We start from the raw sequence: 71,777 nt of genomic DNA, 5'->3' as shown, positions 1-71,777 counted from the left end.
TCAGGTAAGAGAGTGCACCGGGGTTCAGTATTTGCATGTGTGTATGAGTTTCTACGGATCTATACAGGCGTGTGTACGTGTGTTATGTACATTGGCTGTATATGCTTGCACCTGTTCACCTCTTCATCCGTTCTCACATTACAGAACACTAGTCCCTCCATAAGGTTCATCCCCAGAGTCATGGTGGACTAATGTACACCGGGCTGCTAGGACCAATTATACATAATTAGGTTGGTGCAGCAGCTAGGCTAACACACAGCCCTGTATTGACCCAATCTGTCATTTAGTCAGCTCTCTGTGTGCTCCCGCTGTTGGTAATGACTGTTTGGAACCCAAGAGTTCCAGTCAGGTGGTCACACACAGATTGTAGGGCACGGCCTTATGTTCCCTCGTCTCCGATAACCTAAAGACATTATCGCCGGCCACATTTAGCAACAGGAACATGACAGGAACAGCTTTCCAAGAACCTGCACTCTTGCTGCAGTCCCTCCCTCTTTCTCTCTAAATGTTGCCTTGATGCGTGCTCTGGTGGCATTTACATTGAGTTGTCCTTCCAGTTGTCAGCACACTGATTTAAGTTGGTGCCAGTGGAAGGGCAGCAAGTCAGACAGGCAGAGATGGCCTTGTCTTCTTTACATGTAACTCAAGCCTTCAACTCTCTGTTAGTGTAATGTGCTGCTATTTTGGGCAAAATACCAGTAGGTGAAGCTTTGAAATGCTCAGTTTGCCCACAAGCTGCCAAACTGAACTAAATCCTCAAATTGCAGTCATTTATCTAAACAGTAAAAACTATTAAAAGTGGACCTGTGTTTCCATGAAAAATGGTCAAATCTTTCTCCTGTATAATTGCACTGTATTTATGTGCAACCGCAACCACTGAGATTTTTTTTACCTGAACTTACCCAGACAGACTATTTCTTGGAAACAGCAGCCCATCCTATTTTCATACTCTGTGAGCTGTTTCTGAAAATGTCTCTTGTACTCATTCTACCTCTGATTAGGTGACAAAGTACAGCGGATCATAGATGCAACCTCTACAACACAGACCACAATAGATCATTTATTCCCATTATGTCCACCCATGAACAACTTGTCTTTTTATTTTCTTAATCATACTGAGAGCATGTAAGAACACTTCATTTAGCCCAGACTGAGCCTTTCCTTTGTTCTTCACGTCCCTGCACACAAGCTTTTAACTCATACACTTGACATTTTGAAATCAGGGTTGTATGTGCGGGGTGGCTTTACATAGAACCTATGAATCAAGGTCAAAATCAAGATTTTCAAAAGTTGATCTATATTTTCAGATAGACAGCACTGGCTTTTTTCACACAAGACTTCTTGACATGTGCCAGTTAAGGTGTAAATGATCAAATGAATGTTTCATTTGGCTGCCTCAGGCAAAAATAACCAGCCTCCAAGGTATGCAGGCCTATACCCTCTCACAGAGCCCAGTCTCACTCTAAGAGAAACCAACGAAAAAAGGCATTCTGTAACATCAGCATGGTAAATAGCCAGTTGCTGTTATAGTTTAACGACGCCCGGCGGCATCAGGGGGAAACGGGGCAGGAGAAGGACGTAATTTAAGACAGCAAAGGTGCGAGTGGGGTGGTATATGGGTCCAACAAACAGAGTTTCACCCGAGAGAGCGGTGTTCGCGTCCTGTAAGATTCTAAAGTCAAACCCTCTTCTTTTGTTGCCTAAACCCAACCATGCGTGTTTGGAAAAATAATGTCATTTTGCGGTGTAGTCCTGACGCAGTGCATTTAAGACACTTTATTAAAACGTTAAATCTCCTGTGAAACAGAAGTGTATCTTGAAAGAAACAATGCATGTAACAGACAGAACTTGACACGGTGTCCCAGAATGTCAACAACCAACGCACCCATGGTACCTTGCACGTGGTAGTGGACGTGGAAAGTCCACGCATGTCAAAATTGTGATGAGGTTGGAGTGAGAATGTGTTGTCTCACAACCCTAAAACAAATAGACTGTCCTATCCTATATCAGCGGAAAGCATCAGAGCAGAGCTGCACCACACATTTCCTTTTCATCTTCTATCACATTTCTTTTCGTTATTTTCGCTAATTACATTAACGAAAAACTGAAGACTGATGGAAACTCATCAGATGACTGAGTCAGATTCCAACTAGAGCAAGGATCGGGGGCTTCTTGTACATCCCCTCAATATTAAAGTATTAGCCCAGTCAGACAGGCAGCTTCCGCTCTGTGCTGTCTGCAGCTGCAAGGGCCAGACTTGCCAACGTATGGCTAAGGACCATTCAGTAACCACTGACATCATAAATGTAAAAATAAAAACTCTATGACCACTGACTGGTTCAGCTTGGAATGGAACAGCCGTTCAGTGGTCTCCCTGAACTTCCTGATGACCAGTCGGCCCCTGTTGATATTCCAAAAATAAATATTATCGTACTATCTGTTATGGTTCCTCCTGTGCTGTGTCCCTGCCCCCCCCCCCCCCCCCCAGTAAATGATGTCTGCCATTTACTCACCTGACCATTAGCTGTCTCTCTGCACATCTGTTCTTGGTGTACCCATTAGCTCACTAAAAATAGAAACTGTTCACCCTCCTTGTTCTTCAGATTGTTCATGCTGATGAAGCAGGGTTGCCCTTTTTGTTCCATTTTTGTTCCAGTACAGCATCTCTCACCTCTCACCTCTCTTGTCAGTGACATAAAAAATGTTCTTGTTCCTGTGTGTCTGCACCTACGTCATAACGTTTATGAAAAGTGACATTACCACAATTCAATTTACACAGCACAATTGGGGCCAGGTAATTAAGAGCAGTAGTTGCCCCCTGGCATTTAGACAAAACATAGCTGAGGTCCACTGTGGGCACTGTGCTTGATCGAAATACGGTACGTACACTTACATTTTCAGCTGTGGAGTGTGGCTAAATACATTTACTCAAGTACTTAAGTTCAGTTTTGAGGCACACTTCATACTTTACTTGAGTAATTTTATTTTGAGCAACTTTCTGCTTCTACTTTACCACATTTTTGAGGCAAATATTGTACTATTTACTCCTTACTAGTACAAAATATTAATAAATGATAATAAATTGTAATAATACATAATAATAAATCATGCTAGGCTATTATTACGGGTTAAGCCACTCAGCTGTATGTAAAGTAATTCAAATTACTACTATACTTGCTGCAACATTAAAGTGATGTACACGCTGATGCATCAAGAACTATAATCCAGTAATATTATATTCTGTAAAGTTTCAATTAAAAACCTAGTCCCAATTAAATGCCCAGTCCCTTTTAATAGCCTGTTGTGGCTTCACATTTTAACAAAAAAGAGCTTGTCTTAATTAGAGGCCTAGTCTGGTTGCCAAGCAGTTCATTTCAATAGAGGTTCTTTGGATGTATAAAAGCGAGTTGTTTTCCTACATACTTGAGCTAACGTTAGTAAGCTGCTTCGATCACACATACCAATATTATCAATTAATCAATCAATCACTTTTATATATAAAGCTCAATATCACAAATCACAATTTGCCTCACAGGGCTTTACAGCACACGACATCCCTCTATCCTTAGGAAACTCACAGCGGATAAAGAAAAACTCCCCAAAAAAACCCTTTAATAGGGAAAAAAATGGTAGAAACCTCAGGAAGAGCAACTGAGGAGGGATCCCTCTTCCAGGACGGACAGACGTACAATAGATGTCGTACAGACCAGATCAACATAATAAATTAACAGTAATCCATATGACACAATGAGACAGAAGGAGAGACAAAGACAGAGAGAGATGCAGGACAGACGGTAATGACAGGTAATGACAGTAGCAGACGGCAGACTAGGCCTAAGTCAGCCTAACTAGGGGCTGGTCCAAAACAAGCCTGAGCCAGCCCTAACTATAAGCTGTATCAAAAAGGAAAGTCTTAAATCTAGTCTTAAATGTGGAGACGGTGTCCCAGGCTAGTAATTGAAGTGTTACGGTAGTTGATTCTGAAGTAGACCACCCTGCACAATCAATACATGAACATTTGGTACTTTAAGTATATTTTAATGTAATATTTTTGTATGTAATATGTAAGTTTCAAATACATTTCTACACTGTGGTATTACTAGTTTTATTTAAGTGAAGAAAAAGTGCTTCTTCCTCCAATGTGTATTTTCTGATCATGCAGGGGAAAAAAAAGCAAGACAAAGGAAGAACCGTATGGTGTCTTAAAATGGAATACAAAAGGAGCCCAAATGATTAACCTTAGGACCTCTTGCATTATAGTGAAGTAGAGCACAAGATGGGCAGACCGATGGAGCAGCTGCACTCACACAGGTGAAAAAGTGAGTGGGCTGGTGAATTTCAATCCAAACCATTATTTACTCTGTTCTCTAAACATAAAAATAAGGCCTATTCTCCTTGAGAGAAAATATGAGATATCATATGCAGCAACTGAACTTTAACTTAGTTGATGTGAGCATTACAAACAAGGGGCAGAAAAAGAATGAACACGAAATGATTTCATGAATGACATTTGGCAGAATCCCCAATACTGGCTGGGGTAAAGACCAAATCGGATAAGGAAGCAATACTGCCTTCCACTGCCGGTGGTACAAAGCGAGGTACAAAGGTGAAGAGTCTGGCTGTGAACACCAGGAGACCAGCTTTTCTCGCTGTGGACTAATTACCTGGCGAGCAGCTGAGAGCTGTGTCCTCCTGTCAGCATCAGACACTGAAAGTCTTCAACAGTGAAAATGCAATGATCTGGTGATTTACTGGTAGTGATAGTGCATTTCTTGAGGAAATAAAGGTGTTTTAGTTGCATGAATGGCTTCAGTGTTCTAAAAGCTTTAATAATAGATATTGAAAGGTAATTTTTATTTGGACATAAGCATGTGTGTGCTGAATAACTGTCAAAAGTACCTTGAGTTATTGTTGGTTCTTCTTCATGTGGTCTTGAGTAGTTCTCAAGCATAAAACCTGTGATCCATACTCCACATTAGCTATTAAAAATAATATCTCCTCATGTAAAAAAGCATAAAAACCTCTGGTACCCTGAGTAGTTGAGTTGCCCTGAGTAATTTACTATTTAATAGCTTATACATGACATGATTTTGATATAGACCGCCATTATAAGAGTGTCTTGTCATCACAGTAACCACAGTAACCAGGATGATTTTTTTTTATATCAATCACATAAGCAGTGGGATACGTGGTTACGTGACAGTAAAATGACCTGAGACTGTGCACCCATCAGCTTTAGGCCACTCCAAACCTCCTGAAGGGGCTCAAGAAATCAAGCTAATATCCAGTATTATTAATAGTTCAGAAGCAGCTTTTCAAGCAGTTTCCATGACGCAGTATTTATTTTTTTTTTTTTACAGATTGGCCATTTGACTAAAATAAGTCAATCAAAATGGACTAAAAACACCTCCAGGTTTTTTTTCCTAATATTTGGCAAAGGTCACAGTGTTGTTTTTATCGCACTTCTAACACTGTGGCTTTCGGACCCAGCTCTCCACTGCACTTTCTCTGACCTTCTGAACCTTTTCAAGGTTGCTACATGTACAGTTGCTGTCAGTTAGCAATTCAAGCGCCGTAATGTGAAGTAAGAAAATACTCAATGCAGATGTGTGTGTGTGTGTGTGTGTGTGTGTGTGTGTGTGTGTAATCCATGTGATAGCTTCCTGTTTACATCTCTGCTCATACTTTAAAAAAGGACAAAAACTCTCAAAGCAAATCAGCACACACACACACACACACACACCCTGATCAGACTTCATTAAGAGAGCTATCATGTGTCCAACTTGAAGCCCACTGTATTGGTGCAGTAAGCATGCCTGTGCATGCTGCCTGTGTAATTATTCGAGAGGAACGTGCATATATGCCTTATTAGCCTAACAGTAGGAATGTCCGTGCTGGCGCTGAGCACTAACCCTCCCAGCGGTTGGTGGGATTGGCATCACACTGAGTCAGAACCGGTGCTGGTTACACAGCGTAGATGTAAACAAAAACAGAGGAAATGGGCAGTGGAGGCCATGTGTGTTTGCATATGATTTACTGGGGTCCATCTTGTGTTATGAAATCCTGCTTTGCTGATATGAGTTGCAGCACCTGGAGAGATATTCTCTCATACAGGGACTGAATGTTAAAGGGGACCTCTAATGCTGAAAGGTTCATACTTGGCTTCTACTTGGACATGTTTACATCCTTTAATGTTCCAAAACCTCTTCATTTTCCTCATACTGTCTGTGCTGGTACACCTGTATTCAGGATAGCACATATGTGATTTCATCAGCTAAACCTATAATAAATCCATCTTCTGATTGTGAAATCTGTCCGCAATCTCTTGATCCTGACAAAGGCCACCTATATCCCATGATCTATTCATGCTAATGCCTACGTGTAACCATGGTAACACATATGCACGTCAGTGAAGGTGTTTTCTCTGATTAAAAAGGTGTTAAAACTGTCATGATTGTTTCCAACTCTGTGTGTCAGTTATGTGTCCATTAAAATGTGTGTGACAGCGATCTCACAGTATGAAGCCCTGAATCATTACTGTACAAGACACCTTCCTTCCATCCTGTCTGTGTGCTGTGCTGTAATAATAAGTACTAATAATGTGTACAATCAGTTATGAGCTATAAACACTCCAGAAGCAGTAAAGTGCTGCTGCAGAAACTTCTGTCAGTCACTGGAATTTCAACAAGGATGCAGGATAACACCAAAATCAACCTTAACCACAGGTGTGAAAGCAGCCTGTAGCTCCCCTCCCAAAAAAGCTCAGTCTGCTCTGATTGGACAGTGTCTCCGCAACTTCTGTATCTCTGTGTTTCTGCAACCAAACACTTGCAGTAGTGTGCCGTGGGCAGATGACCATACAAAAAACTGTGTCACAAGCTGACATGAACTTGTTTGAAAGTAGAAAAAAATCCCATTGAAACAGTATTCAGAACAGTCTGAAGTGTGGTTTTTCCTCAAAGGGATCACTTTTACATACTTTTACCTCTTTCACACTTTAGCGATGTTTTCATCCAACATTGTAACAGTACAGACAGTAAGAAAGAGCACCTCCTTTAAAATTTAAAAAAAGCTTTCTAATAATAACGGATAATAAACTTCTCTTCATATGAAGAAATGCTTGTCGGATACTTTGAGCAATGAGAAGGCTTTTAGCCAGATTAGTCAAGACAAGGTGTGCGTTAGACTGTGTGAGATAGCCCTGACACACAACCTTTGCAGACCTGCTACTGGCTGATGCAGAGTTAAAGGGAGAACATTTTGGGTGTCACTGCAGCCCCGTTTCCACCAGACACTTTCGGTATGGTACCTTTGGAACCAAAAGTAACCCTTCAGACATGGTACCTAGACCCTAGCGCTGCCAGCGCAAACAGTACTGTCACTCACTGCTCCGTCCAGCACTCACTATATTTCCTCCTTAATCAGTCTGCACCTTGTTTATCATCTACAAAACGAGCCTGCAGCCAACATTTTCAGAACAAAATAAAACAGGCTGCAGTGAGAGTCTCTCTCCATGGGATGTTTAGAAATAGCAGGTTTGTGCATTTATTCCTTCTAAGGCAAGCTCTGGGGTTTTAGTGTTGCCGGAGCCCACAGGAACGACACTCCACGATGCTTTTTTTTCCTCTGAATGAGGATTAGAATACATGCAGCTCACATAATCCAGCCAAAATTAATATATATAAACATTTGAAGATCCACTCATTACTAAAAGTGTATGTCATATGAAAACTACAATAATGGTAAAAATTGTCATATGGGGGCGTCGGTGGCTTGGCGGTAGAGCAGGCGCCCCATGTACAAGGCTGTTGGCGCAGCGGCCGGGGTTCAACTCCAGCCTGTGGCCCTTTGCTGCATGTCTCTCCCTCTCTCTCTCCCCCTTTCACACTTCGTTGTCCTATCAATTAAAGGCAAAAAATGCCCTAAAAATATCTTTAAAAAAGTTGTCATATGGTATATTTAAGGTGTGTTGATTGATTCACGTCATCACCTCATGCATTGAGTAACATTACAAGTTAACATTCCACCTTAAAATCTCCAGCAGTTGGCCCAGTGAATTAAGTTATTTTTTACTCCAACTCCAGCTGCTGCAAGAGGCAGCAAAACATGCTTTCATTTTATAGTTACAGTCTAATAAAACTCTCCACGGTATGAGCAGTGGTTACATGAGCCTCAAAACCAGCCACAACTCAGCCCTGAGCAGAGTCACCGTCCGCTATTGACCAGTCAACAGACTGCAGTGTTCACAGCTCCACCTTTTAGTACCAGATCTGTGTGCTAGGTACCCCAACAGAGGGGGGACCAAAAATGGGGGCGGTACAGAACGGTTCCATTGGTACCATCCACAAATTCTCACAGTGGAAACAGAAAAAAAGCTGTCATTGGTGTCATACTTGAGTCATTGCTTAATACAATTTTACTCACAGCCCAGGTCGAATGTTTCATGTGCCAGCTCAGGTAACAGGTAGGGAGTTTATGTAATATTTGTTGGAGGGTGGGAGAGGGGGGAGATTTCAAACGTTTACATAACTGCCTGGAGGGAAGTTCAACCGATGTTATTAATATTTGATATTAAGAGTGTGTGTGTAAGTGTGTGTTTGTGTGTGTGTGAGGTGGAATTAAATCAATCAATCCTCGCCAAAGACTTGCTACCTTTCCCTGTTGCCTTTCTTCCCCCTTCCTGTCTTTTTTGTCTCAGCGTGAAGCTATTAGTGTTACGTAAACAGTGCAGCAAAGGGCAGCAGCTCACTGACGTCTGAGGTTAAGCATTTATAAGATCACTCAGTGGTAGTCACATTTACCAACTACACGGCACCGTGAAGTAACACAGGTTCGGAATCAACCATTACCTCAGATTTGAGTCTGCAGAATGCCTCATGGAAACAGTTAAGCACCTACAGCCAATTTTCCAAAGGTGTTCTTCACTGAGCTCCTTTGTCTGCAGACTCACAAAGAAACAAATGATCTTATGTTACACAGGCTGGATGCCCACCTTAAAACAACATTTAATGTGTGTTACTCAGGTAGTCTTATTTCAACCTCCTTTTTTTTTAATAGTTTTACACGGATCACTGCCACCAATGCCTGGGAGTTTAAACTGAGGTCTAATTTGGGGACAAACTGTTGTGTTCAGTTTACAGCTGTACATATTTTGTTCTTTTTCACTACGTACAGTTCCTATGATTTGAAGATTTTTATTTTCTGACATATTTTAGAACAAGGATCAGCAGCCAATATTATCTGTGGCCCTCGTTGCCGCGATGTGGCCCGCAACATTGGCCCTCGTCTGCACTAGTCGGCTTTAAATCAGCATCACCGACTGCCCACTCTGATTGGTCGTTCAGGTCAGTGCACGAGAAGAGAAACAGAAGCGAGGAAACTAAACCAACGAGAGGGAGTGAGAGCAAAACCAACTTGTCACATAAGGATATGTTTCCTTAGCCATTGAGCTCTTAAGCACAAACGTTTCATGATGGTTTGTGTTATTGTTCATAATCTGTTTTGTTCTTTCCACACTGGATTTTGAGGGTTTATAATCGTGGTCTGTGCAGAATATGCTTTTTGGGCTGCAACGGGATTTTATCACTGTAATACTGCAAGTGGCCACTGAGCAAAATTAGAAGCAAGGCTGATCGACGTTACTGGGAGCCTGCTTACTGCCTTAGAAAGCTGATATGGCAAATGAATTTAACCCCTTTAATTGTGAATCAAGATCAGTTTTCTTGTTCTTCATCACTCAAAAGCACTTAAAGGATAACTTCGGTATTTTTCAACCTGGGCCCTATTTCCCCATGTGTATGTGTGCGTATGATTCATATGTACTACTTGTTCTAAAATTGGTTCAGTATTGAGCCGCGAAACAAGCTAAAACAGTAACGGGGGCAAATGTGTCCCGTATAAGTTTGCGCATTGAAAGTGCTTTTTTCGCCACTGACCAGTTCAGATCACCAGTGCTATCTCTGTAAATAGCATACTAAGTGTTTCCCTCACCTCTGGCCTGTGTGTGATGTCATCTCACGAGAGCTTTGCTCCACTGTGTCTGTAGCTCTCTCTACTCGTGGGACAGCCGTTTTCTTGAGGAAGAAGTGTTTCGGGATTGGATGTCTTCTCTTCTTCGGCTGGCAGTAGTCATCTTGGGAGAAGAGAGAACTGCAGACCCGATGGTCTGCAAGGCGCAGTGTCTGGACAGAAGTGTTAGCATCCATTTGTAGCACAACTAGCCACAACTTCAGCATCTCGCTGTCCGACAAAGGCAGCCTATGAAAGCTGTACGAGGTGTTGCGTGACATTCTGTTCTTGCAATTCAGATAAGCACAAACACAAACCATTGTTTTCAATCGATGCAGTAAAACTCTCAACTGTACTCCGGGACAACCAGCGCCACTCTGAGCGGCGCTCAGCATGGCTCCTCTGTTTTCTTCCGGCAACAAGCAAAGCTCTCGCACAATGACGTCACAGCCCAGAGCTAAGGGAAACGCTTAGTATGCTATTTACAGAGATAGTGCTGGCGATCTGAACTGGTCAGTGGCGAAAAAAGCACATTTAATGCACAAACTTATACGGGACGCATTTGCCCCCGTTACCATTTTAGCTCATTTTGCGGCTCCCGGCTGCATCCGCCTCCCTCAATACTGAACCAATTTTAGAACGAGTTGTACCTATGAATCATATGCACACATACACATGGGGAAATAGGGCCCAGGTTGAAAAATACTGAAGTTATCTTTTAAGACATGGAAAGTTCAGCAAATTGGTTTGATTTATTTTGAAAAACTATATGTAATCAATTTAGCTATACATTTATAGAAAAAAATATTTATATTTAATATGTTTAATATGTTTAATAATATTTAAAATGTATATTCAGTTTTTGCTTTTTTTTCCAGGTCATTTGCTTCTTCTTTTTTTCTTTTAAATATTTTTGCCTCTTTTGAGGTCTTTTTTATTTTCACTTATTTCTTATAATTTCTTCTTATTTCTGGGGCCATTTCTTGTTAAATTGCTGATTTTCTTTCTTTATTTTTAAAGAAATCAAGCCCCCTAGCTCAGGTTTAAAGGGTTAAAAGGTTGCGTATTTACACATCCAGCTGACATTAAGCAAGATTTACATTAGTTTTGAGTCAAGTTCCTGGCCACCTGATACAATAAGTCCAATATTCTCTGTCCTTTTTAGCTTTGTTTTGGTCCCCACCCCTCACATAATCCCCCTTTAAATGGCTTTTTGTTGTTTTTACCCTTTGGTACTGTCTGATGAGCTTTAGAGGTGTTGGTGGGCAGATGTTGTTACCTTTGGACAGAATCAAGCTAGCTGTTTCTTACTGTTTAACTCCTTGAAAACTGAGCAGATTGACTTCATTAAAAAAAAAAAGAAAAAATATGGTAAGTAAATTTAATAATTAAGAAATTATCCAAAAATAAGCCAAAACAGAAAATTTAAAAAACAAAACAAAAACAAACAAGAAAATTACTTAAAAAAAATAGAAAATTATTAAAAACTAGATAATATGTATATTTATTTTCTGTCACGTAATTTAAAAAAATAATTAAATAATAACTGATAATTTTCTAATAATGCTAATTGCCTTTTTTCCTGTGTGTTATAAAGAGTTCAAACAAATTTCTTCAGGTTTGGATGGTTTGAATGCTTGTGAAAGGCATTTGAATGCAGCACAAGAAAATGGATGTCGACCCAGCTTTAAAAGGGTTAAAGTCTTTTTGCTTAGCTGAGTTTGCCAGCTGTAGCTTCATATTTAATGTACAGACATGAGAGTGGTATTAATCCTCTCATCTTACTTAGCAAGAAAGCAAATAACTGTATTTCCCAAGAACATATCCTCTATGGCTGACCTGCAGATGATGCCAAGTATCACTGCTCTTTGTGCTTGGATGCTGGGGATTAACCCGTCCTTCTGTTTGTTTCATGAAGCGAGCATGTATATTGATCTGATTGACATCCCTCCAACTTAGTAAGGTGAGTTCAGGTCTCCAGGTCCGTATAATCGAGATGTTTGTCTGTGCATTCGCTGCTCTTCAGTCCATTAGCAAAATAACCACCTGTTCAGAAAAATCACAGGTCAGACGGGTCAGCTGAGGAGAACCCTCTAAACCACCGTCTGTTCAGTGCATGTGAGGCTATCAACCAATGGCAAATCATGATAACTCACACAAAGAGGCTGGGAATCTGAAAATACACAGATGATAGTTCTAACAACCTGTTAATAACAAAAGACTTCCACCACCTTCATTTCGCAAAATGCTAAAATTACATTGACAGATCTAACACCAGCATTTTCTGCTTCCGTCTCCCTCAGTGAGTGAAATGAAACTGGTACCCAACACACTCTTATAAACAGGCCAGGGACATAAAATACTACAGAGTGTCACCCGCCTTGTGCATGTCTGCCTTAAAATCACACAGAGTGGTGTTTTGCTTCACATGTAGTACGTCATGCAGGGAGTCCGACATGAGGTTGCGTGTCACGGACAATAACACAGTTGACAGATTGTCAGTTTATCAAAACATACAGGGGGTTGGCAAACTGCACCTGAACTCGGGGCAGAGCTCTAATTGGCTCCGAAACCTGAAGCCTTTGTAATGGAAACGGTAGGCTCATGCTTCATTCAACACCTTCTCTACAAGATTGGCCCGGCCTGACACGCAACGGCCCCGAGCCTCACGCCATGTAAACACAGCATGACCCCTCCTTCCCTCGGCATACAAAATCAGATGGCCCCTCATGCACCAGGGAAGCTGAATTAATCAAGGTTCATGTCTATGCGGCCAGATTTTATCTTGTGTTTCTATAGAGAGAATAATTAGTTTGAGCAAATTATCTATCTGTGGGACATAAAAATTTATTTTTAAGAATTTGTTCCAATAAAAACAGCTGAGTAGAGTTGTAGGTTCCTCATCATTACATAAGACTAACTCAATTATATTTTTGTAGTTAGATAGTAGCGAGCAAACTGGGCATGTCAGCAAATAACTATATAAATAAATAATAGTAATGATAATAACTTAATTTGTAGAGCACTTGTCAAACTGAAAGCACAAAGTGATTTCCAAGGCGAAGAAAATACAGAACAAAAGTGATACTAATAAAACATAAGCGTATACATATGCCTACATCAGCATTATATTATACACTTAAATACATATATACCTGTGAGCATGCATATATAAACACATGGTTGCAAATACATACACTTCCATATACACAATAAGTCTATCAACTGTCAGGAAAGACCAATCTGTACAAGTAAGTTTTCAGATGAGATTTAAAGACGAGGAGCAAGAACTGAAAAGGCTCGGTCACCCTTTGTCTTTAACCTGGACTCTTAGAAGACCCAGACTAGCAGGTCTGAGGGGCCTGTTTGGGGCACAGTATGAGAAGCTCAGTTGAGAGCTTTGTATGTGATTAAAATAACTTTAAAAATGGATTATAATTTCTAAAGGCCAAAATAGGTGTGATGTGTGAGGATCGTTTTGTTTTGGTCCAAAGTCCAGCTGAGCTTTGAATGACTTGGAGCTGATGTACAGTGCGATTGTTTAGGCACACTGCTCATTTATTGGAGTTTTGTTATTCTGTCTGGTCAGAGATTTGAGTTGGAGGCCCAAAACAAATCCATAACGAACTTACTCTTTGTCACAGTTTACCTTAGTGTTTATACCAAGCAAGGGTGTAGGTTTTGTTTGAACATTAGAAATGTAACTACACGCTGCAGTGTCGCAGACCTCCTGTCTATTTTTGTAAGCTGAAACCATTTCCCTCAGTGGAAACTAAAAACTTTTATTTACTTTCATTTCAAAGATAAGAAACAATAAATTGGGAAGACTGTAAAGCCTCCACTAAAATAGCACTTTAAGTTTAGGGTGTGATTTATCCAGGTTTCATATGAGCAGAGGAAATCTCAGCTTGTCGCTAGGCTAATTTATACAGTGTGAAATGCCATAGGCTTGTGCTAACAACGTTAGCATGTTGTATTTGTTTGCAAACATGTTTAGTATAAGACAGTTGTTTTGTCAGTGAATCTTGTGAGTTATAATGGAGCAGAATTTTGCAAGGTTACCCTTGTCAAACGTTGCTGTCTTCCTGGTTTTATATGAGAAGAGTAAAATATCACTGGCCACTAGGCTAATTTATACAATGTAAAATGCCATAGGCTTGTGCTAATAATGTTAGCATGTTGTATTTGTTTGGAAAACGGGTTTAAAAAAAGACAGTTTTGAATCAACTAAACTTTACAGCACTTCACAGAAACCTCTGCCGCCAACTAGTGTTTTGGAGGTGTAACTGCAGAGTGACACAGACACCACCGCACAAGTATAAATGCTCACAACGGCATAGGCAATGTGTGTAGGCTACGGTGTAAGGTCGGGAACTGCCCATTGGTCCGACAGCCCATTATTCCGACAACCCATTGGTCCAACGACATCCCATTGTTCTGACCATATTAAACCCATTGTTCCGAAGTCCCGTTGATCCAAAATCATCATGATGCCCTGTGGTTAAGGTCTGCTTAGGTTTAGGCACAAAAACCACTTGGTTAGGGTTAGGAAAAGATCATGTTGTGGGTTAAAATGAAAAAGAAAGTGGCAATCACATATCGGACCAATGGGCTGTCGGACCAATGACATGGACCCGTAGGGTCTACCGCACCACTATAAATCCTGCTTGCAATAGGCAGGTTGGGCATCCTCTGCCAGAACATTCTGAGCATCAAACACACTCACACTTACTTTCCTGCATTTTATTCACCAAAGTGTGTCATTACTGCATCATTCTGTCTTTGATTTTGTCAAATAACCATCCTCTGCTACTAAATATTGAGGGGGATGTGTCCCCTTTGCCCCACGCCCCCCAGCTTCTACACCCATGATACCAAGAAAGAGCACATTCTGGCATAGGAAGTACTCAGGAAGCACAAACCTCTCCCAAGGCTGCACAAACCTATATGTCATATTTAGAACAATGGTACCAAGAAAAATGCACATGTAAGCTGTTTATTTGTGTCAGCATGTATGCATCTGATGTAATCCAGGATTTTTCCATGGTCCACACCTGTGCTGAATCAGGTGAAGTCTATGTTTAGCTTCGCTAATGCACCTGGCAGAATAATGGGATGTGCGTCAACAACTTGGTGGAAATATACTGTTAAAAATATACATGTAAAATCTGCACCAAGGTCTCAATCTGCATAATAGCTTACACAGCGATATGGGATTGCCACTGATATTTTCGTAGACATCCAAAAGGTTGTTTCTAGGACTTTTTTGGCTTTGTAAAAAGTTTCATTGTGCAAATTCCATCCAAAAAAGAGCATCATGATAATTGAATTATGTCCATTGTAACTGATTATGTTTCAGTAGCACCACCAATAGGCAAAATGCCATCAATTCTTGCACTGGAAACACAAATGATTCAGAGTTATGGGAGTTTTGCCAAGTCTGCCTGAAAAATGTGTATAACGTGTGAATTATTCAAATTTGTAGTTAATTAGTTTTGCAAAAAATAAACTTTTTTTACAACAAGACAAAAATGTAAAAGTCTGTGTTATGTGGGAGATGTTTTGGGAGCATATAAAGTTTCTGTTCATGTGTTGTAAAAATTTATTCTGAAAAATGAGTAAACCCAGCAGACTGTCTTGGCCTCACCGTATAGGAACATTAGTTTAGATATGCAGACATTTTGGTCCATGTTGCCTCTGTGACACGAGCCAAAAAGAACTCCAGAAGCCTAACCATGCACATCAACATGGATCAGCTCCTACACACACTATCATACACACACAGGCACATGTGTGTGCACACGTGCATTGTGTTCCTTAAAATTAGACTTCTCACTAACTGATAATGTGTCACGCACACAATTACGCACACGGGGCTGTTCATGTGTGATATGCCATCACAAGGAGCAGAGGTGATGACATGACGCCAGAAATGTTGCTGTTCTGTCTGCAATCAGATTTCTAACATATGTGCTTTCATACCAGATACACGTCACTGCTGTGTGTGAAATCAATGTGTTTCCTCTGCTGTTTTTGTGCTTCAGACACGAAATGTTTGATTCATAGAATTGCAAATAAGGTCAAACCACAAAGCGTAATAAATTTCTGTGGCTCCCATACAGCCAAAAGAGTGTGTGACTGCTTCTCCAGGCTGCAGCAGCTGAATGTTCAGCCTTTATGGTATTTTCAATGATCAGGAGACAAAGCATGGTCCTATTATATCGTTTTTTTTCTTTACAGGAAAAAAATTACTTTTTAAAAAAATTACTTCAGCTGCAAGACGCTGCGTCCTCACAGTCTTTTCCAGTCTTGTCTGTCCTCTTTTCTAACTGATGAAGGCAAACATGGCTGCGGAGGAAATTAGTCTAATGTGTATGATTGGCCGTGGCCTGAGTGGGCTGCAGCTGGTGTGCTTACTCTGCTTGAGGGCCACGTTGCCAGGATAGTGCATGTGTCGAGGTCCAGCTATGTAACAGAACAGGCTGCTAACAGGGGCCAGGACACAAACACATGGTTCAAGACTGAAGACAAGAATCAGGATGCACACTGACAAAGAGATTGTGACTAACAGACACTACTGTTCTGTGTGTGTTTGTGTCTTGTTGGACTGACCCTGAGCTTGCTGTCAGGTCAGCAGCCAGGGTTTGTGTATTCGCTGTTGAGGTTCAAGAAAACTCGCAGTGAAAATGTTGTTTCTCTGAATAAGCAAATAAAGGAGCTCTGCCAGCTAAGCTCTCGCCATGACCTGTTCAATGTCAGCTGTTACCAAGAAGAAAAAAACCTGCTTTATCAGTAATATATTTTTTTGCAGCAGCTTGTGGGATATTTTTAAATTCATTGTATAACCTCTCTGGACACGTGCCAGATGCAAAGTTGCTTAAATGTGTTTTGCATATCAGTGCATAAGGTAAAAATATCCAATGTACAACAACTATCTAAAAATGCACAGAGATAGGTAAGGATGTGTTTCCCTATGGATGATATTCCCTCCATCGTGTTTATGTGCAGGCAGTGTCTTGCTGAGTAAGCCCTTATGCACGTGTCCTATTATACATATCGCTGGGAACACACTGGCTTAATTACTGACCAATAGAGAAGGGTGTAGCACTGGTTCTCTCCACCCTGGTTATACAAACCCATTGCTCAAGCTTTGAACAGCCAGGCTTAAGTACACCTATCTGATTTCATCCCCAATGCCCTACAGAGGGCTGAAAAAAAAGGTCATCAGTGTTGGTGAATTTAGGTTTCACATGAAATCAAGGTAAATACCAAGACTTATGATTACACTTTTCTTAGAACTGTCGTGGATATTGTGCAAAATATGATTATCCATTTCAGGTTAAGTATATAGAGGAAGATGGAGAGGAGCAGTTAGTGATTTAAATGGCAACCTTTTAAACATTGCTGCTCACTTTAACATAATCCAGTGATAATGTGGTTTTGTAAACTCTTGACACACTGACACCAATCAAGCATCAACTGCTGTCTGTCCTTAGAATAATCTATTATGACTTGTGATCATAATAGCCCCTCCAAAGTGTTTAATAACTGTGTGGTTTGTCTAAGGTTCTTTTCCCTTTAAAGGTCCAGTGTGGAGTAATCAAAGGCGTCAATTGACAGAGATGGTACGTAATATTCACAACAATGTTTTCATGAGAATATAATCACCATAAAGTAACAGCACGAGTAACACATGAGTCACTCAGCAGACTGTGTCCTTCAGAAGTAATTTTCTCCCTCTACACTGATTCACAGGTGAGAAGATCAGTAAAAGGTGATAAATGGCTAAGGTGGTAAAGTGGATGAGCAGAGTTTGAGTCACAAGGTGGGCTCTATCTTTAGACGGTCGGTGGGGTATTTTGATTAACACTTACGAGAAAGTCGATACAAATTGGACTGGATGGCTCCCAGAACCCGCTACACCCAGCTGTTACTCTGGTGTAGGTTAATTTTTTCTGCCATTGTGACGTTTGTACGTATGCTGCCTCCGTTTATGATGATGTGAGATAGAGGAGACAAGCTCTTGTTTTTAGAAGACGAATATATCCATACAAATATGTAAGGATCTGGACAGTAGCAGTGCCACTGCTTCTAAATGTAATTATTTATATACCTCATACCTTATATACCTTGGCGGTTACTCTAAAATGGATTTGAATCCAAATTACAGTTTTTTCCTTAAATAAAGGAAAATGTAATTTACTTGCATACATCCTATGCTTTTTTTTTTACTACTGAAGACTGTGACATTAAGTGTAATATTTAAGTATAATTAATTTATATATTTTATTATTATTATTATTATTATATAAATATATTGTGTGTGTGTGTGTGAAAAACAAATAAGAATGACATTAGTATATATGAAAAATATGAAATAACAGTTTTTTTTAAAAAGATAATTACATCAAAAATAAACAATATAAATAAATGAATGAATAAGTAAATACACAAAGAAAATAAAACAAGGGTACAAACATACAGAGGAATTAAAAGTAGGCCTATAATAAGTCAGAGGATTTGGGGAAGAAAATTCCCAAAAGCCTGTCACTCCCCCCCCCCCCCCCCCCCCCCCCCCCCCCCCTCCTCTTTAATATGTATAATTCAAATTTTTATTGGTTTGAAAGGCTCAGTACATGGCATACATATATTATTTTCCAGGCATACAAGAATACAAGGCACATATTTTTCATAGTATGGAGGTGGACTCCAGTTAATAAAGAAAAATTAACAAATAAGCCCAGAAGGAAACATGTCACACATAATAAACTGAATTATCTGAGAGGAGTCTTTAATTCTAGGAGGAAAAAAATGAAAACATTAGGAAGTAATTTGGGATATTTCTGTTTGCAAATAACAAATTTGGCATTTAATAATTATCAGAGTAACCTTATTTTGTTTCTAATTATTTACACAGAACCTACAGGTTAGGGCATTTGAAAGTGTTTCAGAGATGAACAGTAAAACAACTTGAGACTAACGCACATGAAAAATAAGAATGAATAATAAAAACAGTTAAATCGATTAAAAAACAGTAACAAATCTATCAATAACATATCAACCTTTAATTACGGTTATACAGCATTTTTAAAAGGCTGACACTTTCGGTCATGCATGTGGGAAACATTCTGGCAGCATGAAATTCATAAGAGCAAAAACATAACACTCCATGTGTGTTTGCGTGTACCGCTGCGCCCCCTGCGTTCCCCTCACCTCCCATACTCCAGCTGCTTTCTCCTGCTGACTTATTAGCAGGTGAAGCTGCTGTTCGCAAGCCATGTGAGTGACTGCTGCTTAATGTGCCTGCTTCTACCTAAAAAAAGCTGCTGAGGTGCATGCACATCAGCTACACAATAGGTTAGTGTAAGATCGTGCATGCCTTTGTCTGATGCATTAAAACTCTTTGGTTTATATCATGTATACACTACAAGGAACTGTGTGCACACTGTGCCTGTAAACAACTGTTGTGAATCAATAACTGTCAAATGACATTATGGTAATTACGCAGAAATGTACTGAAATGTTTCAACAGAAAGGCACTCTGTTCGAAAACTGTTTTCCCTGTTATTCTGTTGATGAGGGGTGGACAGGGCTGACGCACAAAAACATCCATAGTAATATTATAATATCGGGTCTTGCTCCAGCTCCCCAAGCTGGAGCGTGACGCATGACGCACTCGGGAGGCGCGGCAAACTTCCCCCATAAATCCCCAGCCTGCTCTCCTCCGGCTTCAGAGACACAGCGAGGTTAGACCCCTCACATCACCGAAAGGGACTTGAAAGTATCTCTTGTTACAGCACCGCAGACCTCCGGGTGCATCTGCTGCGAGCATGATTAAGAAAATGTCGCCAGCCGAGAATGAGTTTGACATACCGGCCAAGAACTGCCACAGGATGGTGATCCTGGGCTCCACTAAAGTTGGGAAGACAGCCATCATCTCTCGGTTTCTGAACGAGAGGGTCGATGACCAGTACACACCTACTATTGAGGACTTTCATAGGAAACTCTACAGCATCCGTGGAGATGTTTATCAGCTGGACATTTTGGACACATCTGGAAATCATCCCTTCCCTGCAATGAGGAGGCTTTCAATACTTACCGGTGAGTTGAGCTTTAAAACTAGAATCCCACAGCATGCTGCAGAGTTTATTAGCTGCTATTGAAATGTTTTTACTATGTGTCACTAAAACTGTCTTCCCTTGTGTTTTCCAGGTGATGTGTTCATCTTGGTATTCAGCCTGGATAACAGAGACTCCTTCCAGGAGGTGCAGCGCCTGAAGCGTCAGATTTACGAGACCAAGTCCTGCCTGCGAAACAAAACCAAGGAGAACGCGAGCGTCCCGCTGGTCATCTGCGGCAACAAGTGTGACAGAGACTTTTACCGTGAGGTGCAGGAGGACGAGATCGAGCAGCTGGTCGGCGGAGAGGAGCACTGCGCATACTTTGAAATCTCAGCAAAGAAAAACACCAACGTGGACCAAATGTTTCAGACTCTCTTTACCATGGCCAAGCTGCCCAACGAAATGAGCCCCGACAGGCACTGCAAAGTTTCCGTGCAGTACAGCGAGATGCTCCACAGAAAGTCCTTCAGAAACAAGAAGTGCAAAGACGGGAACGCGTATGGGATTGTGGCGCCGTTTGCACGGAGACCCAGCGTGCACAGTGACTTGATGTACATAAAGGAGAAAGCTATAGGAGGCAGCCAGGCCAAAGAGAAAGGCTGCGTCATATGCTGACATTTTCTAAGCCTGTGCAAAAGACTTTCTGTGAGACTTTCCAGAGCTGCAGCGAGCCATTCTGCATACAGGGGCACACAAGCCCCGAAAACTGTAGACTTGAGTCCCTGAGGCCACAGTAACACACTGTAATCCAAAATGTGATGAGACACACGGGACAAGTGGCTCAGGTCATAGACCTGTCCCTAGTGTAGTGATGCAGTAGATGCCATGGAAATGCTGTAAAATCTGCCTCTGCATTAGTTTACTGAGAGAGATACCTGAGAAAAATAATGTTTACATTTTCCTATTTTTATTTCCAAACATGGTAGAACTTGCATTATTTGTTGCATTATGAACAAACCTGAATGTGTATTTATTATGTCTGCGTCTACTTTTTGGATAAAAGAGAAAATAAAACCACTTGTTACTTTCATAGTCTGTGTTCCTCTTCTCTTTCCTTTCAAGCAAAACACAGTGAAGTTACATGAAACACTGCACACCCTAACACGTAGACTGTTCTGCGCATTTCATGCATCAGTTTCCCATTTATACATATACATCATATGTTGACTTAAAGTTCATTCTTTCACTTCTCACACAAGCAAACTGCAACAATCTAAAAGGAGGGTCCAATAGAGACTCTTTCACGCAGATTTACTTATAAATGTGGATATTATATTTTCCCTATCGCATCCTTGGATTCAGTATAACCCTAAATCCCTTTGTCAAGTTGAAAAGCAGCACAAAAAAAAATTAGCTTAATTGTGCCCAAAAGATGCTCAGTGAAAGATGGGTAGGATTAGTAAGGTAATTAAAAAGGCTGTAGTTCTTAATCAACTCATTTTTATTACAAAGTATGAATACTGCAAGATATTAAATGATAAGAAAATGCTGCACTGAAAAACTACATTTGATACAAATATTAAATAGTTTGCATTCTTACAACAAAAAAGGGAAAAAAGACAATGTGTGACGTTCAAAAACATCAATGCAACCGAGGTAAGTCCACGCTCATTTGAACGTCCATCTCTTGAATCCTCCATAAACCTGCCCCAAAGGTGAGGATGAAACCAAAACGTCCTTCCTGCAGCTGTATTGTCTGTGAGCTCACTCCAGTCAGCGCAGTAATCCAGTCCCCGGGTTCACGATGCTTTAGGCACGTCAAATATGCACAGGCTTTTGTATTTTTGCAGCAGCTGGTTCTTCGTGCGGACCTGCTCCCGCAGCGTAGCCAGCTGCTGCTGCTGCTCCTGCGGACTGCTGTCCACCCCGGGCATGTTGGAGATCTGCTCCCGAGCCTCCTGGATCTTTGTCTTCAGCTTGGCCAGCTCTTGGTGGACGTCCTGGTTGTCTTTGTCCATGCTAGAAGACAGTAAGGTGGATAAGGGGCACATGTTATTTCCGAGCTGTTGTATTGTTTTGGATATTTAGCTTTTGTAGTTAGCTTAGCTGTGATAGCAGGCGTTAGCTTTAGCTTAGCAACTCCATCGAAACGGCAGTTTACAACTAACAAATATGGTTCCACAGAGCCGTGAATAAACATATAACACACATGGACGTGACGGTATTCTTACCATTTGATAATGTCATGAACTAAAGGCAGCAATGAGCAGTCATCGCCCTCTTTCCCTGGCTTCGCTTGAGACACCGCCATCGCTCACCGTCCTCCCCGGCGCAGATTGTCGACGTCATGCGTCGTGTGATGACGTCAGCCTAATAGAAACTACATTTTGAAAGGCTAACAATTTCCAACGCTTCTGGAACGTTTCTTAATTTTAATAAATGAGAATTGTTACCTTTTAAAATCTGTAAACAACAAACAATACACAACATACACGTTAATACAAAGGTTTAATACCTGGGGAGGCATCTAACCAAAAATCTGGCTGACAGAAATTCATTGAATTTGACAGGAAAATTGACCAAATGTAAAAATATTTTAAACTCTTGGTTACAGAGAGACCTCACTGTATTTGGGCACATTTATCTCAGGAAAATTGAGAGTACTTAGCTCTACACCCAGCATTCTCTCAGGCATTTGTCAAAGCCTTTTAAAAATCTGTAAATCAAATTAATCTGACTTTAGGCTATATGCAACAACCACGAAGGTGGGGGGGTTAAAAGTCAATGGTATAATAAAACCAAAGTAGCTCATTTGAGTCATCTGAAAATATTCTTAGTGAAAACAGGGTCAAAAGTAGGCTACTGCTCATATATGTGCCATCTATTACATATGTCTAATCAGGCATATTAGATATAATAGCTTCATCAGTAAGAGGGTTGACAAATCTATCAAAAATTAAAGGAGAAAAACAGTCATAAAACATGAAATTCCACAGCCTGAGATGGTACAGTACACGTTCTTGTAACTTTAAACTGTCTTTAATACCTGACTACTTAAAAATAGCAATTAAATTTAGTTAAAATTTTAATTTTTCAAAGTTGAAAAGGCAATGACCCAAATTCTTTTTAAAATCTCCAGAGAATATATGGCACATCTTTCCAAAAAAAAACAAACAAAAAAAACATACTTAAATCTATTGGTGGCTTGAATTTCCTTTTGAAAAGTGATTATAACAGACACAAAAGTACTAGTGAAATTATCAACTTATCACCAACAGGTCAAAATCAATACAATCAGTTTGATTTAATGAGTCTACTTGCCAAATCTCATATACAGAAATCTAAATTTTCCTAATATAAACCTTCCTTTTTCATTAAAAACATGGAATCAAACAGCACATTACGTCAAGTCTATATTCTAAAAAATAAGAAAGCTATTAAAACCCTTAATGTAAGTACACTATATAACATTTTATGAGCTGATTTATGATTTCTGTTAGTACTCCGAATCCCTGGCATTATCTGTTTATGTATGTTTTCATAGTGTTTGTTAATAAAAATATATATACAAAAGGGTTCTCCTCCAAATAGGCTTCATTAACTCAGTTATGAGCTCATAAAAACACTTGGGGAATGGCCTTCTGTAGTGCTCAATATGACAGAATGTCAACTATTGCAAAAATGAATGTTCCACATAAATATATGAACTTCTTCTTCAGGTGACCTCACTTCAGAAGGTTATGCTGCTATTTACATAAGACTGTTACACAAATGGATTCTCCTTTGAATGAACCCCCTGGTAGCCTATATTTCCACTGAAATAGGCCACAGACAATCCATTACTATACAGAGCAATAAACTTGACCTGCGATGGCCGGGAATAATGCCACATGCTGCTACCTAGCAACCTTAAGCATCTATACCTAAGTTCAACCTCCTATGTCTACAAGTGTGCTGCGACACGTCGTGTGCGTTTAGAGTGAAACGTGGCAACCAGTGTAAACATGAATGTGCATGATGGGTTCGAATATACGCTCTAATGGGCACCAGTGATAAGTCAAAGAGGTGATACTGGGGATGACCATATGTGGTGTTAATTATGTTGCTTATCGTCTGTCTGCGTCTGTCTGCAATTGGAGACACCCATGATGAACAGCATCAGAGATTATATATTGTGTTTATGATTTTGTTAATCTGTAAAATTACTAAAGTACGTAAAGTAGCAGAGTTGGTGTGTCTTTGTATCAACTAAGCTTGCTGTTGAAATTGTGAGGTCTTTTAAGGGGTTGGATTTTATCTCTTGATCTTCAAAACCTTGCTGACCTATATGTTTTCACAGCTATATGTTCTCATCAAAGGAAAGATCCAGCAGTTAATCCTTTCTGCTTCCTACTGCTACCTGGTACACGCCATGGGGACGAATTCTCATTAGCCGTCACTGCAGAGAGACCACCGCCGTGACGCAGCTGCTGAAGACCTAATTAAGCATAGCTTCAATGAGAGCTGACCTCCCATTTAGACCTGACGCTTACTGAACATTTACTGTGGTCATGCCTCCAGGTGAGTGCTGTTGATCTTACCAGACACTTAAACAATCATTCAGTGCTCACGCTTATTTCCAGTGTGACGTTATATGCTGATGAAACTCAGCAGAGTTGGTATACATGACCCAGATTTGACTTAGTAGGGCATTATGTTAACCAAGTGCTCTACCATTTGGGTCACGGGGAAAGCTTTGACACATCACATTTATGAGAAAACTGGGCCATTTCTTGACCCCAGAACTACCATCCCACACACACACAATTATTTAACTGAACACATCCCACTAGAATAACATGCACATTGTTATTGCAGTTATAAAGATATCATCACAAAATCTGTGTCATGGTGTAAAATGATGTGCATTGCAAAGGTAAAGGTAGTCAAATTTCCGGCTCAGGTAGGATAAGTATCACATTAGTATGTGCAGAAAAGAGTTTGTTTCATTCAACATTTTTTTCATGACTTTCATGACTTTTGTTTCATGCTGAGTCACTTTGACCTATTTCCAGCTGGTGAATCGGCTACGAGACAGGAAGAAGCTTGTTAAGTCACTGTCATGTCCGTCAGAATCACTGCTATCTCTGTGACTGATTTACTGTGTGTTGTTTGTTTGATCCTTTTAAAGGGAAATTAGCCATCAAAGTATTTCACAAATAAAGAGAATTAAAAAAAATATTATCTGATCACTTATAGAGGATTAAATGTGATGCTATTGTTTGTATTTATCCACATTTGCAACTTATATCAGGATCACAAGCAATAGTAATATTAATGTTTTAGCTGTAGAGCCATGACGCTTCTTTAATATATGTATTTATCTATACAGGCATATTTTACTGCTATATATAGTCCAATTTAGTCTAGTCAGTCTAATCATGGCTGCACAAGAACAGGCACTTAGTGCAAGATCAATAGAAGCAGGGGTCTACCACAGCAGACAGGACCCCAGGTGCAGGCTGTGCAAAGATGATCCTGAGACAGATCAGCATAATAGCAGGGTGTAAGATGCAGGCAGGACCAGCATACATATGATGCCATAACCAAGTGGCTGGCATACAGGAAAATCTGCACTGAGTATGGGCTGAAAGTCTCAAGGTCAGAATGGAAGACACCCCCTAAGGTGGTGGAGAATGACCGAGCTAAGGACCTGTGGGACTTCCAGATCCAGACTGACAAACTGGTGATAGCTGAAAGAGGAGCTAGAGAAGATATGGGGAGTAAAGGCAACAGTGGTGCCGGTGGTAATTGGAACCCTGGGGGCTGTGACCTAGAAACTGGGAGAGTGGCTCCAGCAGATTCCAGGTATAACATCTGAGGTCTCTGTCCAGAAGAGTGCAGTCCTAGGAACAGCTAAGACACTGCGTCGGCCTCAAGAGGACCTGAGCTTGAGGGGGAGAGATTTATATATATATATGTATATATTATATACCTGCTGAAGTTCAAACCAAACATCAGATTGGGGAAGAAAGGTGATTAAAGTGACTTTGAACGTGGTATGGTTGTTGGTGCCAGACGGGCTGGTCTGAGTATTTCAGAAACACACAGCCATCTCTAGGGTATACAGAGGATGGTCCGACAAAGAGAAAATATCCAGTGAGCAGCAGTTCTCTGTGCGAAAATGTAGCTTGTTGGTGCCAGAGGTCAGAGGAGAATGGCCAGACTGGTTCAAGATGATAGAAAGGCAACAGTAACTCAAATAACCACTAACCAAGGTATGCAGAAGACCATCTCTGAACCAACAACACGTCCAACCTTGAAGCAGATGGGCTACAGCAGCAGAAGACCACACCAGGTGCCACTCCTGTCAGCTAACAACAGGAAGCTGAGGCTACAGTTCACACAGGCTCACCAAAACTGGACAATAGAAGATTGGAAAAATGTTGCCTGGTCTGATGAGTCTTAATTTCTGCTGCGACATTCAGATGGTAGGGTCAGAATTTGGCATAAACAACATGAAAGCATGGATCCATCCTGCCTTGTATCAACGGTTCAGGCTGCTGGTGGTGGTGTAATGGTGTGGGGGATATTTTCTTGGCACACTTTGGGCCCCTTAGTACCAACTGAGCATGGATTAAACACCACAGCCTGAGTATTGTTGCTGACCGTGTCCATCCCTTTATGACCACAGTGTACCCATCTTCTGATGGCTACTTCCAGCAGGATAACGCACCATGTCACAAAGCTCAAATCATCTCAAACATGACAATGAGTTCACTGTACTCCAATGGCCTCCACAGTCACCAGATCTCAATCCAATAGAGCACCTTTGGGATGTGGTGGAACGGGAGATTCACATCATGGATGCGCAGCCGAGAAATCTGCAGCAACTGTGTGATGCTATCATGTCAGTATGGACCAAAATTGCACAGGTGTACCCAATAAAGTGGCAAGTGTGTGTGTGTTTCTGTGTATGAGGCCTGTATACCTCCTACACAGTGTCTGCAGATTATTATCACTTTTAACAATTCTCTCTAGAAATGGGAACAGTGGGTCTCTGTTGCTATTATAGAAATCTATAATGAAACAAATTTACATTCAGTCAGCACACACCATCTATTCAGCCCGCAAACCCCTTGTCTCAGCAACAAAAGGTGGAGGAATAAGGCAAAAATAATTATTTCTGTGTATATTTTACTAAAGCTTAATGTTCCATTCATGATCAAGCACCATTGAATTAATTATAAATTCATTCATATTTATTTCCCCTTATTGTAATGGTAAGCCATTCAGAAACATGTGCAAGGTAGATTAGTATTCTTAATTTCGACTCAGTGAAAACCTATTATGTAATAAATGTCTCAGTTTTTATCATACTCCTTATTAAAAAACAAGTCATTAAAAGTGGAGATTGCCTAACATGAAACTGGTGGCAAACAGGCGTAAAATCAGTGAGAAAGGCTGAAGTTATTATGGTTTGTATGAACTCTGGCTCTGAACATAAATTCCCATGTATACGATCCAGAGCTGAGCATCTTTCTGGAAAAGAGCTTATCTGCAGTTTGACTAAACTTGTGCTTTACGACTATCAAGGGAGCTTAGGGTGACTGTTTGGCCTGGGGAACTTCAAGCCGCTTCGAGTTGAACCCATCCAAAGCACTCCCCAAGTGGCTTGCCTTGCCCCACCCAGACTCTGTGATGACGTGCATGGGCCGCTGACAGCTTCCAACAGCTGTGTCACCTCCCAGCATCTCAGGCAGAGAGCTGGCAGGATGCAGATGTCCTGTGTACTCATCTGTGGTCTAATATTAGCATGCTTCTTCATATGAATGACACAGATGATTTAATATTTTTCTAATGTTTTTCTTGTTAAATACTGAGGACATTAAGGTCAGATTGCATGTGCAAAACAAAAGTTTCATTTAACAAGAAATGTTTTCCCATCGTCTGAGTCCAGAGAAGTTTCTTTTGAAAACAACCCTCATCAACTGTCTTTAAAGTTGCCAGTCAGACGCTAATCATTATTCACTTTTAAGTAACATTTAATTTGATCAACAATGTTTCCTAGTCATGCACATTTGGTGTCGTATGCTCATGAAATCCTATGCATGTGGAAAATGGTTTAAGAGTCTTAACAGAGTCCAAAATGACCTTAAATAAATAAATCAATGGAATTAATCAGTGCAAAACTGAATGCCTGCATATACATTGCATTTTAAGCAGAATTAGCGGTAACACTTTACTTGAAGGTATCTACATAAGAGTGACATGACACTGTCATAACTATGACATGACATGGTCATGAACCTGTCATGAACATTATGTACATGTCATAAACATTTATGACTGCTGTCATTAAGTGTCATTCGGCTTTTGTAATGACAAGCTGACATTGTTTGGGTCGTCCTGATTATGACAACTTAATCAAAGTGACATTACCAGAAGTCGTCTTTGTCATGACAAGTTGACATTAAATTTGTTTGGGATGTCCTTATTCTGACAACTTGACATTAACCAGGATGACATTACCAGAAGATGTCTTTATGTCAGTGTCAAGTTGTCATTATAAGGACATCCAAAACAAATGTAATGTCAACTTGTCATGACAAAGACAACTCCTGGTAATGTCACTTTGATTATTGTCAAGTTGTCATAATCAAGACAACCCAAACAGTGTCAACTTGTCATTACAAAAACCGAATGACACTTAATGACAACAGTCATAAACGTTTATGACATGCATATAATGCTTATGATAAGTTCATGACAGTGTCATGTCATAGTTATGACAGTGTCATGTCACCCTTATGTAGATACCTTCAAGTAAAGTGTTACCAAACTAGCTCTGCCACTACTGGATTATTACCCATAAATGTGGACTTGAATCACATCACTTGGACTCGAGTCACACTTGAGTCAAAAATTTAATGACTTTAAAGCTGCCTTGACAAAATAAAAAAAAAAAAAAAAAACTCAGCTCGATTTAAACACCAGTGACCCGTGATTTCACTTGGACTTGAGCATTCTGACTTGAAATTACTTGATACCCACCCTCCAAACCCAAAGATTAAAAAAGTATGCTATTTAAAAAGTGTGCCACAAATCAGCTCATTTCCTCAATTAACTAACATTAACACTATTCATTGCCAGCAAGTCAGTGCTTAGTTCCCAAGATCCTCTCTGTTTGAGCCAATATGACAGTGTCCAATCAAATTGCAGGAGAGAACCATGAAGAAAAAATGCTACTGAGGGCCAGTTTGAAAAAAACAAAGGCAATTCTGTTTATGTACAAAAACTATGCGGTGGTCAACAAAAAATGATCTGTAACATGCAAAATGTGTGAGTTGAAACAGTGACAGTGATGCAACAACTTCCAACAAACTTGTCTTAACAAGTCATGATTATTGTGTATTTAATATATTATGATGTTAGGACTTGTCAGTCTTGACACGCGACTTGGCTCATGACTTGGATGTCAACACTTATTAATTACTTGTGAATTGCAAACAGTGACTTGATCCCACGTCTGTTATTCCCACAGAACTGGCTCATACTCATCAGTGCCTGTAAGGGGAGTCAGATTCCCTGGAAAGCAGCGGCTCAGTTCCATGGAGCTTTGGTAATCTGGTCTTTAGCATGCCTCTTTGAGGCTGTCACTGCATTACAGCTGCTGTTATTGACACAAAGGAGGCATGCAAGCTTTGAACAAACAGTGAAGTTACTGCCCGTTTATATCAATCAATTAAGCAGTGCGGGCAGAAGCCTATGACTGTTTGTAGGATAAGCACTTAACTTCATTCTAGATGAGGGACACTAGTATGATTGTTAAATGCAGTAAATCTTTGATGCATGAAACGCAGATATGGCAATCATTCAGTTTACGTCAGGCTCCATTAGTGCTGAAGACTCAAGATAAAAAGCTCAATGACCCCAATATATCCCTCTAGTACACGGTAGTGCTTATAGGGCTCAGACCTCTGATGGGTTCCCCTTAATCCAGCTAAGACACTTGAATGACACCTGAACTCTTTCTCTGTACACTTAAGCTTAAATAAGTCTTTACACTATCACTCTCTTCATTTTTATCCCCTCCTTCATACAAAGTTAAGCCAGCACTGCAGCCATTTTTCCAGCAATGCTCTCCAGCTCCCAGCTATACATGAATCAATTACGTTCAGCCTTCCAGCTTTTGTTTTGCAGTTTAGCTCCAGCAGTGCAGCTCAGTGCCAGCATTTCAGCAGCCAGCAATCCCACTGCTATTCTCTCTAGAAATAACCCTCTTCAGTTTATATCAAATGAACCTCTTAGATCTATGTTTTTAATTATCCCTGCATACCTCAGATGAGTAAAAAATAGTTTGAAGTCACTGAAAAGATTTTCCTGAATAATGTTGATCAATTGTTGAAATGTGAACACGCTGTTCTCTTCGCTGGGAGGATTGTTTGTGAGATATCCACCAATATGCTGAAGGCCTGTCCCTAAAACCTCTCCAACTGTCTGAGACAAGAACATGTGTTGTTTTTCCGTGATGAACTGAATAATCAGAGACACAGTAATTCTTCTGTTGAAGAGGCAGCTGACTGAAGCTTAAAACTTGGAGACATAGTCTGCTGTGCCAGTCTCTCTAGTGTTGGTCAGTTAGCAGTGGGAGTCTCTACTCTTTTTAATCTATTATACACAGTAACATACGCACTGAGTTTCACTATACTCACAGTCTTAAATAAGACTTCATTTGTCTCTCTGTAATACCAGACACCTAATGCAAACACCCAAACGTCACACTCTGACTACATCACTAGAAGCAGAATACTCAGGCTTCATTTATTTGCACAGAATAATAAAATAAATTAAAATGATAATGGAAAAGAAAACAGTCTGTGCAGGAGAAGACAGAAAACTCATATACAACTCTTTATTTTAAGATGTAAGAATGACATATATTCTTATTCAAAAGGGTCCCAATGAAGATATAAATGATTTATTGCTGCTAGTCTTAGAGGTATTGTCATTAATAGCAGAAGTTTACCTTGATTTAAATGAGAATAAATAGACCTGCACTGCCCCCCAGTGAACAATAGAGGGACTTGACACCTCTGTTCACAATGTCATAAACAAAGCCAAATTGCCTTCCTTAATTGAAAGCAAAATTAGGGCTGTAAATCATGCCAGATAAACCCAGATACTTGGAAGCCAGCCTGTAGTTTATAATATGTAATGGTGGTAAATAGTGCGAAGCTGTGATAGAGTCGGTGTACGCCTTAACTCAGGCCAGCTGCTTGTTCCAGGTCGTCTTCCTCTCAGGTGCAGATCTTGTTCATTACAACTATCTCCACCACCCCTGGGAACAGTGCTACATGTCTTATATATTCTGACCTGTTATAACTAGCTCAAATCCACCCAAAGCAAAAGCAAAATGACGAAGTTTAACATTCCCACGTGAATGCACAGTCCATTGACCACAGTATACACCAGACAAAGTCAGTAATTGTACACATCTGTGCATCTTCATTGGAGTGTTACTTTCCATCAGAACTTTTATTCATTTGTTTCTTCTTTTGTGAAAAATACATATTAAAAAACTCTTTAAATGAGTAAAGTTTTTGCCAAATCTCAACTTTCATTAGTGAGGGCTTTGGGCCTGTGTCATCTTAAACTGTTGATGTGAGCTTTTTGGCATTTACAGCAGCATCAGCATTATTTTTCTCGCACATCCTGCGCAAAACTGTATCTTTCGTCATATTTTTATTGCAATGTTTCTACTCAGTATTCATGTTCTTGAGCATTGCAATACTTTGCTTTATTTCAATTCCTCTCAGTATGATCTTTTTTGTATGTACGGGTGGCACAGTGGTACAGTGGTTAGCATTGTCACCTCATGGCAAAAGTGTTCTTTGCTCAAATCTGGGTTTTCTCTGTCTTCCTCGCACGGTCCTAAACCAAACTCAAATTTATTTATAAAGCACATTTAAAAACAGCTCAAAGTAACCAAAGTGCTGTACAAAAGGAATAGAATGCTAAAAACTTATACATAAGAGACGACATAATTGTCAGGTGCACAGCTCACACATTAGAGCTACAACACACACAGGCACGCGTCAGGGAAGACCAAATCAGGGGGACTCAAACTCTAATGAATAAAAGTAGGTATTGAGCCTGGACTTAAATGAGTCAATAGTGGAGGCAGATGGGGGGATGCTGTTCCACAGTTTAGGGGCAGACACAGCAAAAGCACAATCTCCCCTGAGCTTAAATCTGGAGCGTGGGACAGCCAGGAGCCCCTGGTCAGCTGACCTGAGGGACCTGAGAATAGAATAGGAGGTTAGAAGGTCTGCGATGTAGGATGGGGCCACAAATAGATGAACCTTGAAGTCAATTCTTAACTTCACTGGCAGCCAGTGGAGAGAGGCCAAAACAGGCATCTCCTCCAGGTTCCTGTGAGGAGTCCGCAGCGTTCTAAAAGACATGCAGGCTAGGTTAATTGGTGACTCTATATTGCCCATAGGTGTGAATGTGAGCGTGAATGGTTGTCTCTCTCTCTGTGTTAGCCCTGCAATAATCTGATGACCTGATGACCTGCCCAGCCCCCCCGCGACCCCAACAGGATAAATAGTGATGGAAAATGAATGAATGTTTAATGTATGCACCAAAAAACCCGACCTGTCCCAGGATTTTGCCTCCCTGTCAATCAAAGCTGAGGCCCCAGAAGGAGGATGTGAGGCCCCTATGGTCAGAGAAGCCTGCATGGGCCCCCAGCATGCTTTATGGAAGAAGGCTGACGTTGAAGCTGAGTCTTGCAGTCATATGGATTACTGCAAATTTAGTATGTTGATTTGTCATATACAACATCTATTGCACATCTGGAATCGTCAGTTGCTCTTCCTAAGGTTTCTGCCATTTTTTTCCCTGTTAAAGAGTTTTTCCTTACCGCTGTGAGGGTTGTTGTAAGCTGTAAAACCCTCTGAGGCAAATTGTGATTTGTGATATTGGGCTATATAAATAAAATTGAATTTAATTGAATTTACTGACTACATACAACAGATAACCACTAGGTGGCAGGCTTTCATTGATTATATTTACAGGGTTGGCCGTTTTCTGATTATACCTTCAAATAAGACAGTTAGATGTTTTCTTTCTTTCTGTCATTTTTTTTTTGCTGATGTTAAAATTAAAATATTTATTCCACAGTCTTTAGATGTCACATTCAAGTACGTGTTGAGAGAGTGGGTACTTACATCCATGAGATCCCTGAGACAGAGAAGGCATCTGTCAAACATAGCAATCAACAATATGATAACAATGGCTGACCTAAAGTAGGGGCAATAACAGCTGGGTGTATGTTTCAGAGGAAGCACAGCTTTTCACCATTCAGAATAACACTGTTGTAAATTTTGGGATCGGTCACAGACTCCACACTACTCTGAATGGGAGTTTTTTTTGTTAAGACAACGTCATCGATGCATTCTATAGTTGAAATCCACAATTCACTCCTACGGCACACGCCGGGGTCCAAACCAAGCGCGCCCGACGTGCTCTAAAGCCAACGTGATGACGTCACGTCTTTGTGTTGGCAAATCACGGTGTACGCTGGGCGGGCATTGTGAAGCTGTAGTTGAGTGTTAGCAGGCTAACTAGAGAAAGAAAGCTAACTAATCGTGAGAGTGGAAGTGGAGCTAACGTTAAAGGAAAAGGCAACTGTCAAAACAGCAAGGGGAGCAGAGATTTTAGTGAAGTGATAATTCCGTTAGATGACTACATGAACTGATGTGTAGCTAAGTGAATCAAAGACCGTGTTTGTCAGATGCCCGAGGAGCATTTTGGATACTAACATCGATTGTCCCATTTCCAAACGGAAACCATTTCTGGACAGACAGTTTCGTGCTAGCTAGCTAGCTAAGTGAATCAACCAGGAGACTTTTCATTGTCACCTAAAAACCCAAACCGAATGTTTTGTCTGTCATGAGTCCGGCCGGGTGCTCCCATGTGAACGGTTATAAGGTGGATAATTGGAAACAAAACCTTCGAGTCATATACCAATGCTTTGTTTGGAGTGGTACTGCTGAGACCAGGAGACGCAAGGTAAAAACACAGGAACTGCAACGTTAGCTTCAGAAACAAAAGTGAAATAATTTGAATGTGGCACAGACAGACACAGGACTGGTGTGCAAATGATGTCCCACATGAAGCACAAGCACTGAACGGGGTGGAACAAAATTACGGTCTTGGGGAAACTGTGCTCTTGCAGCAGCAATGTTGCTAGCACCAGGGTTAGCTAGCTAGGTTATCACCGGTAAGTTAGCTAGCAAGACTCTTGATGGGTGAGCTGCGGAGACTGGTGGCTTCTTCGCTGTCTTTACTGCAACGTTTAATTCCTCTTTATTACCTCCAGCAGTGCTTATTCAACACTTGTCTTGAGTCAGTGGGCTAGGTTAGCTTAGCGGTGCTGTTTGGGCAATGCCGAGCAGTTAGCTGCATGGCTAAACTTGGGTTTGGGGAGAGTTGTGGCCATGGGCTAACATTACCTCACCAAATGTACCCATTGTGTGTCTCCACACGCACACATTGGGTCCACACATTAGCGGTTCGCTCCTGGGCATCCCAGGACAGTGTTTTTTTCTGCACTGGTCATTCACTCACGAGTTGGGATGCTGGGGGACGTCAGCTGATTACTTCATTGCCAATTTCTTTTTGGGCTTATCCCACACCTGCTCGGCCTACACAGCTCCGAATAGCTCTCAATATGATGTCATCACTGGACTGTGTTGCAGTTTCTTTCACTTTCCCACCCTTTCTTGGCCTTTTTTGTCAACTTAAACTTGATTTTTGTATGTTTTTATGACATGATGTTCATTCTTCAGCTTCAGTTTGACTGTAAATTAATTAAAATATTTGTAGGTTGCTTGATTGTTGCACAAAAATCAATGCTTCTCTTATACATGTCAAACATTTTTATGTCGTTGTGATAAAATAGGTGCTTCAGAGTGATGCAGGATGGACAGAGCTGGTGAGTTGATGCTTATCCTCCCCACTTCTTCACTGACATACTGTAGTACAGATGAAAACGAGCTGGCTTGCCTTTCTCTCCTCTTGCTCACCTATCTGTGTGCCTCAGTGCCTTTTCATTTAATGGACTGAATATTAGATGTAAACCTATGGTAGCGGAAGAATTCCGCCCCATCCCTGTATCTGCTGTGATGCACAGTTACAGCAAGTGAGATTACTGGGTGGGAGGGTGGACGGTGAGCGGAGCAACCAAAAGCATAGTTCAGTTACATTGCAGGCATGTCAAAGCAAATAGCTAGGGCAAAATGGTCAATGACCCTGGTGTTTATACAGTGCTCCAGCGGTCACATGTTTTGGTTTGAGCACATCGTTCACATTGTCTTTAATGATGCCTTTTACACCCTGATGTGCATTGGAATTATAAAGTGCTAGAGAGCATCTGAAAATGTATGAGACAGTCCTAAAAGGATATCAGGCAGTGTTATGAGTGACACTGCAACAATTTTACCAGCATTTGATGAATGTTAATATAGCCTGTGTAGTTTCTTTCTCACGCTCTACCTGACAGGAATACAATTAATGGAGGCTCAGTCAGTCCGTCATGGAAATAAGATTGGTCACAGTTGCTTACAATGTTCTGCCCAATGCTATAGGTGTGTTTAACTGTTACAGACCTGGCCTGTTGCTTACCTTTGGAAGAATCGTATCAGTTTTGGAAACCTCACTGTCTCAGCACCATCACCGCTACCCTATTTTGCCAAGATGACCAACACCACAGCTAGTGCTTCAGCAGCATCTACCACTTTTCACCTCAGACTTACCTCTGACAGAAACTGCCATTTTGATAGAAACACTGATAGTATTTGAAGGGTATTTGGTGAAATATCTCTTCACTGTCTTCCTATCATGCCCAGTACATGGTGGCATGCTGCGTGAATAGCAGCCCTCCAGGTTTGAAGCCTGCAAGCTGTCACAGCCCTCAAGGTTAGACAGCAAGCAAAGACAATTTTGCATTGAAAGGTTGAGCTGTCGTGAGCAGGTTTTCTGTTCACTTTAAAGCTGTCATTGGTCATTTTCAGACTGAACTGCTTTGTATTTTGTACGCTCTGTCCTCCATCAGTCTATGTCATCTGTCAGTGCGGGGTTTTTTGTTTTGTTTTTTATCCTGGCTTAAAAATGAGCACCACAGAGTTTCTCTCACGTGCCACTGCGTTGCAGTACACCTGTGGCCTTGGAATCTTGAATTAATCTTACATAACTGTTGCTGACAATAGGCCTTGCTATCTCTCTGTCACACTGCTGTAAAACCAGCACTGTATCTAATAGGGAAATATTAGAAATATAATATTATAGTGGAAATAAAAGAGCTGCATATATTTTCTCCATCTTCTGTGTTTGAAAGATTGTGCCTTGAAAGTGGTCATGCTCTTGCATTACTGAATACAGTTGTTTACCATTAAAGTTGATTAACAAATAGCATTTAAAGTCAGTTTTGTTTACGGGAGCCATCCTTTTAGCTTTGCGTTATGATTCTGTTGTTTAACAGCTGTCTAACATCTGTTACAGTGTGTACCCAGTGGTTCTGCTCTGCCCATCTGGGCCTAGACACTGATGGTACAGGTGATTGATACACAGAGAAAGGAGAGCGGCTCCTCAATGAAGTGTTCTCTCCCCTGTCTAATTGCACTCCAGGATGGCTAAGGGAGTATAAGTCTTGTGTCTCATGCCCCCTTCACTGAGGTTCTTTACCACCTAACTACTCCGACATGCAGAGCAGGTGTAGTGCTGCTTTAGTGGTACACAGGCGGCGCATTCTCCTGAGGTGAGGCAGTATTTGATTTTGTTCAGCTCTGAGTTATGAGCTAAAAGACTAGATGCCATCACATCCTGACATTATGGAGTAAAAATACACGTACAAATCCGTCATCTGTCCTCGCTCTGTCGAAATGGTTATTTGAATAGATGACAGTGGCATTGAGGGGTACTCTGAATGTTAGCATGGCTGATAAAACAAGAGCTTTTCACCACACTGCTCACCGTGTATTCGTCTTACAATTGCACAATAATGGTAACTACATAGCCACCACTGTTGTAGTAGAGGCACCCTCCGCATAGAGGGAGGTTTAAAGAGTGATTGATAGAAAAGATGTGTTTCGACATCGTATTTAAACCAGGTTTCATTAGCAGGTGGCTTTTATCCTGAATTGCTGTTTTTCACCTCCGCTTTCTTTCCTTGTTTCGTTTTCCTTTTCCTGTAGTCTGTCCTCAGCAGCCTCCCTGCAAGCTGTCATCCTCTCTACCTCAAGCTAAAATCAATTCCCAGGCAATGCGCGGGGACTTTAGTGGAAAATCTGTCACCTGCTCTGCATGCACAATCTAAAACCCACACGGGTAACAAACGGCAGAATGAGTGCCAGAGGTAGGAGTTTGCAGAGATGACATCACAGCCCAGTGCGGCTTGGGATCTGCTATCCTTAATTAGGAAACATTAATTAATAATAATTCCTTGGCATGTTGGTGCTGGATTAAATGCCCCATTAGCTTTGGATGTGCACGTGGGCTTACACTGACACAGCGTATGAGAGCATGCACTCTGGAACTGGCACAGTAGTGTTAGCCATAAATTATGGATTTAACTTAGTGACAAATTTGACATTGTTGTCAACTCCTTCAGGCCTTGAGTCTGATGTCCTTTTGGGTAAATGTGCCTTAATTGTCCCATGTGCAAAAACACTATCTATTCCTAAATCATCTTATAATTGCATATGACACAAATGCTCCGTGGAGAGAAGAATTAAATGCAGATTGAGCAGTGTATTAAAGATGTCCCGCTGAGGGATATGGCAAGAATAAACAAGAGTGTTTTTCTGTGTTGTGTAAATGGACATAAAATCCTGCACGATTTTCTTTTGTGCATCTGTGCTTCATTATATTCTGTTCTGGTCGAGGTGTGCTACATGCCATATAGCCAGAGGGGCTACACCCACCGTAGACTGTCAGCTTGTGTCATGTAACAAAAATCGGCTCCATTTTCAGATTGCAGAGGAGGAACTATTGTTCTGATGCACTTCCCTTTATGTCCTCCTGGGTCCTGACTTTGATTCCCGTCCCTTAATCTATTATTACTGCGTTGTTGTGAGTGTATGTTTAATGAATCTAGTGAGCATTGTACGAACCTTGGTGTGCCTTTGTCTGCACAGATTTCTTATGTTTCCTCTCTTAATTGAGATTCATGTTACACCAGATCGCAGTGTGCCTTTTTAAGCAGACGTGCACAGACGGATGTCAGCGCAGCTCAAAGACAGCAACCTGCCCTTGCTTTTAAAAGTTAAATTTGTTCTCCTTAGGCCCAACTCCAGTCATATTCATAATTTATAGTTTGTGAATGGCTATGGTGGTGGAGGGATTGTGTGAATATTCATGAAGGTCATGGTTATTTATTTTGTGCGCCGCTCCATCCGGTAGGATAGACTCCATTTACTATGAGAGGAGGTTCCATGTCTACTAAAACATTGCCGCCATGAAGGAATCTGCTATGCAGTTAAACCACCAGAGCTATTATCTTAGGTTGAGTGGAAATTTGATGAGATGAACGCAGGGTGGGTGGGGTTGGTGGAATTTTACAGCCATAACTGCTTTGAAGAACTCGCTGTCACTTTGATTAAAGGGGTAAGGGTCGTGATTAGAGAGCTGACTGATGTCAACTTGTTTTTAATCTTTTACTTTTGATAAATCATATATGATCAGAGGAACCATAACCCTCCCCCCTACCCTTTTCCCACAAATGCAACCCCCTTTTCTGCTCGGGATGAGGGAAGATGAGAGAGAGATCGTTTGCTAGATGTTGCCGGGAAATTCAGAGGCAGGAAAATGGATATATTTTCAAGGATGACACATTTACTTCCTTCTGTCACTCTTTTCTCCCTCCTGTTCTTTCCCTTCACATACACAAACACACACACACAAACTGCACTGAGGCGCAGCCAATCCCAGAGAGCGGCTGATTCCTGTGCTGTGAGCAGATCTCTTTGTCAGATCAGTCTCCATCACATCACAGGCCTGCTCCCTGACTCATCAGCATACGTTTGTAGCATCAGGATCTATTCCTCCAGCCTCTTCATAGCCCTTGCTTGTTCCTCTTCTGCGCTCACTCCCACGCTTTCTCTTCCTCTTTTTTCCTTGCTGCTTGCTTTCGCTTTTTTTTTCTATTTGCAAACCTAGTTCAGCCCACGATTCTCATTTGCCTCTTGATTATCCCATTAAATTTTGTGCAAAAGAAATGCTTGTATTGTTTATCTTTTGATAATTATAATGCTATAGTTACAATTTTAAGATTACACAAAATATACACAGCATTGGTAAACTGCCATACTAATTCACAGAGGTTTTTATGTGAATTTTTGGATTCTGTGAAATTCATAGCAAAGCCTCTAATCCTCTCATTTCCCCCACTTCCCATCCCGTCCTTTTTCCTTCATCCCTCTGCCTCATAGACAACACTCAGTGCGTTTGGTGATGTCAGACGTTGGTTTCTGGCCCCCTTCCAGTCCTATTTCTTCCAAGTCTGTGTGCTCTCTGTCACTCCCAGGTCTTGTCTAATGTGGCTTTCGGTCTGTCAGTCACTGTGGCTGTGGCTCAGTGACTCAGACCAAACAAATGGCACAAGGTCTGTAACCTCCTCCCTTAGTAATGGGCCTGGTGTCACCTTGTGGTGTCCCTTTCACATGCTATAGCTGCCCAGTTTTTCAGCCTCGAAGAATCTAGCCTCCCATATTGACAGTGTGAGACTGTTGTAATGTACTGGAAGTCTTTGTCATTGTACTGACTGTGCTGGATGTGCTCTGCCACAGTGCTTTCATCCTCGCTGTTTATTTTAGATCAGAGATGCAAAAGGAGTCTGCCACTGACTTACTATGCTCAAGCAGTCTTCCACTAGGGAGCAATCCTGGTCAAGAAGATGCAATGCTGACAGAGGCACAAAATTGAAAGTAGTTAAAGGAGGTGGGTGGGGTGCTGGGGTGCTGCATGCATGTGTTAAACTCCAGAGCAGCAATGGAGAGAAGTCTCATGAAAAAGATATTGACAGGGCAAACAAAAGAGCAGCATTTTTGATGTTGTGACGCCTTGATATAATTTGTGCAATTGCCATGTAAGCTAATAAGGATTAGTCTTAAATTTGAAAATGTTTGTGCCCGAGGACGACCGTGACTTTGCGTTTTGATTAAGCTCCTCTCTGTGTAAGCTGCGTCCAGCTCTCCTCTCGGCCCCTCCTCGCCAGACGAGTTCACTTTGACTGATTTTCTCCTCCATCTCTCCCTCCGACCATTTCTCTTCTTTGCCCTCCCTTCAACCAGAGACGACGCTTCTCATTTGACTGGCCAACAGGCTCTGGAAAGACACTGCTGCTACAAACCATGCTGGTCATGGCCTAAGCCAGCCAATGAGGCTGCTGTCCAGCCCTCCCTTAGTACCACCATCTGGCTAATGAGCTGTCAATCACTCCCCAGGGGCCGGCCAAGCCCAAAACCAAGAGGCAATCAATCTCCTCTAGTGTGGACACTCAATTATTCCCTATTGTTAAAACCTTGGGCCCAAGTGACAGCTTTTCTTGGGACTCGGCTTTTTGTCTGGAAATGGCTCTCTGTCCTTGTGAAAAAGGTGAAGATTGTGGCATTAGATCCATGCAAGATAATTTATGACTTGGGTCTGCTCGATATATACTCCCTTTTAAAGACTTTGCAGTGCACTAATAGCCCCACTGTGCCTCTATTCTGTAGGTAGTGTTCATAGATTTTCCTGGAGGTAATGTTCAGTGCTCTTCAGATCCTGATTGGTGCCATTAGGATAAAGAAGAAAGCAACTTGTGATCTGATGAGATTTGTGTCCAAGGGGAACATGCAGAAGCTCCGTACTGTGGGTGTCAGACACACTCTTGGACATGTGTGTGTGTGTGTATGCTTTCTGTCGGCGGAGCAGGGTGGTTGTGGGCATCTGGTAGCTGCAGGGTTTGACAACTGATCATGCACCCTTTTGTTAAGCTGGAGCGAGACTGTTAACCATCTGTGCAGACAAACACAAACACACTGCTGTCTGTGTGATCCTCCCTCTTGCCGTACATGTTTGTTAATGTTTTTACTGGTTTCTTTGCAGCCTGGGTCAGTCTACACACGGGTGAATTGGATAGATGTTGGCTTTTTGCTCTTGTGTGAGGGGCTTTTTTGTGGCTCCTTTATGAGGCCATATTGCAGCTTTTATTCTATATATGTTTGGTGTGTGTGTGAACATTTGCGTAAGGACACAGGTAGTCTTGGACCAAATGGTTGTGTCACACCATAATACTAGTACAACCAAAGTCTACTCAACCAAAGTAGACCAAAGTCTAGCATAAACCATGATTTTTCACTGCACATTTGGGAGTGGCAGCCCTTCTGCTGTCTCCTCTTTTTTTCTCCTTCACCCTCTGATCTCTGCAAATCAAGGGGGAAGCGCAGCCTATCTCTCCCTAATTGAGTGATCTTAATCAGATTCACATATGCACGCCTATGTAGATCAATCCCATGTGCTAACCCTACTTCATCACACCAACCTACATAACTTGCACAAGCCCCAGAGAAGCACTGGACTACATTTTTCATCAAGGCATCAAAGCTACTCCACCGTGAGTATCTCAGCTTAGTTCCACTCCATCCACATTTCATTCAATTTTATTTCTTTTTCCTGGAGATGCCAAGAAGCTAGACTCCATAGGCTTGGGCTCGGGGTTTAGCTGTAATGTCCTTATAGCAGTGTGTGACAGTATGAGGCCAAACTACACACTCCAACAATTCCTCATCTCTCCCGCAGCTCGGATTCATTTGGATGAGGTGGGAATACATTCTCACGCAAAGACCATACAGCATGTCATTGTCAACGGAGGTTACAATGAGCTGGTGGAGGACGGAAGTGAAAAGAGAATAGAGTAAGATTCTTATTGTGTGCGTCCCAGGGGCTGCTTACTGAGACTGCATTTTGCAGGGCAGTCATTGTCATGTGGGGATAGTGGGAAGTCGGCAGAGATAGGGAGGGGTGGTTACAACATCATCCTGCCAAGGCACTGACAGGCTGCAGCCCCACGGGGTCAGTCGGCAGCACGGTTCTGGAACATCACCATCAGTCTCCCTCCCCAGCCTCCCTCAGCTTGTTCATATTAGTTATAGAATCAGAAAGGACTCTGTGTGTGTGTAAGCTTGCGGAGAGATTCTGCACGTCTTGTTATGCATATTTATAGTGTGCAGTGCGCATGTCAGCCATTGTTAATTTTGTTGATGTATGAACATGTGTGTGTAGAGAAGCATGCACAGGCGTATGAGTGTAAGGCAGCTTGGTGAGTCACTGCTCTCATATAGCCGTGCTCTCCACCCCGTATTGACTCTCTCGCTCCCCTCCCCGGCCCGTTCTTTGCAGCAGCAGGAGCGTGCTCAGTAGAGCCAGACCTTTGTCCACATCATAATTGTTGTCGTCATTTTCTCCTCCTCAGTTACAGCTCATCACATTACTGCCTGTGTTTGAATATAAGAATGCATCATCTAAATGCTGAGGTAGCAATAATACATGTGAATTCAACGAATGCCAGAGGAGATGGAGAAGCTGAGAATGGATGTTACTTTATTAAGATTTGCATGTTTGCTGCTAGATCTAGAACATCGGACGATTCACTCTGTAGTTGTTGGACTTCAGTCATTGTTAGCTGACAGCCATTCAGCGGACCCACAAAGCATGTAATGCTATCTCATCCTCATGTTAAAGATGTATTGGAGATCTATTCATCCAGCTAATGCCTCTCTGCATCTGTTCTTCCATCAATCAGCAGCTTTGTACATTAGTGGGTCATTCCCCCGGACACGGTGCTCAGCCTAACTTGCTTCAAAGAGCGCATCCCAGATGGGAGATGCAGCCTAGCGCAGCACGAACGCGAGCTTGCTACCTGTTCAACACTTGTACCAGTCATCTGAGCCAGCGGCTGATCAATAGCTGATCTAATAGAACATTAAAAGCCCTGGGCGCAGAGAAAAGGCAGGACTGCTGACACTAAGGAGTAGACAGCCTGTGAACCACAGTGAGAAGATGAGAGCACAGAGAAGCCGGGGGGCAGGGGCTGGAGTTGAGATAGATTTTATTTCCACCAAAGGGGTGTTGAGGCAGGGGAGGGCGAGGGCAAGGCATGGCGTTGGCAGGGTTACTTGTTTTTGACTCAGAGTCTGGGTGCAATGAAGGTGGATTGGGGACTATCAACATCATTGCTTAGGTGGCAACTAGGCATTTTTCTTATATGAACTCTGGACAATGTCCATAGAATCAGGTCTGGAAATTGTCCCCTTTCACACATGTAGCACACAGCAAGAGATCGTCCATCTCAGACAGGTTCTCACCTTCTGAAAATACTTCGTTTGCAGGAGGCAGGACATGATGCTGTGGAAATCATAGGGTTTTGTTTACGTAGCCAGTTCACAACCAAATTTCCTGCAGTTCCTTGAAATTTTCTGCATATCTTGGTGACGACTCTGACCGACAGAAGTTTTTAAATCTCATCATCTCCCCAGTTAGGCATTTTCAGTGGCATCTTTGTGTAAATGACCCTTCTACTACAACCAGTGATGTTTGCCGTCTTACGCTTTTGTGTCAGTCACATGATAGAAATGTCGCCAACACCTTCCCTCACCTGCTGTAAATTCTCTGGACAATTACCTGCTCTGTTCACGCATGGGCTCAGCATCATATGGACTTTTTGCTATGGAGCTGGCAGGGTGAAGTCTGTTAAATGTCCGGTCCAACTGATTCAGACATTTGCATTCTCACATACAGCTCCTCCAGGTATTGTCTACATAATTTCAAGGTTGCAGTGTGTGACAGAGGCATAAAAAACAAATGTTTGGCGTGTCTTTATATCTTTTGTTAGAGCTTGTAGGATTTCATTTAGATCCTGAAAACACAAGTCCCGCTACACACGCTACCCCTCTTTTTTCATAGATTGTCAATGACACAAGTTCTACCTAAAAGATAAAAGAGAGTGCCATAGATGTGGTTGGTTTTAGTGACAGTCGACACTTTGTTCCTTCCCCTCACTCACCATACATGCCTCTTGGAAAAGCACCCCCTCGCTTATTTGATTCTGCCCCTTCTCTTACACACCCATTCAGAGCTGGCCGGCTAACACACCAATATGAATAAAAACAGAGCTTAGTGTCTGCGACCCTGAATATCCCCTCTACTGCAATGTCATCACAATCCAGCCCACGCCTACTAATGCTCAGCCAAAACATAGACCTGACTGTGAGTTTTGCAGCCTATCTCTGCCGCAGTGCATAGTAGCATATGTCTGGTATTTCATGTAACACCCATATCCCTAGCATACCATGATGTGAGCAAATTAAGATTCAGTTACTGCCAGTACCCTTTGTCAACTCCTCCATACAAAATAGAGATTTGCACAGGACTGTTATTTCAATCTTGCACCCACCTGCTGCTCATGCACAATTTTCAACCATTTCCGCCCACTCCCACAGATGAGCTATCCCAGTTTTGAAATTAAGATCTCTGCCATTGCAGCTATTTTCTTTCGAAAACCTGTGTCTTATTACAAAGGGAAAATAAGACAAAGGTAGAACAGATACACTTTGTCTGATTTAAAGGAATACACGTTGAGTTACTCAACAGTTTACTAAGCCATCTTAGAAGAGCTTTAGTAAGTAAGTTAAAATAAAATACCTCAGGCAGTAGAAACCAATTGTGGCTAAGGCCCTGTTTAAACAACAACAGTTTCTCTAAAAACAGAAAAGTCTATCCTTGGCGTTTAAAAAACATGCTTAGTGACTGGAACCGTAATGTGCATGTGCGAAAAGTCTCCGTTTTCAGAGGAACTGCATATTGCAAGTTTACATGACCGTTTCCAAAAAATTGCTCTCTGGAACACGTTTTCAAAACGCTGCGTTTCCAGGCACCCAAAACGCCACTGTCGTGTAAACGATCGGCCAAAACGCAACTTAAGTTTACGGTTTTCAGTTGAAATCATTGTCTTATAAACAGGACCTAAAACATCGCAGATTGCCTGTATTGTTGTTGTGTCAAATAGCAGGCTATACCCGATGTACCATCAAGATTCAGAGCGGCAATATTGCTGTTATTGTTTACTACGTTATTGGGAAATTTGTTTAGTAATTTGACTTTTGAACAGAAATGTACATCTAGACGCGAGAACAAGAGTGCAGATTGAAACAGACCTTCTTTTGGCAATGCATTTGGATGCACAGAGTTCAGTGGAACACCAAGCATTTGTGCAAAGTCAAGACCAATATCCTTGTGTTGGCCTCAGTATACTGACTGCCTACTTGCAACCATATTAGGCTATATACTGCAAATCCTTTGTTTGCAACATTTGTACCTGTAAGAGCTTCATGTTGAACTTAATATTCAATGTTGTGGCCTTGGATGTTGAGGTTTTGAGTCATCTCGTCAGTTATTTTGTGACATATTAGTCATTGCTTTATTTAACCACACAAGTGGTATTAGTTTGACTTGTGAAGTCATTGGATTACACAGCCTCACCATTCTGTATTATGTGCCATCCAGAGAGAAGGAAGTGAAACCGACTGGCAAAAGCTCTTTTATTCCTTTTAACAATACGCTTTAATGTTGTTCATATGGTGTCAGGTTATACTATTGTACTGCTGGTCAAAAGATAGCAATAGGCAGACAATACTGCACAGGGCCCTTGAGTTCATGTCCAATAGCTTAAACAAGGTGTGTAGGAGTGTGTGAGTCTCTCCTCTGAGCTAGTTTCACACAGTGTACCAGAAACTGAAAACTGGTAGGCTAAATCTCTCTCGCCAATAGTTTCTTTATCATTTTGTTTCTCTTCACCTTTGCTTCACACCTACTTTCCCTCTGTCTTCTCTTTATGAGTGGGCGACTCATTGCGGCATGGTCTGTACTCTGAAAGGCTTTGATTAGATCTTTCCTCTCTTATTCAATTTTTCCCTCTCATGTTTGCACACCACATTTTGCTGTGTTTTTACTCACATTACCAATAGTACTGTACAAAGAAAGTGTTAAGTTTAAAGTAGTTTGCATAGTACTGATACACTAAAAGTGGCCCACCCAGGTTGTGGCATTTTAGTATACAGTATGCATGTTATACATTTTTTAGAGTGTAGGCATGGGGTGATTTGAAAATTTCATGACATGTTTATTCTGGCCAGAATTGTGATTCACAATGTTATTATCCCGATGATCATAAAAATATACTTAAAACTCTTAAAGTGGCACCAAAACCTACTGGAGAAATAAGACTTTTATTATTTGGTTCAAAGTATGCTATGCAGGATTGTAGGTTACTGTTTGTACACACACTGACTAGCAAAAGTGAAAGTGAAAGCCAACCCCAGATTCACTCTCGTTTGGCGTTTCGTCACTATACTTGTGTTTTTATCGGCACTGTGTCTCTTGGATGCCTGCTGCTAAATGTCCTGAACACAGAAAATAACAAGAAAATAAGAAAAGGACCAAGTCTCTGGAGAAAAATACACCACCACGCACTTCTAGTGGGTCGTAAGTGATGATTGAGAGGGATTATATCTGTATTCTGTAGGAGTCTATACATTGGTCTTTAGGGAAATCCTGCAGAATAGATTTCTGAGGATCTTTTCACATATAGTCCTTTTTAAGCAAACCGATCTCAGTCCTCTTTAAGGGCACCAAAAAGTGGACCAACAGAAACAAGACTCAGTTCTTTTTGTGTTCGCATTGTCAGTTCATTTGAAAGGGGACTCGATTCTCTTTCTGGTCAATTTCAGGATGTTTTCACATTTAGTCCTTTGTAAGTGAACCGAACTCAGTCCTCTTAAAGTGGACCAAAAAGTGGACCAACAGAAATGAGACTCAGTTCCTTTTTTTTCACATTGTCAGTTCATTTGAAAGAGGACTCAGTTCTCAGCTCTGATGGGGCCTCAGTCCTCTTTCTGTTCACACTATAGCCTGTGTATAATATTGATATAATTTTGTTTTTACTTTGAAGTGGCATTGCAGTGCCATTATGAAGCCCCTCGCTTTCAGATGAACTTAGAATTGGAGGAAAAAACCGTGCTGTAGACTGTTAGCGTTGATGTGTTCTACATTCCACATCTGGAGACGTGCAGTATCTTCCTTGGACCAAACTACTTGTTGTCTTGCATCCTTGCAATCGTTACAGGCCGACGTGGTACAGTGGCAAAGAGCAAAGCGAACCTGGCGTGCTTTGTGTTCACAGTACATAGGTTGAGTGAACCGCACTGTGGACTGGAAGCAGTCCGAAAACTCAGACCATCTTGGTTTGCTTCAGAGGAGTCTGAGTTCTCTTGGTGCTTTCACATAAACGCAAAAATGCTGAGTCACAGCTCTGAGTCTATTCATCGGGCTGAAAAGGACCAAGTGTGAAAAACACCCTAAGAAACATTTTATTGCATCACAGATAGTACACATATCCTCTTTAACTTTTACTTTGAGTGGGTTTTTATTATCATGATCTGCGGTAATCTCATATATCGTCCTACCCCTAGTATAGTGTCAGAAGTGAAATCACAAATCACATCTTCAAATGCTCGCCAAGACAGCGTCAGGCAGCTCCACAACATTTAAGGCTCCAAGCTCACCAGCCTGTGCACAGGCATACAGCCATTTAGTCAAGTACAGTCTGTTAGTGAGGCCTTTGTTGCTGTGTTCATTAGCTCGAGAGTTATTGGATGCTTTTACAGTGAAGCCAAGCCTGTTCTCAAGGAGTTGGGGTTGTGTGTAACAGCTTTGGTCTCAAGGCTTTTAGAATGTAGTTAATGTGTCTACAACTTGTGTACATGTGTGCCTGTGCTAACATTTCTGCCCAGAATTTGTGATTGTCTTCACCATGTCCACACTTGTCTACCACTCTTTGTTCAGTTCATCTTTTCTCTCCCTTTTCTTCCAATGTTAACCCTACTCAGAGTGGGTCATGGAACACCAACAAACCTTTGGGTTTTCCTTTCTCATGGTTGTTGTAAAACTTTTACATGTCTACAGCGTAAGCACCAGATGTATCTGAATTGTGCATGAGGAGCCCTCCGTATGCCTGTGCTCCTGTGCAGGCGGCGAAGCTCATTTTTGCAGGTTTGCAGAAGATGTCAGGCATTCTAATGTTCAGTTTCTTCAGTTACCTCTGGGTGCTGTAGTCAAACCAATTACACACACTCCAGCTGCTGTTAGTGTGTGCCTCAGACAAATTCTGCTTGCCTTCTCCAGTGTGCCTGCCAAGCATTAAATCCCATCATGCCCCGCATGTGTTAGAGAGCGAGAGATTCAGTGTGGAAATATGTTGTTATTCAACTGCATTGAATTTGTCAACAGGCCCAGCAATCTTTAGTCTGTCTTCATATCAGGTCTATTCAAGCATCGTGTCCTCAGAAGTGTTTGTGTGACTGACTGGGAGATAGAAATCTGATTCAGCTGGCAGGGAGTTCCACTCCGCCTACCTATGCCACTCTACCGTATAGCTCAGGGCTCTGTCCTGGTCCTGCTGCAGAGGATTTTCTCACCACACTGACTGTCCTCTCCTTTTTTTTGCTCTCAATTCCTTCCCCCCTCTGTCCTCCCCCAACCCCTTCTTTCCTTCGGGTCTTTCTTTCCAGGCCAAGTCGTGTATCTGTCACATGTGTGGCGCCCACCTGAACCGACTCCACTCTTGTCTGTACTGTGTCTTTTTTGGCTGTTTTACGAAGAAACACATCCACGAGCACGCAAAAAACAAGAGACACAATCTAGGTAAGCCACACACTCACCCAAGACAACGGTCTGGGGCAAATCTGAATTGCTTGTGTATCGTTTTCATTGAAAAGAAATCCCACAACAGAGCTAAAATGATTTGATAGAATATCATCTTAACATATAGCCCCTCCCTGCGTCCAAGGCTTAGTCCCATCACGTCAGTCCTCGCATTCACATGCACCCCTGTGGCCCACTGCAGCATCAGCTATTATCAGCAAAGGATTACAGCATTACTTTGGGCAACTTCCTCCTCTGAGCAGACAGGGAGCTGAACCTCACTCTAACCGCAGCACATTACCATTCTGGTGGGAGCGCCTTATCCAGTCAAATGTCATGGGTTTAAGTTGGTTCTCTCCCTTTCATACAGCAGCAAGGGAGGGGTAGACATTGCTAATCCACAGCTACCAGAAAGCCCGGCTTCAACCTTACACGCTAATTATGCTAAATAAGATAATGACACTAATAAGCAAGATTTTGATGTTACCCTGACGAGGACAGCTAAATATGGAAACCTGGGAGACCGTGGGATGGCTTGATAGTTGTCTGAATGGCTTTAATTGATTTAATGCATTTCAACAGTTAGGATACACACACACACACACACACACACACACACATACGCACATACATACCCCAAGTGCACGGCCACAGTGTTAATTACCTTTGAGCTTTCCACAGGAGCCTCTCTGACTCTGGCACTCTGTTCTTCTCCACCTCTAATCAAATTAATCCAAACTCCCTGTCTGCTAGAGTGCTATATAGCAAGCTCCCTCATCAGGACTCCTTTTTTAAAACATTTTTTTTGTGTCTCCTTTTCCTAACAACCTCACTCCTCAGGTCTCCATTCACATCTACCTCTCCTATTCTTCCACCTCCCCATCCTTAAATTCTTTGCTCCAGAGTTACATGAATTCCTTCCTGTATTTTATGAATACTCTTCTTCCTCTCGCTGCCATGTGTCTTGTTTTTGTTTTATTTTTCTCTCTTAATTCATTGCATGGTTTATTTTTTTATATGTTTATCTTATCTCAGACACCAAGAAAAGCACACACACGAAAAACAAAGCACTGCGATGACAATATAACATACACTAGTCAGGTTCTGTACATGATGTGTTAGCTCACTTTCTCAGTGTGGGTAGCACCAAAAACACAAAAATGTCCAGTTAAGCTAAAAATAGGTTGTCACGGCAACAGAGCCGAGGTATTGTTGCCGTGGAGTTTTTGAATGGTAGAGGATGGTGTGTTAGTTGAAAGCCCAGATGGGGGTGGGGGACAAATACACCTATTCCATCACCCCCCCCCCATATCTCTTATAATTGTCAGGGCAGGCAATGAGATGGGAACACATTGCAGTGAGTGGCGGAGAAAGCACTTGTCTCGAGGCTGGCTGTGCAAGGTTGGACAGTAAAATAAAACCCAATGTGTGCTACTGTGGTGGAAAAATCTATTTGTAATTATGGTGCGATCTCTCTTTCTCCCCCTCTCTTCCCCTCCTCCCCGCTTCCAGCGATAGACTTATTATACGGTGGAATATATTGTTTTGTGTGTCAAGACTACATTTACGACAAAGACATGGAGCAGATTGCCAAAGAGGAACAGAGGAAAGCCTGGAAATTGCAAGGTAGAGCATTTTGTGTTCCGTCAGAGAACTTGATGCAGCTTTTTAGAAACCAGATCATCATCTCAGTGTTGTCACACATGTGTACCTTTGTATCCACAGGAATAGGGGAGAAATACACAACATGGGAGCCGACCAAGAGGGAGCTAGAATTATTACGACACAATCCAAAGCGGAGGAAAATCACTACGAATTGTACCATAGGTAAGCAATAAACTACACTGTTCAGTCTTTTCATCTCTAGACAGTGTGTGCGCTACTCTGGGGATTTCTTAAACCTGCATGTGTCTCCCCATGTGCCCGTGGCATAAGTGTACTAAGGGTCACTTTTGTGTTTAAGTGTGATACCAAAGGTCAACCAGACAGGACAGCCCCATAGGCAGTGCTCTGTGAGAGGCAGGACACAGCGTTCTCTCACTGATACTGGAGATGCTCACCACAGTGGGCCTGAATTTGTGTCTGTGTCTCCCCAGAACATGTTCTCTCTCTGAACTGTTTTCTCAGTGATCTGTCGCTTTGTTTTTACTCCTGCTGTCTCTATTGTCTATTTGATTTTGTACATGTACTGTCCCTCTGCCCACTGGTTCCTGCCATCCTTTATCCCCTTCTATCTTTAAAGAGCTTGGTTGGTAGCCCTGATTGAACAGTAGACTGTGTGTGCATGTGTTTGTGTGTGTGTGTGTGCGCGCGCGCACCAGGACCAGTCTGAAGTATTAAAGCTGTCGCTGAGCGCTCTCTTCCAGAACCAAACCTTGCTCAATTGGAAGAGACCCAAGACCTCACTGTGTCTCACCTGTTCTACTGGCCATCAGTGGAAGACTGGAGCTTTACTTTCACAGTCTAAATGAATTCATTCACAGCTTTGGGGTCTGCTCCAGGATACACACAGTGTTGCTGGCAGACCTGACCCCTAACAACAACAACAAAAAAAAAAGAATTTAAAAGTGCCAGTGGCTTTTATGCATAACACATACATATGCATATTGAGATGTGCGCACTACAGGGTGTGTCAGTGGTTCCTCATGGGGTTGCCACTACATGATATTTACGCCATCGATTAAAGGGACATCCCAAATGATCATTTGTATATTAATTACTCAACTTGTGTTACGTTGAATTTGTCAAGAAAATGTGTTTTTCTTGCATGCCTCCAGTGAATTGGATGAAGCCAAAAAATCCAAAAACTGAGAAAATTCTTGAAGAATTGAAGTCGACCGTGTTTAACAAAAGCAAAACTTCTGTTTACAAACTCACATGCAACTCGTGCAGTATAACAAAGAATCGTATATCCCGTCGTACGCTCAGTAATTCTCAAACACGTATATATTTCCCCATAAACCTTAGTTTTTAAAGCAGAAGTCAAAGTAAAACTTAACAATGCTCTCTTCAAAGACAAAAACAGTAATTTCATCTTGCTGGTCTACCACTACCTCCATCGGTAGTGTTATTGTGTGACTTTGGTGAATCTGAACCAACCCTTTAAAACACCAAAGTCACAGATACAAACGCAAACAATCTAACTGATCAAGGCAGTTGTAGCACCCACGTTCAGTGGGGTAAAATTACCTTTTTGTCTGGCTTAAGAAAGAGCATGAGTTTAGAAAGTTTTACTTTCAGCTCAGTTTTAAATCGTACGTTTTTAGCAACAATGCATGTGTTTGAAAAGTACTGAGCATACAAATGGTTAAATGAGACGTGATGATAGTGCATGAATTGCGTTAGAGTTTGTAAACTGATATTCTTACTTTTACTTAAATTTATCATGATTTTTCTCTGTTTTTTCGGATACTTCTTTAATCATAGGCATGAAAGAAAAACAAAGTTTCCTTTATGAATTCAACGTCACACAGGTTATTGGTTTACAAATTATCATTTTGGGGATGAAGCACTCTTCTAAGCATCCACATATTTTTTAGTTTAGTTGATTAAAAGTTTGGCTAATAAAATGTCAGAAAACAGTACATTGAAACCTAAGGTGATGTCATAAGATGCTTGTTTTGTCTGAATCAATGAGCAAAAGATAATCAATCCACTATCACAGGAGACAATGAAAAGTGGCAAATTCTCACAAGTAATAGGTTGTAATTTTTTCTTGATAATTGACGGACATGTTTAATTAGCAATTAAAAATGATAAGTGTTTAGTAGTATCATATAAATAAATGCTATGTGTGTTGTTCTTTTGGCCGCCAATTCAGTCATGTACTCTAATTTTTAAGGTTTCTAATAGTGCTTTTAAACATAACAAACTCATGTTCATTTACCTGGTTAGTACAGTTCTTTTGGGCTGTTGTGAAACCTGTCAATCGATCCCCAGTGGGAACCAAAGAACGGAACCAAGATCACTTGAAAAGATGATTGTGTCTGACTCCATGTACTTTGTCAGTTCATTAAGTCCATTGAAAAGCGTGAGACACTGATCTCACAGTATTTAGCCTTGAATCATTACAGCTGAAGAGGCCTCCTTTTAGTCCTCTTCCTACGTTTGACATTATTCATAACATGCAATTGATTCGCAGTCTAACAATAGCCAACTAATGACACTTAGTTATTTCTCCATGAGCTCTTTGTGATGCCAGAGAATGTAAATACACACATCAGAAGCATTAAAGCACTGTGTTAACTTCTGTCAGTCACTTTGATTTCCCCATGTGGGTGCTCATGATTGAAAATGACAATTGCAGGAACTGTTCAATCACTGAGTTGCCTGTCAGTCTGTAAAACTTCATGTTTACTCCTGTTGGTTAGTGTTTAAAAAGTCAGTGTGAACACGAACTGGACCAGAATGAAAAAGCAACAATACCAACCAAATGAACTGGACTACGGGTGTGAAAGCACCCTGATAAGCATGTTGACCACAGCTTTAATTTAGGCAGCCCCGAGCAACAGAGATGAGGTCCTTAGTGGTGATTCAAATTCCCTCCATTGCCAGCAGTGTGAATCACAAGCACAGTCATGTATAATCTCCGTTGTTCTGCTGCCCTCACACTTTTCTTTGTCTCTTCTTGTCCCGCAGGTTTACGAGGGTTAATAAACCTGGGCAACACGTGTTTCATGAACTGTATCGTCCAGGCCCTTACACACACACCGCTGCTGCGAGACTTCTTTCTCTCCGACAGACACAAGTGCGAGATGCAATCAAACTCCTGTCTGGTGTGTGAGATGTCGCAGCTCTTTCAGGAGGTATGATGCGCACGTTGCGTGTGTGAACTTGTCACATAGGTTTGTTTCATCCCACAAAGAAAAAGAGGAACATTTGATTTTGGTTAAAACGGAGCCATAATTTCAGAGAATCATATAATACAGAATGTTCTCTCACAGCATAACCCACTGCAGAGGGCTGAGTCACTGTTGAGCTCTTTTGTCGAGTCCAAAGAGGGAGGCAGGGAGGAGGGAGAAATCCTGCCTGAAAGGAATGTACAGAGCCACATGCAAATGAATAAGCAGAATGCTGTAATTACACTTTTATTGAACCTGGTCAGTCGATGCAAATTATGTTGCGCAGCCCATTTATAGCCTCTTAATTCCCGTTCTTTGATAGAAAAGTTTGGCATTTTACATCTGACAAACTCATTGGCCCTGGTCGTTATGTAATATCTGCCTGGTCTGCTCCCACACTGCCTCGCTTTTTTCTTACACCCTCTCACTTCCCAGTATATATGGGCCCACAGATGGCAAGTGGTGCTATAATGAGTTGAGTCATCAACGACCCCCCCCCCCCCCCCCCCCCATGAAACGAACATACACACAGAGCCCTGCCCTGTCTCAGTTGGCTGATCTGTTCGGCTACATAACACATAAAGGAGGTAATCGCTCACCTCTGTCACCCAGGGAGGCAGACATTGATTGAGCATTCAGCTCTGTGTGAGACAGAGAATTCAGGGTCAGTCATACAAGAAAAATTAATCTATTCAAACACTCCCTGCACAGTATCCCAAGTGTTTCTACCTCCACGCCTTGTCCCTAACTCTCTAATTCCACTGCTTACCTCCTCCCCCACCTTCGCTCTTTTTCAACCCACCTCCACATTGTCATCAAAAAGCCGTCTTCTGACTCTGCAGACACACACACACACACACACACACAGAGCCTTTTTAGATATGAAGGTGAGAGGCGCGGCCCGCTTTGATCAGCCAGTCTCTCCTCTCTCTTCCTCTCTCCCCGTTTTCCTCCTCTTCTTGTAGCGTCTTTCGTTTGTCAACCACCTTCAAACTGCCGAAAAGGAGCGGAGTTTGTAAGATTCAAAAGAGACGTCAGTGTGGCATGTCCCCCCCCCACAGCTCAATCAGACAGAGCTGCGGAGAATAAAGCGAGGCGTGTGCGACATCTACGTGTTGAGAAATGAGAGCCCTCTCTGGCATTAATGAGCTCGGGTTGGAACTTCATTGTGTTGTTTGCACCTCGCCGACTCCAGCTCTGTTACTTTCTTCCCCACATCTCCTGACCCTGACCTGGATTGTCACTCAGTCGAACTCCCATGGCAACACAGAGACTCCGCAACACTTTGCAGATGGATGTTTTTGCTCCTAACGCTCCCGCTCTCCAACCACTTTGTCTCCTCTGTCCTGTGCATCACACCTCACCTCTCTGTGGCAGTGCTGTCATTAGAGCTGCTGCTGTTAGGCGACATGTGGTGGAATTCATTCATATCTAAAGAGGCCTGTAGAAAGTGGCTTCACCTTGACTGACAGGACATTTATGTTACAGTTCAGCCATGAATTATAGATGACAGTGAGCAATGTAGCTGTAAGATTGGCGAAGAGGTGATAAAATAGAATTCACACAGTAACACCTGGAGAAATAGGCTAACCACCCTCTCCTCCTCGCCCCCACCACCTCTCCCATCTTTCTTCCCTGCTCGCAGTTCTACTCGGGCCACCGTTCGCCCCACATTCCCTTCCGGCTGCTGCACCTGGTGTGGACTCATGCACGTCACCTCGCAGGCTACGAGCAGCAAGACGCCCACGAGTTCCTCATCGCAGCGTTGGATGTACTACACAGGCACTGCAAAGGGGACACGATCAGTAAGATATAGACCCAATTAATATGTCATTCCCTGTGTGTATACTACATTTAGAATAAAAAACCACCAGTGTGTCGTCTTTAAATGCAGTAAGATTGAAGGGTTTACTCTAGATTTTTTTTTTTTTGCTGCATGTGCATTCTTGAATATTTTCTGTCAGGCCAGGATTGCAGCTCTGGAAACACAGCAAAGCAGTTGATATTGAGAGGAGTGTGTCTGGGCCACCTACTGCCTCTGATCCGGCATGTGGAGTTATACCTTAGATCTACCCGCAGAGCACAGTGCCTTACTTCACTGGAAGCATACTGAAGGAGACTGGCGATGGTGTGTACCAAAGGGACAGGGAGCAAGCAGTGTGAGGAATGTCAATAGGCCCTGCTGCAGTGCAATGACAGGCTGACTCACCCACAGACCCCGCAGTAAGAGTCGCTTCGATTAGCTAGAACTCAGGGAGTTGTGAAGTGGCGGCGCGGTTCCGCTGCAGGGGATTGGTAAAGTGAGAAAGAGGGCCAGACAGAGTCCTTCAGAAGTGCTAAACAGGTGCTTGTTGGTGTTATCTCTGTGTGTGTGTGTTTACACTTCCTGCTCTTTTGTGGTCCGCAGGAGATGACAATGGGAAGAAGGCCAACAATCCAAACCACTGTAACTGCATCATTGACCAAATCTTCACTGGGGGCCTGCAATCAGATGTTACCTGTCAAGTTTGCCAGTAAGTTTGTGGGTCTATTGTGTGTGTCTGCGACTTAAAAAGGAAATAAAGTTCAACCTGAGATGATGTTGGTTTATTCATCTTGGTGGAACATCGCCCCATCACCTCGTTCCCCACCTCCCTCTTTTCCTACATTTACTCATTCATCCATTTACGCTTGTTCCGGAGTCGCCTCTCACTTCTGGGCTGATTGGTGTGGACACCACCTGTCCTCCCAGAGTGGGTGAACCACTGGTTATGTCCTTTCCACTGCTCTTATTTAAAAGGCCCGGTCCCTGCAGAGCTGCTGTAAGCAGGGGGAGGTTGTCTAGACAGCAGCACAACCCAAGCGTTGCCTGCCTGCCCCCTAGAGCTGTCCTGTCACATTAACACAAGCACGCTGCACTGAACTGCAAAGCACCTCGCCCAGAGTAGCCGAGCCCAGCTCAGTGCCATGATACCTGCCTCCACAGCAAAGAGAGACTGCTGACGCAAGTGATGCTGTCTTAAGTGTTATTCTGCCATATATTGAACCCCTCTGTAATCACTGAACGACTCTCTCGTTGACTACAGATTACTTATGGGGAAGGCCAAAAGCAACAGACAAACATCCCCCGAGGCTTTTTCAACAAAAATGGAACCATATTGGTGCCGTATTACTGCAGGGCTGCTCTCTCACCCATCATAAATGTACGCCCACTTGCCTTAATAGCCACCTGCTGGTACCACTGGATGTTACAGCATCATGACTCATCTAATCAACAGTGATAATGTGTGGCAACCCATCCCTTGTGTGTACATATTTGTGTATACTGCGCGCATTGTACACTGAAAGCCTCCATTTTGCCCGAGCTACAGTCCATCACAGTCACTGGGCTGTAATAATACAAATTCCTTATGTAAAGCCAATTTTCTCTGATGTAACACTTCATTGAATTGCAAATGGGCCCGGAAGAACAGTGCGTATATTATGCACATGCACACACTCAATCTTGCAGCGGGCTTAAACAAAAACATGATCAGAATCTACAGAGGCTGTGTGGGTTTAAGAGTTGCCATCTATGTCATCATCCTTTCATCATGACCTGTGATAAATGACACTATTTATTCAACCTTATAATCAAACTTCCCTCTTTCTTTTCTTTTTTTTTTCTAGTGGGGTTTCCACGACGATAGATCCATTCTGGGACATCAGTCTGGACCTTCCCGGCTCATCCACGCCTTTCTGGCCCCTCAGCCCTGGAGGGGATGGCAGCACAGTCAACGGAGAGAGCCACCTGTCAGGGTCCACCACTCTCACAGACTGCTTACGCAGGTACAGCTTCAGTCTCGGCTGACAGCGGACAAGTTGTCTTTTTTCTGCCTGCCAGGTTTTCCTTTCTCTTTCTCTCTCTCTCCCTCCCTGTTTTTACATCCATCTAAGCTAAACTAAATTCTCAGTTGGCAAAGGTGTAGAATTTTCAATAGTGCTAGATCAGAGGGGCTTCTTTCAAACACAGACGGTCAGACACCTTTGATGTACAGCACTACTACTATTACTACTAGCTGCTGATGCGTAGCACCACTATAAGTATTAAAACTTTGTTAGATTAAAAATGAATCATGCTCACAACATTCAGAAAGGAAAGAAGGTGCTGCAACTTTCCACTTATTTTCCTGCTTCCCCTCTGCCACCCCTCCAAATTCATGTGTATCAATTGTCTCCACTTGAAATAAATTTCATTCACCCCTCCACTTGAACGAGGGGTCACATATTGCGTCTGCTCAGCCACAACAACCCTGTTATCCCTGGATCTCATCTCCCGCCATCAGCAGGTTGGCAGAGCAGGTGTGACTCCTCATATCTCCTCTGCTGCCTCTTCATTCTTGCAATTTCTTTTCCTCCTCTCCTTATCTTATTTCATTCCCTCCCCTCTCCACCTAATTCCTTTTCCCCCGTGCCCTCACTCTCTACCTCGTCTCATCCTCCCCCTCTCTTTCTCTCGCCTCCTCTCCTCCTGACTTTTTTTTTTTTTTTTACTGCAGCATCTCACACACCCCTAGCTGCTGCAGCAAGTCTCTTAAAGGTACAGAACTGGTTGGTGCTGTTGCCGTGGTGATAGAGGCGTTGGCATTACCAGCAGGGCTCTGGGCTGGGTGGGCTGACATACAGAGTGGCTGCACCAAAACTCTGCAGGCAAACTCCATGCACATACATCCTCAGAATAACCTCCGCTCTTACGGGCTGTAACACGGTGTTGCGGGGCGCGTTAGGCGTGATCAAAGGGTTTATGTAACACAGCCAAATAAAATGCAACCATAATAGTTTTCTTCCTCTAACTCACAGCTCTCACTTCCTGTCTCTTGTTTGCCCACATGTTCTCTGCTCGCTCACACCCTCTCTTGTTCTCTCTCTTTTTTTTTTAAATTCCAAACCCTCCCTCTGCAGGTTTACACGGCCCGAGCATCTAGGAAGCAGTGCCAAAATCAAGTGCGGCGGTTGCCATAGTTACCAGGAGTCCACCAAACAGCTGACAATGAAGAAACTCCCCATCGTAGCATGTTTCCATCTCAAAGTGAGTCAGCCAGTGACAACGTGCTGCCAGTTATCACTTGTTAGATTACCCGTCAATGTCTGACAATCTGATTATTTAAGGGTACATCCAGCTTTTATTATTCACACGTCTAATTCTGTCATTACTCCAAAACAGCAGCAACAGCAGTGTCTTGTAAATAAGGCTGTGTGATGTGGCTTTAATGATCAGCCAAGTGTAGCTGCTTTATTTCGTTTTATGATTTTATCCTGTTCAGTTTTGATAATTATTTTGCATCCTTACACACTGGAATGTATAAGTATGTTTATTTGCTGTAATGTATGATCTATTTTGCCCTGTGTGTATGCAGCCTCACATCTGATGGAGGCAAAGTTCAGATTTTGCAGTGACTTAGCTGTCTGGTACATTGCTTGTGCGTAGGTGTGTTCATAATTCGATTCTGTTGTTGGTGCATTACCTCCTACTGTGTAGCCCTTTCACACAGTGTCCCAGGACACCTATGACTTTTATGACTTGTACAGTCCACTGCTGTACATGTTTTATTTATCATAACAGTATTGGGGTGGGGATGGGGGGTGTAATGTATTTATGATATTCATAGGAACAGGCTGTAAGAAGACTGTCTAAGATCAGTCCGAGCCTGTTATTATCTTGTTGGGAAAGCATAAATGTGTGACAGCCAGGGTGGAAAACATGCATTTTCACTTCTCACTAGCCGTGTCGTATTTTGTACGTCGTAATGATGATGCCTGTTATTTAGTTATATATGTTGTCTCCCCTCCCCCCCACCCACTCCCACTCCATCTTTCTCTCTTGCCATGTTTCCACCCCCCCTTCCCCCCCATCTCTGTTGCCTCATCCTCCCTCGCTGGCCATCTCCAGCGGTTTGAGCACTCTGCGAAACTGCGGAGGAAGATCACTACGTATGTTTCCTTCCCCCTAGAGTTGGACATGACGCCCTTCATGGCATCCAGGTAAGCCTCTGCCTAGCTTCTCTACCCATGTGGCGAATCCTGTCCCTGGCAGTCTTCACATCATGATGGAAATAAACAGATTTTTCCAAACACCCTGGAGCAGCTTATTTAAATGGTGTATTCCATTTAAATGTTTGTACATTTACATACTGCGTGACACACTGAACATACTGTGTACTCACAGTAATTGCACACATCTGCATTTGTGCCAAAAACATCATTATTAAATGCTCCCTATGAATACTTATTGATGTCAGTAAAGCATGCAGTAGCAGTGTTGCCCCACCCCTGGATGTAGCATCCATTCAGCTCCGTTCAGAGACAGAAAGATCATTAGAGGCACCAGCAGGGAAGACGTCTGCTTTCATAGATAGGATAATTCTGCCACCTAGTGGATTTATGTGCCAGTGTAGCGTGTTTACACACACACACACGCAGCTTTAGAAATGCTTATGTTTTGCTAATCTTTTTTTCCGTCTCCCACAGTAAAGAGAGCAGAATGAACGGGCAGTATCAACAGACAGTTGATGTATTAAACAACGACAATAAGTGAGTGCCTTGGAAAACATGTTCTACAGCTGATTTATTAACACTCTGCTGCTTCGCAGGGTTACTGACATCATAGTTGAAATTCCTCCTCCAGCACAGCAGTACATGCTAATGACCCGGAGCATCCGGCTGTGACTTCCCCAAATTAAATCAATTTGAAGCCTATTAAAAGCTGCTTAGTTTTCCTCATCCATGACAGTTACAATGGCTTTCATTTTCCACGACATTTACGGGGAATTTACTGTCTTAATACCACTGACAGGTTGCTTGTAGCAGAGAGGAAAGTCAGTATGCAAGGCCTGTAATGCTCAGGAAATACCTGACAGTATGGAGTTTAAGACAAACGAAGGCAGCCATGTGTGTCGAGGATAATGGGGCTTTATGAGATAGTTGTGTTAAAGTGAAGTCAGACGACAGAACAAAGACAAATTCACGCCTGTTTGTCTTTTAATTCCAGGTATTCCTTGTTTGCGGTGGTCAACCACCAAGGCACATTAGAGAGCGGCCACTACACCAGCTTCATCCGCCAGCACAAAGACCAGTGGTTCAAATGCGATGACGCTATAATCACCAAGGCCAGCATTAAGGATGTACTTGATAGTGAAGGGTAAGAATGGAAACAAAACATTAGCAGCACTCCAAAAATGTTACACAGTGTTATATCAGATCTCTTTTTTTTGCCCCCTCAGGTATCTCTTATTCTACCATAAACAGTTCCTTGAATACGAGTAGTCTTTGTGACCACTGACCATGAAGAACCACTGCTTCTAACGAGAGAGTCAAGGGACTGGGGACAGGATGAGACACAAACACACAAACCTACCTGAAACTCTTTGACTACCAGTCTGCTCCTCCAGCTCTGGAGGACAAACATATAAAAAAAGACGTGTGAAATCATGCAACCTTTCAAAGTAAAAAAAAAAAATAAAAACAAGCACTGAGCTACTTCTTGGCATCTACTTGACGAAACTGAATGAAGAGGAGAGAAAGGAGGAGGAAGAAGTCGGGCGTCGTCAGTTCCAGGCTTGGGCAGAGGGGAAGAAGAGGCCCCACACCCCTCACCCTCTCTCCCTTCTCCTACCTGCTGCAGGGGCAGAGTCTGAGCGTGACTGACCGTCATGTCGATTGGGCACATCTGGATTTTTTTTCTTACAGTATTCTGACCTCCCCCTCCTCCACCCACCCCCTTACACATGCCCTCCATTTCTCTCCCATGGTGCTCTTGTTTCAACTGACCAAGCATTTAACTTGATGGAAGACAGTTTGTTGTCATATGCATACGGGACTGAACGCAAAAAAACAAACAAAAAACCCAAAAAAAAAGACTAGAATCAACGTATTATGAACTTTGCAAGAACATTTTTAAAGGTATGGTTATGATTCTTATCATTTGTGAATTTAGTTATGAAATACTGTATGAATCTAGTATACATCTATTTTTTAAGAGCAAAAAAAGAAGAAGAAAACATGGGAGAGCTTAGAGATGCTGCCTTTGCCAGTTGCTGGGGAAGTGCTGCCATGGAAACTAAGCAGATTTGGACCTGAGTGTGCTCATGTTCCATTATTTACTGTGTTGATTGTTTTATTTTTAAGTCTGGTTGAGGGCAGGGAATATCTATTTTTTTTAGCAACTCATTGAATTTTTTGTTTACTGTTCTTTTCAGTGTCTTTTTTTTTTTTTTTTTTTTTTCAATTTTCAGTACAGTCATATGTCCCTCGCTGTCCTGGTACTGGAAATGTTTTTGGACGTATTATACTTTCATTCTTGTGGAATTGTTGGTATAATGATGGTGATGGTTAAATTGGCTCACCCTTTGCTGTTTATGAATTGTATGTTGAATGTGAGCTTTGGGTTTCGTACGGCATTCTGAAGAGAAGACTCAGTACATGAACTCCAGATGAGGTCCTATGATATGTGAGAATGCTGTGGTCTCTCGTCATTCAACACCTTGAATGCTCTGTGCAAAGAAAAAAAAAAGAAGCCCGTTTAACAACACTGCATGCGACTGGGCTTTCATGATCTTATAGTATGTGAAAAATTGCCCTCAGTAACGCCTCAAGGCCTGCTGCCCATCATGATTTTTGTTCTGTAGTCTGGGGACGGGAGGGACGATCATGTGAGATACATAGAGGGTAAAAACACATTGCACGTATATGGGCACTGTGCGACCACAGCCTGGCTCTGAATCCATCAGTGTTAATCTTCTCCATGGCAACTGTGTGGCTGGTGTAGACCGGTGTGGTTCGTGGTGTGTCTTGCCTCTGCAGTGCAGTAAACCCAGTGCTCTATTCAATCAGTATGCTGTCAAGTCAGACTTTAGATAATGCACATACACATCAGGGTGTTGTGGTCTGTTTTGTTTGAATATCACTGATTGTGTATGTATAAAAGAAAAATACAGAATAATGAAAAAAAAAAATTCACTCATGTATAAGATGAGGGCCCTAACCTATCACAGTAATTCCACATTTAAAAAAAAAACCCACCACAACACCTGGTTGTTTAGCTGCTCTGTAATTGAAAACAAACATGCATATCCTTTGGTCTGCTGCAGAACCTCAGCTAGAGGGCATCGGCAGGTTTTTCCGAAACAGTAAAATTAAAGACTTGTGAAACGGTCGCACTTTGGTTTTGATGTATCATGGAGCAGTTAAGACCACCCAAGGACATTCAGGGACGCAGCTGAAACGAAAAGGAAGAGGAGAGCTTCATTATACGTTTCAGTGATTAAACTCAGAACAAAACTGGAATGTGTACCTGTCTTTTGTCTCATTTCTTCCATTCATTAGCACTATGGGTGTCCCAGAGGTAAAGTGCTGTAGTGTGCAAGACATTGTGGTAAAGAAAACAGGAATTTAATTTATTTATTAGTTTATTTTATTTTGAAAATCAAGAGATGATGAGCCGAGTATGGTGCAACACTTGCAAACATGCACTCTCACCTTCAGTGTTTGTGGCCTGATAGCAGCTCTAGTTATGTGTTTGATTATGGCGCCACTTTGTGGTCAAACCGAGAAGCTCAGAGGAAGTCTGGAAGAAAAAAAAATTGAAACCTGCAGTCAGCATTGAATACAATGCAGGTATACAAAAAAAAAAGCTGTTTTCATACTTCATAATAATATGTAGCAATAAAATAATCATATAATTAAATGTAAATGTACAGGATTTTACCATTTTTATATAAATATTTAGCATTTTTAGCCCTTTTATCATGAATATTGCACAAATAATTAAAGGAACACTTGCTTACTATGCTACATACTTTATTTAGTTTCAACACAACTATACACAGTCCATGTTTGCGCCATCAAACTCGGCGTTTCATTATCATTGAACAGAACAGAAACTGGAAGAACATACATTCATTTAAACTTTCTACAGAAACAGTAAAACCTGGAACAACTGTGGTGAGATTTTCCAAAGCTCATGAGACATTCGAGCAACAAAATGAGGCTCATCGTAGAAATAAAACACTAAACTGAAACCAATGCTGTAGAAAATCTGCAGTGTAGTCTAAGAAATGCAGATATTCAAAACAAACAAAAAAAAGCTGAACCCATAAGCATAACTGTAAGAAAAGTCTGCCAGAATCATAATTACTACAACATCTCTGCAACAGCTGGATGATTTTCTACAACACAAAGTGTTCAGTTTTTATTTCTATACACTTCAATCAGGTTTTATGGAACGAAGGTGTTTGGTTTCACAGCTGCCTATTTTTTTCTCAGCCATCTGAGCAATGTCAACATTCATAATTCATGTCCAGAGACATCTTTCTCTATTATTATTATTATGCTAATTAGTATAACCATGGGACTAACACTCTTGGTCACTGTTGCTATGGAAATATACGACACTAGAGGTGTGTCATGTCTTTCAGTGGTAATAAGATGTTACAGACCCGCTGACAAATTCTGCATTACTGCAGAGAGTGAGAGAGATTGGACATGGAATTTGATTAGTCATGGCTTGGCGCTCACAACGTGTGTGTGTGTGTGTGTGTGTGTGTGTGTGTGTGTGTGTGTGCGTGTGTGTGTGCGCCTCTGTGTGACATGTGAGGATGAAAACCTACTTTGAGTTGTACGTATGTGTTGTATATATATTCATATCATACACATTTTACCTCACATTTTTGCTGGAGACTGGCCGCCTGGTGAGTTTAGATCAATGCAACACACACACGCTTAGGATTCTTTGCACATTAATCATAATCTGTCGCTGGCTTTGGTGTGTATGAAGGAACCTGCACATGTAGGGTAAAGGTTTAACAACTTAAATAGAAAGTAATCTGACTACAGCAACAAACACGGAGTCACAGGATGAAGTGTGGCACTCCTGGAGCAGCACAGTGATGACGATAAAGGAACACCAGAGCCTCTCGAGGAATAAGTGTTCTAGCCCTTCACAAATTCACGTCACTCGGACACCCGGAGACAGAAACAGAGGATGGGTCGGTGTTATTATACAAAGTGTTTAGGAGTAGCTTGCAATGGCTGGCAGCACGGCAGCTCGTATTTGCGAGGTCAAAGAAAATAGAGAAACAGAGAAGACAACACAATAAAACACCTTGAAATTAAACACCAGTATGTTATAAATCCAGTTTAAATCCCAGTGACCCATCCACTTTTACTGGGGAGTAGAATAACCCTTTGCAAAATCTAATCTGAGCAGGTTTCATGCTCTCAGATGACATCAAAAACATGAAGCAGAGCCACTACTCAATATTCATATTGAATAATTTAGAATCATGCAGTCTGGCATTTTTGACAAAAGCAGCCACTGTAACATCTGCAAACAATGACAGCAACACTATAACATGATATATATAAATAATAATAAATGAGCCATGACACAGAACGGCTTAGTCCGGTAGAAACAGGCATACAGTGGCATTACTTTACATAATACTATACAACATTGTCGTCTATACATCTTAGCAGCACTTTGGTTAGAGGCTGGCGTTGGTATATCGAGCCAGGACCATTGATATAATATAAATTATGCATGTATACAGAAGCAGCGAGTGACACAGGACGGAATATTTGCCTGCAGACTGAACACTGTTATTCACATTTGCACTTGATACATTTCTGCACAAGTAAAATTGGTCCCACATATTACAAAACACAAGAATCAATGGCACTGACATTCATTATGCTCCGCGTCTGAAAAATATACTTATTCACAAGTCAGATTTAGAGTTTCAAAACTGACACTGAATATAAAATCATCTGTCTTTTCAGTCTCTGCACATATTCTGTTATTTACAGTCAGACGGGACAAAAGTCCAGGAGTGATAGGGTTGCCAGGTTTAATAACAGCATGTCGTGGTATGTATTTTACAGCATATGAGCACACTGTTATGTAATTTTACACAATACAGCACTGTGGAAACTTGGCACAGACCCTCCTCTGTAAACTCTCTGTATATAATCCTGGGTCTCCAGGGAAAATTCATGCCACCCAGGGGAGCATTTGCAAGTGGGCGTTAGCATCCATTCTACCTCGCCCCAGAGTCAATACACACAGTCAAACACAAACAGTCAAATAGATTTTATTGTCATTTACACCACAGAGCAAACGGTTGTGTGAACTTCTAATTGTGTTATAATGGATTTGTTTACAGCCAGGGAAATCCAATGTGTCACACTGCAGTTCAACATTCTGCTGGTGCTTAGTCCTCCTTAGCAACGGACAAGTTCCTCTGTGAACACCTTGTTTAATATTTAATAATGTCCTCTCCTTCCCTCTGATGTGACCTTAGAGATGTTGTGTTATTTGTTTCAGATATATGGCTGTCTGAATGAGTGTATGTGTGTATCTGAGTCAGGTCGTCTTCCTCTCAGATGCTGGTCTGCAGGTCCCCATTCAGCAGGGTGCTTTGGGTCTCCGTGGGGTCGTTCATCATGCGAGACTTATCCTGCCGGCTATCGCTGCGATCGACCTCATCCAGCCCACCCACCTTCTTTAGACACAGAACATTCTGGAAACTCTTCTTGAAGTTCTCCGACAGGAAGGCGTAGAGGATGGGGTTGGCGCAGCTGTTGGCGTATCCCAGAACCACCACGAAAGCAAAGGTGCTCCTCAGGATGGGAGTGGTGCTGATGGTTCCCGTCACCGAGGTGACGTTGAAGACGTAGAAAGGCAGCCAGCAGAAGACGAACACCGCCACCACGATGGACACCATCCGAGTCACCTTCCTCTCTGAGCGCTTCCTCTTGGAGGAGCCCACACGGATGCCTGAGGACTTCACCTTAAAGATGATGAACAAGTAGCAAAGGCAGATGACCATGAGGGGCAGGAAGAAGCCCAGGATGAAGGTGTAGAACATAAACGCTGTGTAGTAGGCCTCTTGAGGCTCAGGCCACACGATGGTGCAGAAGCAGCCGTCGTGCTTTGTGATGACTCCGCTGTAGATAACGATGGGCAGGTTAACCATCAGCGACACCCCCCACACTGCCAAGTTGATCGTCTTGGCCATGCGTGGTTTGCGCCACTTTGTGGACTTAATGGGATGCACCACAGCCAGGTAGCGGTCAATGCTCATGACCATCAGGCAGAAGATGGATGTGAACTGGTTCAGGGAGTCGACGGTCATCACTACCCTGCAGAGCACGGGGCCGAACGGCCAGTGGACCAGCGCCAGCTGGATGGCGATGAACGGCAGGCCCAGCATGAAGAGCACATCAGCCACTGCTAGATTGAGGATGTAGATGTTGGTAACTGTCTTCATCTTGGCGTAGCGCAGGATGACGTAGATGACGAGGGCATTTCCGCAGAGCCCCACGGTGCAAACCAGAAAGTACATGCAGGTGATGACCACCGTGCTGGTTTTGTTGAAGCTGTGGTACGTGTGGTTCCCATGGAAGTCGGACTCATTGCCCTGCATGAAGCTGTCATACATGAGGTGCTCCGACAGGTTCGGAGGGGACGATGGGAAGATCCAGGAGTCCATGTTACCTCACTGTCTCGCAAGGATTATGGCATCACACCTGCACACATAAAGACTTATCTCAGTCACAGTGTAAAACACTTTACCTTTTTATTATGAATGATTTTGCCTTACAATCCTGACAGTTATGGTCAAGGTGATAGAGAATACCACAATCATTTCACCTGATGTGGATTTTGATATTGATTTTATGCTTTCTAGAAGCGATCCATAGTCATCATCTTTACCACATATTGAACGTGATCACTCTTCCTCTCCCTCTGTGGAGCCAAAGTAAGGAGCAGCTATCACTGTGAGTGATCTCTGTGACATCATAAATCCATATTTTCAGTCAGAATAAAATGTTTTTTTGATGTTACAGTGCGTTTACTTGTGCCCTTTTTGAAAATACAAATGTCCACTCTCATGGACAGCAGAGCCTAAGGGGATTTTACAGATTCAGTATCTGAATCCCTCTTGGGAACAGACCTGATTGATAGCATGTGTAAAGAAGAGCAGCTCAGGATGTTTGGCAGTGCTTTTTACCTGAGGCCAGACATTTCCTGTTTATTCGGTCAGGCACTGCTACCCAGGGAAATCACTCTGCATACCCTGCAGTCATAAGCTCTCCCTAGGGAAATGCGTGCCCTTCACATGTTGCTTAATAATCAGCTACGGCGGGGGGTTACACTGAAATCTTTGCTGACACTTTTTTTTTTTTTTGTTATTTATTAGGGGGTGGGAATGGATGTAAATTAATCCCATCCTGAGTAATTGAATGAGGGGAATCACAGTACTGCCAATAGCCTTGCTGCAGTCTGATTGAAGTGCTTGTCACTGCCAATGCACAGGAGGCAAACATGGTCTGACAACTTAGTTTGGTGCCAATAACATAAGAGGTTTTATGATGCCAGTTCATCATTTTCACCATGGCAGCAGAACAGGGTGGACACTGCACAGAGTCTTGGTTTTGGCGAACAGGTGACTTTCTGCAGAATTTCAGCAAAGGGGATGCTTGAGCTCAGTGAGCCTGGTTGTGTTTAAAAATGTGTGTTGTCTGAGTCAGGTGGATGGACATGTAACAGCTGGAAACTATATTTTGTTTGTGCTGCATAAGATAAAAAGCATATGACAGTTAATCAAACAGAAGGAACACAACGGAGCACCAAAATAAAATATGATGCCCCCTTGAAGCATTATAGTTCTGTTGCTGAGGTCACAATCTATCACAAATCACTGATCACTGTTGGTATGACTGATATTTTGTCACCTGTATGAAATATCATTTTGTGAACTGAGGTACTGTGCATGCTGTGCAACAGGTATTCTTTCCATAAAAACCTGCCCACAGCCAAAAGAAAGACAAAAATGCGGTTTGCCATCAGAACAACTGGTGAAATAAAAATGCAATAAAGTGTCTACTCTCAGTTCTTATTTCATGTGGTGTTTTTCTTCTTCACTGCTCATGATGAATTCTGGTCTGACCTTTGCTTTTAGTGGCTAACAGGTAGAATATAAGAAGATGGATATTTAGCTTAATGTATGATTACATGCTCATAGTTAATCATGCAAATCCAGCTTATGGAAAATACTAACTCTGCACAGACCCAGCTGAGGGTTTGTGGCACCAGACTTCATTTATTTGAAGTCACATGTCAGAAAAGCAGCATTTTACCACATAAATTGCAGTTAAATGACAGTACAATTGCATGCTGGGACACAACGAGACACTGCAGCAAATACTGGAGTGAGTTTTGGAGTGAGATTTGCATTCAGCTTAATTAGAATACAATAATCAAATTAAACTGATATTGTACTATTTTGCACGTGTATTTATCTCTGACAATTCAAGTATCATCTTACCTGCAACTGGATTTAATCTCACTATCCACAAAATGCGCCACTTCTGTGCGGACCAAAGTATTTCAGCGTCTAAGGCAGATTCATCTTCTTCATCTCCAAATATTCCTCAAGTTTGCCTCACTGGCATCGAAGTGGCAAAGCTCTCTGCGATGTGAATTTTCATTGCAATAATCCCATAATATTGCCTGCATCACACACGAGGAGAAAGGGGACAAAAAAAGGGTCGGACAGGTAAATAAAATACAAACGTGCTCTACACGCAAAGCTCCGATGCGCTCGCGTTGTGATGCGCGCTGTGACTGCCTTCAGCCGGAGAGCGCAGATATGTTAAAGGACGCGCACGAGAAGCGCCGAGGAGGTGCTGAAGAGACTCACCTCTGAACGAGAGGCTGTCTGCTGTGATACAGACACACTGAGTCCTGCATACAGGTGGAGCTACGTGAAATGGAGCATTTATTTTAATGGCATCTTGATGAAATTCATTGATGCATACTGATAAGTTAATTAAATGGTCACCAGAATTTAGAGAGATGCCAATTCAATTTGACAAAACAACATGAAAACAGAGTAGGTCCTTCAGGGTGTGTTGGCCTGGATCAAAAGGCTTAATATAACTTTTCTATCCAATAATTCAGCCAAATGCTTGTTCGGTGCTTTGGCAAAATTCTGACTTGTGTTTCACAAGAAAGTCAGCAGTAATGGTCGAATAAAATTGACAGTGTTATGCTCTCAAGTGTTATTTTCCCTTCTACCAAATGGGCTCTCCAAACTGTAGGCTATCAAACTTGGAAGTTATGACCCAAAGTAACACCATTTTTACGCACGCCTCCGGGTACATACCAAATGAGATGAGATACCAATATTGACCCTGCAGTGTTCCCGCAGTTATCAGCCTTCTATATGTGGTACCCCTTGATCCAGAACATCTATAATATGCCACTGGTGTCCAGAAGCTATAAATCTTGAGTTCAGCTCCCAGCCATCAGAGGCAGCACTGAGCGCAAAGCAGCACCCAAATTACGCACCGCTACACCGGATCAAGTTTGTAAATGTTTGTCTCGTCACTAAGAAAAAACAAGTTAGAATAAAATAACTTAAAATAAGTTATCTATGGAAGGACAGTCGCAGGTTGCTATCTCCACATTAGCTGCACCTAACCAACCAGGCCTTGGATTTTTCTCCAAATTGGTTATGATGGCGAGTGACAAACCCAAACCCAGTCTACAAAACATCCCTTCAGCAGGGTGTGGGTGATGATACAGAGGCCATGTCTGTGTTTTGCAACACTTCAGCCCTTCACCCTGCTGCTTTGAGTCCAATCTCCTGTACAGGTAAAGTAAATTTAATCATCCTTCCAACTGGTATAGCTGTATTAAGGTTGTTGATACTGTTATGCAAACACAATCTGGGTGTAACAGTTCTGACAGTAAGGAAAAAATTGTGATGTAGCTTGTTGTTTCTCTCTATAGGGACTGTCATGTTGTGTTGCACAATGTGCCATTTGCTGTGAGTGAATGTGTGTGTGTATGTGTGTGTGTTTGAGCAGGAGGTTGTTAAATGTAGTCCTTTTTTGTTGCAGAGTTTTATTCTTAAGCCGTTGGCAGCATCTGTCAACTAAGTGGTACTCTTGTGGCAATCTGCTAGTAAAAACCAAATAATATGCTGCAAGCAAGAAGCTGCCAGGGAAATATTTTGAATGTTTGTCAATAGGATGGCATAAGATTGGAGTGCTGCAAGTTTCTTTAAGGCTTCTTAGAGATGGATGTGTTGCTACATAGCTGTGAGCACTGAGACACACTGCTTTGTGGTTAACTGGTTATTTGTAAAATCTTCCATAGTTCAGGGCCTGTGATATTATATGGACTAAACATGGCAGGTATCATCTTCTATAACCCAAAAGTATGGCTTCAATTTCTGGACTGGTTGGCCTCTAGTTTCACAAGTACAGTGGCGCTCCCAATGGGGGGCCAGAGGGGGCCATGGCCACCCTGATACAATTGATATGTAATAATTGGAGGCTGACGTTCCTGCCTTTAAGAGGCTCACTTCAAGATATCTGAATGAAAATGATTTCTATGGGTACCCATGAGTAAATCTAAGTTGGCTTCTTCTCAGTAAATGTTTTGTTCCTTACTGGGGATTCCCACTAAAAGCTTCATGGTCGCCTGCGGGCGCTCTGGTTGCTCTGACTCACACTGCCAGCTCCAGCAGGTGCTTGCAGCGGCGGGGCCAGGCGCTGCAGATGTGTCCATCTAGGCTGACCGGCTGTGCACTTTACAAGGATGAACAAATATACTATCATTTAGGGCTGGGCGGTATGACAAAATTTTCATATCACGGTTTTAAGAAAAAATCATATCGGTTTCACGGTATTTCATGGTATTTTGCTCAGGTTCGGCAAACTTGACATGCTGCTTTGTTGTGCTATGGCCTATTCAAGTACCGGAATTTGTTATTTACCTGACGAGGCCTGAACGCAACACACGCTCTGCTCCATTCATCTGGGCTCCACTGACTGCGTACGGAAGCGACACGTAGAGAAGCCAGCGGGGTTGTTTACCGTTTGCCGAGCCAAGAGGCTGCATGTAGGCTGCATGAAATGTTAAAGCATTTTCCACCTAAGTTATTACATATATTTGAGTTATCTACAAGTTTACTGTACTGTTTGTCATCTACACGCTTTCAAATGTCCGCCACAGACATTTACACAATGTCACGGATAAACATGGGTAAATGCATGA

At 42.1% G+C, this 71,777-nt stretch overlaps 4 protein-coding genes across 5 annotated transcripts; 2 read left to right on the top strand and 2 right to left on the bottom strand.

Moving 5' to 3' along the window:
* The first annotated feature begins 19,754 nt into the window (after nt 1–19,754).
* LOC117268030 (dexamethasone-induced Ras-related protein 1-like) lies at nt 19,755–21,159 on the top strand. Its single transcript, XM_033644179.2, has 2 exons — nt 19,755–20,109; nt 20,221–21,159. Exons 1-2 carry the CDS (start codon nt 19,839–19,841, stop codon nt 20,742–20,744), a joined length of 795 nt encoding a protein of 264 aa, XP_033500070.1. The 5' UTR covers nt 19,755–19,838; the 3' UTR covers nt 20,745–21,159.
* Nucleotides 21,160–21,552: 393 nt separating this feature from the next.
* Nucleotides 21,553–22,414, bottom strand: med9 (mediator complex subunit 9). Its single transcript, XM_033644180.1, has 2 exons — nt 22,301–22,414; nt 21,553–22,088 (listed from the first exon to the last, which is right to left on the bottom strand). The coding sequence occupies exons 1-2, from the start codon at nt 22,378–22,380 to the stop codon at nt 21,869–21,871; spliced, it is 300 nt and encodes a 99-aa protein (XP_033500071.1). The 5' UTR covers nt 22,381–22,414; the 3' UTR covers nt 21,553–21,868.
* An 11,289-nt stretch (nt 22,415–33,703) lies between these two features.
* Nucleotides 33,704–62,670, top strand: LOC117268351 (ubiquitin carboxyl-terminal hydrolase 22-like). 2 transcript variants are annotated; one of them, XM_033644713.2, is made up of 14 exons: nt 33,866–34,127; nt 35,020–35,052; nt 48,719–48,851; nt 50,364–50,477; nt 50,577–50,678; nt 53,490–53,656; nt 55,338–55,497; nt 56,100–56,205; nt 57,341–57,499; nt 58,613–58,739; nt 59,601–59,692; nt 60,179–60,241; nt 60,699–60,848; nt 60,931–61,178. In XM_033644713.2, the coding sequence occupies exons 1-14, from the start codon at nt 34,008–34,010 to the stop codon at nt 60,971–60,973; spliced, it is 1,569 nt and encodes a 522-aa protein (XP_033500604.1). In that variant the 5' UTR covers nt 33,866–34,007; the 3' UTR covers nt 60,974–61,178. The 2 variants fall into 2 exon arrangements, with proteins under 2 accessions (XP_033500605.1, XP_033500604.1); XM_033644714.2 differs by lacking the exon at nt 35,020–35,052 and having other exon boundaries at nt 33,704–34,127; nt 60,931–62,670.
* A 2,005-nt stretch (nt 62,671–64,675) lies between these two features.
* Nucleotides 64,676–69,172, bottom strand: LOC117268352 (somatostatin receptor type 2-like). The gene is made up of 2 exons (XM_033644715.2): nt 69,037–69,172; nt 64,676–67,234 (listed from the first exon to the last, which is right to left on the bottom strand). The coding sequence occupies exon 2, from the start codon at nt 67,195–67,197 to the stop codon at nt 66,085–66,087; it is 1,113 nt and encodes a 370-aa protein (XP_033500606.1). The 5' UTR covers nt 67,198–67,234; nt 69,037–69,172; the 3' UTR covers nt 64,676–66,084.
* Nucleotides 69,173–71,777: the final 2,605 nt, after the last annotated feature.

Source organism: Epinephelus lanceolatus, chromosome 18 (assembly GCF_041903045.1).
Source record: "Epinephelus lanceolatus isolate andai-2023 chromosome 18, ASM4190304v1, whole genome shotgun sequence".
NCBI classification, from domain to species: domain Eukaryota; kingdom Metazoa; phylum Chordata; class Actinopteri; order Perciformes; family Serranidae; genus Epinephelus; species Epinephelus lanceolatus.
The sequence above is the reverse complement of the archived record's forward strand: the minus strand, read 5'-3'. Positions and strand labels throughout refer to the sequence as shown.

What these genes read in the sequence shown, in the direction of transcription:
- LOC117268352 (XM_033644715.2), bottom strand. Translation starts at nt 67,197, where the DNA reads ATGGACTCCTGGATCTTCCCATCGTCCCCTCCGAACCTGTCGGAGCAC.
- med9 (XM_033644180.1), bottom strand. Translation starts at nt 22,380, where the DNA reads ATGGCGGTGTCTCAAGCGAAGCCAGGGAAAGAGGGCGATGACTGCTCA. An exon ending in GTTCATGACATTATCAAATG is followed by an intron (nt 22,089 to 22,300) that starts GTAAGAATACCG and finishes ACTGTCTTCTAG; the next exon opens with CATGGACAAAGACAACCAGG.
- LOC117268030 (XM_033644179.2), top strand. Translation starts at nt 19,839, where the DNA reads ATGATTAAGAAAATGTCGCCAGCCGAGAATGAGTTTGACATACCGGCC. An exon ending in GAGGCTTTCAATACTTACCG is followed by an intron (nt 20,110 to 20,220) that starts GTGAGTTGAGCT and finishes TGTGTTTTCCAG; the next exon opens with GTGATGTGTTCATCTTGGTA.
- LOC117268351 (XM_033644713.2), top strand. Translation starts at nt 34,008, where the DNA reads ATGAGTCCGGCCGGGTGCTCCCATGTGAACGGTTATAAGGTGGATAAT. An exon ending in CACTACGAATTGTACCATAG is followed by an intron (nt 50,679 to 53,489) that starts GTAAGCAATAAA and finishes CTTGTCCCGCAG; the next exon opens with GTTTACGAGGGTTAATAAAC. An exon ending in GTATTAAACAACGACAATAA is followed by an intron (nt 60,242 to 60,698) that starts GTGAGTGCCTTG and finishes TTTTAATTCCAG; the next exon opens with GTATTCCTTGTTTGCGGTGG.